Here is a 72089-nt window from a genome sequence, read left to right as displayed (position 1 = left end):
CAGGGTTGTCGCGCATGCGCAGCGCATACCTAAACCCAGAACTTGGCCTTCCCCTACAGGTGCGTGTGCAACTCGAACATGCCTGTGGGGGCCGCAGGATATGGCCCACTATTTCTACTGGTTGAGGAGTCTAGGACGAGGGGGCATAGTCTAAAATTTAGAGCCAGACCTTTCAGGAATGAAATTAGGAAATACTTCTATACACCAAGGCTGTATTTTCGCCTAGGGAATCAGGACCAAGGCGGGCGATGTTGGGGGCAGATTCCGACCCCGCTGCTGTCTCCATGCCGGCTTCCCCCATGACTTTCCCTTGATTAGGCTTGGTAAGCCCATCCAGCGAGGTTCGCAGCCAATTAGAAGGAAGCCAATCGCATGACATCAGTTGATGACGCGTCATCAGCTGGTTTCCTTAAAGGGGCCATGACCAACTTTATTTTGATGTTTGTGCTGTCAGTGTGCTACAGCATTGAGTTGCTGCAAACACTGACAATCACTGCACAGAGCTGCATGGCTGCACCCAGGCCCTCCCATGACTCCCTCCAGATGCTTATGGAGGGAGTCACAGCACGCAGGGAGGTTCTCTTCCCTTCCCATGGATGGATCTGATATCCCCAGGAGACCAATGCAGCCTGGTTGCACATTGCACAGGAGGGCACAAGCAGGGATGTGGTCAGGAGGACCTGGGTGCAGTGCTGCAAACCTTTCAATGATCTCATTAGATCACGAAACGTTACTGCAAAGCCACACTCAACCTCATCCTGCTGTGCCACTCAACACATCCCCATCACTCTGCCTTCCCTACCCTACTCCTGCACATCCTTACTCACACCAACTTACCTTGCACCTCCATCTATCTACATTATTACTTCCCCATCTCACTAGCCACCCCTCACACTCACCCTCATCCTTGTCCAATCATACAACTAACAGCACACAAGGGTAGGCACTTGGGTGTTTTAGCCAATGTTCATGTAAAGTTTCTGTGAATGTGTTGTCAAACTTTGAAATCTTTGTTATCAAAACTTTGCTTTCTTGGACAGATTTGTGTGCACCTTTGGAAGTGGCTTAATTAGTTGCAGTGATTGGTGAGACATAACTATGGTAAGGAGTGTGAAAGGAATGGCTTGGGCATTGCAGGAATGCTTTATGGTGCTGGTGTGAGGTGGTGCCAACCTGGTGCATCATAGAAACATAGAAAATAGGAGCAGTAGTAGGCCATTCGGTCCTTCGAGTTTGCACCGCCATTCAATGTGATCATCGCTGATCCTCTATCTCAATACCATATTCCCACCTTTTCCCTATACCCCTTGATGTCTTTTGTGTCTAGAAATCTATCTATCTTCCTCTTAAATATATTCAGTGACTTGGCCTCCACAGCCTTCTGTGGTAGAGAATTCCACAGGTTCACCACCCTCTGAGTGAAAAAATGTCACCTCATCTCGGTCCTAAATTTCCGACCCTGTATCCTGAGACTGTGACCCCTTGTTCTAGACTTCCCAGCCAGGGGAAACATCCTCCCCGCATCTAGTCTATCCAACCCCGTCAGAATTTTTTACATTTCAATGTGGCAGCCAGGGTGTACAGCTTCAAGTGAAGTAAATCTGGCCATGGTGAGGCCATCCCTGGCCTCCCGGGCAGCAATGTGGTCAAGTGCTGATGCCCTGCGTCCTGTGCAACATCAGGTGATTGCAAAGAAGGTTGGTGTTGTTGTTGGTGATACTGGTGTGCCTGGTGCTGCTGGTGTTGGGGCTGATCCTGGTGGGATTCTGAGCACCAAGGTAAGATTTATTCAAGGGCACTGATGCTGCTGGAATAGATGGCAGGTGAAGTTAAGATGACAGAAGTGATCTGTCAATGGTGAGAGAGGTTGTTCCAAGGAGCTGACACTGGATAGAGAGTTTATTCCAAACACTTCCAACCTTCCTAAAGCTGAAAAGTGTATTCCAAATCCTGAAGGCTCTAGCTTCTAACATTGCAATGTGAACAGCTGTGAAATGGTAGCTTTTTCTACCACTTTTGCAGCTGTCATCTATTCAAAGCAATACAGAGTCATTGACAACCCAACCTAATTACCCGATGTGATCCCCGAGTGCCCGGAACCTCATGAAAAAGCTGGAAAAATGTTAATTAGATAGTAAAATGCTGTTTAACTATCTTTCAACACATTCTCAACTATTTAATTGGATCACCTGCCGCTTAGTGTTGGTCTGCAAAGTGCAGGCAGACCCAACACTTGGGAAAGTGACACGAGGTGGGTTCACAGCGACGGCATCCCAACCCGCTGTCAATCACAGCATACCCGCCTCCGGACCCGCCCTCTGAGCGCTGGCAAAGTCCCGGCCTAAAGCTGGCACAAGTTTGCAACTCTCCTCCACAAATGGTAATTGATGCTGGATCAATTGTTAATTTTAAATCTGAGATTGATAGCTTTTGGTTAACCAGGCGTATTAAGAGATGCGGGCCAAAGGTGGGTAGATGGAGCTAGATCACAGATCAGCCATAATCTCATTGAATAGTGGAACAGGCTCGAGCGGCTGAATGGCCTACTCCTGTTCCTATGTTCCTATATGTCCATATTTTGACACAATAATAATGAGGACACTTCAAAAGTATTTAATTAGCTGTAAAGCAACTTGAGGCATCCTGAGGTTGTGAAAGGTGCTATATGAATTCAAAATATTTATTTATTTGTGTAATAAAACCCACAGTAAATTGTCTGGTCTGAAATGTCTTTGAGAAATGTATTTATCCCTTGACAGTATTTGTGTACTGAGGACTATAGTAAGCACAAAAGAATTCCTTTCCAACAATAATAAGATTAAGGGGTGAGTTCCATACTTCTCCCAAGGCTCCACTATTCCTCAATGCTTTCAGTGCATTTCTGTGTAAAATGGCAGAAGCCAAAAGGTAACATGCAAATACCATAATTGAGAAAAGTGTATGAGTCATACAGTGAGAGAGGCAAAGAGAGAGATACAGAGTGAGAGAGAGAAAGGCAGAACGAGGGGAGAGAGAGACAAAAGGACACAGAGAGAGAAAGGGAGAGAATGAGAGAGACAGAGACAAAGAGACAGACAGAGAGAGAGACAAAGTGAGAGAGAGACAGAGTGAGGGGAGAGAGAGAAAGAGGGACATAGAGAAGCAGTGAGGCAGAGAGACAGAGCGAGAGAAACAGAGAGAGAAAGAGACAGATAGAAAGAGAGACAGAGAGAGAGACAGAGAGACAGGCAGAGAGACAGAGTCAGAGAAACAGAGAGAGACAGACAAAGAGAGCAAGAGACAGAGAGAGAGACAGAGAGACAAAAACACAGAGAAAGACAGAGAAACAGAGACAGGAAGAGATAGAGGCACAGAGAGAGAGACAGGCAGAGAGAGTGAGTCAGGGAGAGATAGAGAGCAAGAGTGGACAGAGAGCGATAGAGAAACAGACAGAATCAGTGAGAGAGACAGAGAGAGAGAGACAGAGAGAAACAAAGAGAGACAAAGAGCGAGAGAGAAAAAAGGGAGAGACAGAGGGACAGAGAGACAGAGCGAGAAAGAGAGGCAGAGAGAAACAAAGAGAGAGACAAAGAGACAAAGAGAGAGACAAAGAGAGAGAGACAGAGCGAGAGACACACAGTCACAGACAACACTAACAAGGTTCTTATAACAGGTGAGAAATAAATCTATGGAACATAGCAAGCTCCGCCTCTGTGCTTGCAATGGATTTCTCTGTGTATCTTTGCATTGTTTAATAGTGGTAAACAGTTGTTGCATTTTATTTGCAGCTGAATGGGATTGAATTAACTGATACAGACAAATTTCCAAAATGACAAAATGTGTCAGCAAATCGAAAGCTAAATAACTGAATTGCTGTGCAGCCATTTGTGCAACGATTTGACAATCGGTGCCAATTACTTTGAACCCTGCAGGTGCAGAGTTGGTAACAGCTGAATAAATTGGCACAGGCGCTGGAGCATCTTCCTGTTATTAAATGAAGACAACACGCCAAACAATTACAGCAGAACAATTTCTAAATAATTCAGACAGAACACAATGGAAATGCATGTAAAAATATACCCGACCCATAAACATTGCGCGGCTGAATTTTATGCTTCGCAGCCAGCGGACAATTGGGATTTCAGGGTCATTCCACCCTGTCCCCCCGCAAAGGAGGCAGAAGGGAGTGCCTGCACCCACAAATATAAGAACATAAGAAGCAGGAGTAGGCCATTCGCCCCCTCAAGCCTGCTCTGCCATTCAATAAGAGCATGGCTCATTTGATCATGACCTCAATGGTCAAGATAATGGCTGCCATGGTAACAAACTTGGGGAGGATGTTCTCTGCTTCCTGCCTCATTTTCCTATCCCCATCGGGAAAAAGCTGGGATGTGGGACTAAATTGGTTCACTTTTTCAAAGGCACCATGGGCCGAATGTCCTCCTCCTGTGCTGTAAGATTCTATGAATGCCATAAGGGTGCCCATGTTGAGGGATTTGTACAAGAAGTGGTCCTTAGGGCCCTGCGCCCAAACACTCTCTGATTGGAGTATTGGAGAGGGATGGGCAGCAAAGGCCAAGAAGAACATAAGAAATAGGAGCAGGAGTAGGCCATTCAGCACCTCGAGCCTGCTCCGCCATTGATTGCTCAGCTGATCTGATCTTGGCTTTAACTCCACTTTCCTGCCTGTTCCCCATAACCTCTAAATCGCCTGCAGTTCATAAATCTATCTCCGCCTTTAATATGTTCAATGACTCAGCCTCCACAGTTCTTTGGGGCAGAGAATTCCAAAGATTGATGACCCTCTGAGAGAAGAAATTCCTTCTCATCTGTCTTAAATGGGCGAAGCCTTATTCTGAAACTATGCCCCCCAGTTCTAGATTCCATCACGAGGGGAAACATCCTCTCTGCATCCACCCTGTCAAGCCCCCTCAGATTCATATATGTCTCAATAAGATCACGTCTCATGCTTCTAAACTCCAATGACCCAAAGTAGGTTACTTTTACTCGTCCAAGTCAAAGAGCTCGAGGCCTTCTGACTGGTGCCCAAAAATCCTGACCAATGACTGTTGCTGCCTTCTCTCCCATTGCCCTCTGGCTGTTGGATTTAGACAAAGAGCCAGAAGACCCTGGCACTGAAGGCCATTGCTGCTCTCCTCCTATTTGCAGAGCCCTGCCAGGGCAGGTAGCAAGGGTGGTCGGGGGGGGTGGTGGTTGGGGGCTGTACTAGAGCAGCATCTGGCCTGGGGTAAATGACCAGAACCCAGAAATACAGGTGGGTTCAGGTCATTGCAGGCAGAGTGTTCTTCAGGTACATCAGCATCGTAGGTGGTCCCTCCTGCCGAAAAGGGATGAGTTCACAGGTGTTTCAATGAAGGACCTAATATTCCAGGTCCTGAACTACATGTTGAAGGATGGAAGATGCCTGTGCGTGGATTTTTTTAATGTGGGGTGGCCGTTGCACACCAGCCACCACACAGGCTTGACAGAGCTCGGTCTTGGTCCAGTGGTGTAGGATTTCTCCCTACGGGTTTCGAACATTAAGATTAATAAGAACACTGAGATTTTCCAATACAATGGACTTTTATTAAAAAAGATTTTTTTTAAATGACTATAAGTTCCGAGTACAACACTACTGCATACAGATTTAAAACCAAAAACCGTAGCTACAAATTCCCCCAGTTTGACATAATTAAATCAACCTTAAAATTCGTATATGCTCCAACGTTAATTGATTATGCACAATCCTCTCAGCAGTACCTATTCTCAAATTGGCTCAGTATAATTCAATAGGTGACCAATCCATCCGAAATATACCTGCCACATGTTCCCTTCCTCTTGTTCCCTTCCATGTGTTTGACGGCCATCTTCAACGCTGTGTTTAAAGCTCTAGAGAGAGAATGTTCTTTGACTTGTGAGTTTTATACCTCAGACAAACTGATCCCGGTCAAAAGCTAAATATCCAACTGTGTTTGGTTAGAGATTTCGTGACCATTTCTGCTGATTGCCCAACTTGAATGTCCATCAAAGTAATATTTCTTCCTGTTTGATGCAATTTTCTGTTAAAATTTAAACTTCACACAGTTCTGCTTTGGAATTTGGCACTCCCACGAGGCTACTTTAAACAGGCAGGCTTTTAAACAGGCAGGCTACAGACTTCAGTCTACCCTTAAATGTCTTTCATGTACCTGCATGCGTAAACATTTCCATAGTACTCTGAAAAAGACATACAATTCACTGAAGGTGAAACACCTAGACATTGCACTGCGAGAAGATGTACATAACCCAACTAACTCTTCAGAGATTACATACGTGAGAGATACATACAAATATATATTATGGCTCCTTATCAAATAACCATATTTATATCCAAATTTAAAGATATAATCCCCGAACTCTTCCTTCATGGAAGGTGCATTAATGCACAGAGATTGCTGCACCAACAAAAGGTGGAAAGTTTTATCACCAATTTACAGCACTCATTGAGGTTTAATACATATGGTCCCGTTCCTTATATTACAAGTAGTGACATTGCGCTGCATGTACTGATAGTGTGTCAGTTGTTGTCAGACAATAAATAAGATGAAAACCACACATCGTCTTGTTGTTCATAAGCACGTCATTTCCACTTGTCAGACTATCTCGATCATATGTACCGTAAGTACCACCTCTGCTTCTAGCCGCTGTGACCCTCTGTTCCCCATGTCGCTTAATGCCCATTGTCATTGGTCCTCAATTGGTCCAATTGACTATCCAAATTCATTATATCTTCTCTTTGGCAGTTACTCTTAACTCCTCTCTTAGTGATATCTACTTGTGTAAAGTCCTGTCCCCTCAGTACAGATTCACACGAGGCATGTAGTGAAGTCAAGGTCACTCTGGACCTGCACCTTTATTTCACAGCTCTGGAATGCTGCACTTGCCTGAAACCTGTGCTTATATACCTATCTCTTGCAAGTGCACCCCTGGTGGAAAGGTATGCTGGTGGTTACAGGTCATATCTTATTACAGTCATGTATATCATGTCAGGATACAGTCATATATAATAATGTAAGATACATGACATCACCCTCCCCCAAGGTCTTATTGTCTTTATAGGTTCAGTCTCTCAGGTGGTCTACGCTCTCGCGTGGAGCGTCTGAGTTGTGGTTCAGTTGTTTGGCTTGGTGTCTGTTTTTCTTTGGGTGTGGTTGCTGATATCTCACCTGGGCTGTCTGTTTTGATTGGTGTGATTGTTGTTGACTCGCCTGGGCTGTCTGTTGGGATTGCCCTTTCCTCAGGTTGTTCCCTCTGTCTGTCCACCATGTGTGGTGCGAGTTCCACATTGTAGTCTGCCTCTGGTTCCGCAGTGTTGTTGGTAAATCTGCTTTTGACTTGGTCTACATGCCTCCGGCAGGTTTTGCCATTGTCCATTTGTACTACCAGTAACCTGTTTTCTTCCTTGCCCGTTATTGTCCCTGCAAGCCGTTTGGGACCCCTGCCATAGTTCAGTACAAACACTTTGTCCCCTCTCTCATTCCATCGCCCCCTCGAATTTCTGTCATGGTACTCAGTCAGCTTATGGCGCTTTGCCTCAATGATTTCGTGCATTTCTGGGAGGATTAATGAGAGCCTTGTTTTTAAAGTCCTTTTCATCAACAGTTGCGTGGGGGGATCCCAGTCAGTGAGTGCGGACGAGATCTGTATGCCAGCAGCAGTCACGACAGGCAACCCTGCAGCGTGGGACCTTGGATTGTAAGCATGCCTTGTTTAATGATTTGCACTGCTCTCTCCGCCTGGCCATTGGAGGCCGGCTTGAACGGTGCCGTCTTGACGTGATTTATGCCGTGGTCAATTATAAAGTCTTGGAATTCTGCGCTGGTGAAGCACGGACCATTGTCACTGACCAATGTGTCAGGGATTCCGTGCGTTGCAAACATGGTTGCAAGGCTCTCCACAGTGGTGGAGGTTGTGCTCAAGTTTAAAATGGTGCATTCGATCCACTTTGAAAATGCATCTACAACTACGAGGAACATTTTGCCCATGAATGGGCCCGCATAGTCTATGTGCACCCGCGACCACAGTTTGGTAGGCCAGGGCCAGAGGCTCAGTGGAGCCCCCCTGGGGGCATTGCTGAGTTGGGCACAAATGGTTCACCTTCGGACGCAGAGCTCCAAGTCTGCGTCAATACCAGGCCACCAAACGTGGGATCTGGCTATGGCCTTCATGAGAATGATCCCTGGGTGCTCGCGGTGGAGCTCCTGGACAAATGCCTCTCTGCCTCGCAGAGGCATGACTACTCGGTTGCCCCACATCAGGCAGTCTGCTTGTAGTGATAGCTCATGCATCAGCCTGTGAAAGGGTTTTAATTCCTCGGGGCAGGCATCGCGAGCCTCTGCCCAGTCACCGGTTAGGACACATCTTTTTACTAAGGATAACATGGGTCGCTGGCCGTCCAGGCTCTGATTTGGCGAGCCGTCATGGGCGAACCTGTGGACTCAAAGGCATTGATTGACATGACTATCTCACAGTCCTGTTCGTCAGACCCTTCCGTGGTCACCAGGGGTAGCCTGCTGAGCGCGTCGGCACAGTTGTCTGTGCCTGGTCTGTGCCTTATTGTGTAGTCGTAGGACGCCAGCATGAGTGCCCACCGTTGAATTCGCGCCAAGGTGTTGGCATTTATTGCCTTGCTCTCGGATAGGAGGGACGTGAGGGGCTTGTGGTCGGTTTCTAATGTGAACTTGGCCCCGAAAAGGTATTGGTGCATCTTTTTGACACCGTATACGCACGCGAGCACCTCCTTCTCTACCATTCCGTACCCACACTCCGCCCGCGAAAGTGACCTGGAGGCATAAGCTTTGGGTTGTAATTGACATGTTGCAAAATGCACCCGACCCCATACGCTGACGCATCGCATGTGAGAACTAGCTTTTTACCTGGGTCAAAGAAAGTCAAAACAGTGTTGGAACACAGAAGGTTGCGTGCCTTATTGAGGCACGTTCCAGGGCATCCCCCCAAAACCAACCGCACCCCTTCCTGAGTAGCACGTGGAGAGGCTCCAGCAGCGTGCTTAAATTCTGCATAATGTAATTGAGTAGCCCGAGAAAGGCACGCAGTTCTGAGACATTCCGGGGCCTGGGTGCCAGGTGAATTGCTTCTGTTTTGGACTCTGTTGGGCGGATTCCATCAGCGGCAATCCTTCTGCCCAAAAATTCAACCTCGGGTGAGAGAAACAGGCACTTGGATTTCTTGACTCATAGGCCTACCCGATCCAACCGCTTTAGTACTTCCTCCAAATTACGGAGATGGGAGGCAGTGTCCCTGCCCGTGATAAGTATGTCACCTTGAAATACAACCATCCCCAGGATGGACTTGAGCAGACTCTCCATGTTGCGCTGGAATATGGCAGCTGCCGACCTGATGCCGAATGGGCATCGATTGTACATGAAAAGGCCTCGATGTGTGTTGATGGTGGTGAGTAGCTTGGATTCCTCGGTCAATTCTTGTGTCATATATGCAGATGTGAGGTCTAATTTTGAGAAAAGTTTACCTCCAGCCAATGTGGCAAATAAGTCCTCCGCTCTGGGCAGCGGGTACTGGTCCTGTAGGGAGACTCTGGTTATGATAGATTTGTAGTCCCCACAGATTTGTACGGATCCATCAGGCTTGATGATTGGGACGATGGGACTTGCCCAGTCGCTAAATTCCACAGGTGATATAATGCCTTCCCGCAGAAGCCTGTCGAGTTCGTGTTCAATCTTTTCCCTCATCACATAGGGTACAGCTCTGGCCTTGTGATGGACCGGTCTAGCATCCTGTGTGATGTAGATTTTGACTTTGGTCCCTTTGAAAGTGCCCACACCTGGCTGAAAGAGATGTTCAAATCGCTTTATAACTGTTGAGCAGGAGGTCCATTCCTCTAATGACATGGCATGGACATCATCCCATTTCCAGTTTAGTTTTGCTAGCCAGCTTCTCCCCAGCAGCACTGGGGGGTCTCCGGGGACAATCCACAGGGGAAGTCAGTTCACTGTCCCTTTGTGTGTGACAGAGAACATGGCGCTGCCGAGGACTGGTATGATTTCTTTGGTTCAGGTCCTTAGTGTGGTGTCGACCCTTGTGAGTTTTGGTCTGTCTCTTTTATGCGGCCACAGTTGTTCAAATTGTTGAGCGTCCATGAGAGATTGACTCACTCCCGTATCCAGCTCCATGTTGACAGATATCCCGTTAAGTAGGACCCTCATCATTATAGGAGACATCCTGTTGTAAGAGCAGCGGCCATTGATCGTGTTGACCCGCTGTACATCGGTGTCCCGGCTCCGCTTTCCGACCCATCCGATTCGTATACCAGCCGAACTGCTGTTTTTTTGCACATACGGGCCAAATGCCCTGTATTTTCACAATTTCTGCAAACAACCTGCTGAAATTGACATCCTCTTGATGAGGGCCACCCCCACACCTCCAGCACAGACCTGTTCAATTGTTCAAAGAGTTCCCAAAGAATGAACTGCATCTCACTGATCTCTCTTGAGCTTCTCTCAGTTTGTAGTTGATTGCTCGCATTGTGGGTTGATGAGGTGTGAACGGCCGTTCCTGTGGCCCTCGATGGCTTCTGCCTACTATCGAGAGCCTGTTCTCCCAGTTTTGTCTGTGTGTGGGGATAGCAGCTTGTTTAGTGCTGTGAACTTCTTGTTCCAATATTTCGTTAGTTGTCGTACCTGCATTGTAAATCAATCTCGTTTCTTCTTCCCCTGGCAAGAATGTCTGTGCAACCAGTGCTGCTGCCTCTATGGTCAGGTTCTTGGTCTCTATGAGCTTTCGGAATATGCCTGCATGGCCTATTCCTTCAATGAAAAAGTCTCTCAGCATTTCTCTCCTCAGTTCATCGGAGAACTCACATAAACTAGCCAACCTCCGAAGTTCCGCCACGAAGTCGGGTATGTTCTGGCCCACACAGCGTCTGTAGTTGTAGAACCTGTGTCTGGCCATGTGTAGGCTGCTCACTGGCTTCAGGTGGTCTCTTACCAGTGTGCTCAATTCTTCAAATGACTTGCTTGCTGGTTTCTCAGGTGCCAACAAATCCTTCATTAAAGCGTATGTTTTCGAGCCACAGCTGGTCAAGAGATGGGCTCTTCTCTTGTCTGCCTTATTGTCGCCTAACCAGTCTTTGGTTACAAAGCTTTGCTGGAGCCTTTCTATAAAGTCCTCCCAATTGTCTCCCGCATTGTACTTTTCATCTGATCCGTTGTTCGCCATTCTGTGGATTCCGTAATCCCGTAACCCGTCGCCACTGTAAAGTCCTGTCCCCTCAGTACAGATTCACACGAGGCGTGTAGTGAAGTCAAGGTCACTCTGGACCTGCACCTTTATTTCACAGCTCTGGAATGCTGCACTTGCCTGAGACATGTGCTTACATACCTGTCTCTTGCAAGTGCGCCCCTGGTGGTAAGGTATGCTGGTGGTTACAGGTCATATCTTATTACAGTCATGTTTCGCATGTTAGGATACAGTTATAAATAATAATGTAAGATACATGACAACTCGCCTATGCAAATAAATGCAATAATATGAAATCCATGCCCCATGTCCCACAGTTTGGACTGGGGTAAAACAAAACATTCCCATCGCAATGAGACAAGTCAGGTTGGTTCTGTACTGGTATTCTGGGTGTATGGTGATGATACAATATTCACCCTTCCCTCTTTATACAGATCGTATGGGAAAATGCTTTCCCGCAACTACCTTCATGGTGCAGTTCCATGCTATCCCATCCCAATTAAACTCGCATGAAGAGGCTGCATGTTCTACCACATTGTGGAGGCAAATGAACATGTCCTGAGCTTGAGCACACCCAGTTAGTTCTGAGGCTACACTTGTTTTTCCCATCCACCCAGGTTACATTTCCGCTGTCACTATATCCAACTAAATTTTCTCAGGCGTGATTGGGTATTACCATATTATCTCGAACAGGGTGATGTTATTCTGTTCCTGTAAATGACACTCGTGCCACCGGGTACACCTGTACCAACCTTATGACTTGGCACAGAATCTTTGTAATTTGATAAATGGACATTGCCCTAGGTACGATCAGTTACCCAGAAAGAAAGCTTTCCCTCTGCAACATGCTGCAGGTTTTCTCGAGCTTGTTCCACTAACCGAGATCCATACATTACTTCCAGCCGTTTCGTTGAAGATGTTTTGTTTCCCTTCTATAATCTGGTTTACCCCCTTTTAGCATTAAACCAGTTGCAGCATATGCCGCCTTGCCGCATTCTGTTATGATTCTCTTTAATAGGTTTAATACCATTCTTGTTAAGTATAATTAAGCTAATTACTTTCGTTGGATTCGGTGTAGATTGTACTGGCCCTCTGCCAAAATCCCTTGATCATTCTCCCATGTAGCCATGCTGTTTTAGGCTTGCACCACCCGGGTAGTCCCACTTTGACCAGAATCAATATTACAGGTATCACTTTGTGATGCACATCATGATACAATAAAATCTGAGTTGGGATCACCATTTGTTGGCCCTGGGATGTGTTTATGAGAAACAATTTGCTTTTCCCAAAAATCTGTTTTTTCATTGGAGAAGGGGCCTTTGGATGAGTTTTTTAAAAAAACTCTACTGCTTGTACAAGCGCGCTCCCGTCCTTGCACCCCTTGATATAATGGATGGTTACAGTAGTACAAGAAATAAGGGATGTGTGCAATAAAGGTACAGCAGTAATCATGGGCGACTTTAATCTACACATTGATTGGGCTAACCGAACTGGTAGCAATGCGGTGGAGGAGGATTTCCTGGAGTGTATTAGGGATGGTTTTCTCGACCAATATGTCGAGGAACCAAGCAGGGAGCTGGCCATCCTAGACTGGGTAATGTGCAATGAGAAGGGACTAATTAGCAATCTTGTTGTGCGAGGCCCCTTGGGGAAAAGTGACCGTAATATGGTAGAATTCCTTATTAAGATGGAGAGTGACACAGTTAATTCGGAAACTAGGGTCCTGAACTTAAGGAAAGGTAACTTCGACGGTATGAGGCGTGAATTGGCTAGAATAGACTGGCAAACGATACTAAAAGTGTTGACGGTGGATAAGCAATGGCAAATATTTAAAGATCACATGAATGAACTTCAGCAAATGTACATCCCTGTCTGGAGTAAAAATAAAACTGGGAAGGTGGCTCAACCATGGCTAACAAAGGAAATTAAGGATAGTGTTAAAGCCAAGGAAGAGGCATATAAATTGGCCAGAAAAAGCAACAAACCTGACGACCTGGAGAAATTTAGAATTCAACAGAGGAGGACAAAGGGTTTAATTAAGAGGGGGGAAATAGAGTACAAGAGGAAGCTTGCAGGGAATATAAAAACTGATTGCAAGAGCTTCTATAAATATGTGAAGAGAAAAAGATTAGTAAAGACAAACATAGGTCCCTTGCCATTGGATTCAGGTGACATTATAATGGGGAACAAAGAAATGGCAGACCAATTGAACCAATCCTTCGGTTCTGTCTACATGAAGGAAGATACAGATAACCTTCCGAAGGTACTAGGGGACAGTGGGTCTAGTGAGAAAGAGGAACTGAAGGATATCCTTATTAGGCAGGAAATTGTGTTCGGGAAATTGATGGGATTGAAGGCCGATAAATCCCTGGGGCCTGATAGTCTGCATCCCAGAGTGCTCAAGTAAGTGGCCCGAGAAATAGTGGATGCATTGGTGATCATTTTCCAACAGTCTATCGGCTCTGGATCAGTTCCCATGGACTGGAGGGTAGCTAATATAACACCAGAAGGAGGGAGAGAGAAAACGGGTAATTATAGACCGGTTAGCTTGACATCAGTAATGGGGAAAATGTTGGAATCGATCATGAAGGACGAAATAGCAGTGCATTTGGAAAGCGGTGACAGGATCAGATCAAGTCAGCATGGATTTATGAAAGGGAAATCATGCTTGATGAATCTTCTGGAATTTTTTGAGGATGTAACGAGCAGAGTGGACAAGGGAGAACCACTGGATGTGGTGTATTTGGGCTTTCAGAAGGCTTTTGACAAAATCAAAGCACATGGTATTGGGGGTAATATACTGACGTGGATAGGGAACTGGCTGGCAGACAGGAAGCAGTGAGTCGGGATAAACGGGTCCTTTTCGGAATGGCAGGCAGTGACTAGTGGAGTGCCGCAGGGTTCAGTGCTGGGACCCCATCTCTTTACAATATACATTAACGATTTGGATGAAGGAATCAAGTGTAATATCTCCAAGTTTGCAGATGACACTAAACTGGGTGGCGGAGTGAGCTGTGAGGATGGTTCTAAGAGGCTGCAGGGTGACTTGGACAGGTTAGGTGAGTGGGCAAATGCATGGCAGATGCAGTATAATGTGGATAAATGTGAGGTTATCCATTTTGGGGGCAAAAACACGAAGGCAGAATATTATCTGAATGGCGGTAGACTAGGAAAAGGGGAGGTGCAACGAGACCTGGGTGTCATGGTTCATCAGTCACTGAAAGTGGGCATGCAGGTACAGCAGGCGGTAAAGAAGGCAAATGGTATGTTGGCATTCATAGCTCGGGGATTTGAATATTGTAGAATTTACCAATATCTCGCAAAGATTTCAGGTACCTTTCCCCTGCAGAGGAGAAGAATCCCTTTCTGGACTTTTAAAATGGAAGGAAAACTTTGGGACACAAATGAATTTTAAAGGGGCAGACGAGGCCTGCAGGGGATAAAAGGGGAAGCATTCATGGAGACCCCCCCCCGCCAGTGTTTGGACTCATAGGAAATTTAATTTGGAACTATCTAGCAGAAAGTTTGAAATCCTAAAGTGCACATGGAAGAAACTACGAACTTTGATCGAATTTGGGATTTTTAAAAGGTGTATGTTGGGTCTGCAAGAAAAGGGGTGGGATCAATATCTAAAGGGCCAGTTTGGACATTGGAACTAATCAAATTATCTGGGAACTGTATGCCCTTGAAACTTGCCCCTTGAAAACATTAGCATTTAAACAATCAACAATGGAAGAAACATTTATCACCGCACCCGGAGGACCCAAATGTCACATACATATTCCAACACCTTTTCAACAGGCATAGAAATATCTGGCTCAGGCCAGACTAGCACAATGGAGAGCTCACCACCTTCAAAAAGCCTATTAACGTCAGATTAAAACCACTTAATCAAGTTTCAGTTAGCTGGCTGAAAAATCGAAACAAAGGACTGAGCTAGATTTGATGGAAGATAAAGAAGCCTGTTTTAGTATAATCAAAGTCTGTTCTGGCAGTTAGGGGTGCTTCAAGAGACACTATTAAGTTAGCAGTCTCGTTGCATAAGTTCTACACCAGCCTCGAAAAGTGGGATCCCGAAACATCGGCGAAAGGAATCTCTAAAACCCAGAAGGACAGCACCACAACAGCAAACAGGTTGTAAAAATGACTATTGGAAAGTTGCGGGCCATTGCGACCAACCCAACAGTCAACCGGAACCAACCCAACAAAACCGAAGATTTTTCCACTCTACAAGCTGGTCCTACGCTACCAAGGGGTACAGACTACAGAACGTGGACAACTAAGGCGAACCCCAGCGACAACTAAGGCGAACCCTGGAGTTGGAACTGTTAAAAAGGGGATTGGTGAGCATAGCCCCTGAACCCCCCAGAGCTATAACTTTGTTAGTTAGGGGAATTGGGAGGAGGGAGGCTGGGATAACTTGTGTAAATGTATCTGCATTCTCCTTTTTACCCCATTTAGAGTTTAAGCCGTATTCTTTTCCCCACAGGCTGTAATTTGACAATTTATTCAATGTGTTGTACCCCTCAGTGTGTATTGGTCTGTGTTATTAAAGGTGTGCCTTTTACTTCTTTTTAAACACAATAAAGCCATACTTGCTTCCTACCTTGAAACTGATTGTCTGTCCAAGTCTGTCACAGTCCCTTCGTAATTCCAGTGTCGAGAACCAAGGGTGTGGGAGCGATTCGGAACCGCTCATATAAGGTCAGAAGGGAAAGCTGACCCCCTGCAAACCACCCCTTACAATATAGAAGCAGGGAGGTCTTACTGCAGTTGTACAGGGCCTTAGTGAGGCCTCACCTGGAATATTGTGTTCAGTTTTGGTCTCCTAGTCTGAGGAAGGATGTTATTGCTATTGAGGGAGTGCAGCGAAGGTTCACCAGACTGATTCCAGGGATGGCTGGGCTGTCATATGAGGAGAGACTGGATCGACTGGGCCTTTATTCACTGGAGTTTAGAAGGATGAGAGAGGATCTCATAGAAACATATAAGATTCTGTCGGGACTGGACAGGTTAGATGCGGGAAGAATGTTCCCGATGTTGGGGAAGTCCAGAACCAGGGGACATAGTCTTAGGATAAGGGGTAGGCCATTTAGGACTGAGATGAGGAGAAACTTCTTCACTCAGAGAGTTGTTAACCTGTGGAATTCCCTGCCGCAGAAAGTTGTTGATGCCAGTTGATGCCAGTTGATACAAAGAGATTTAGATAGGTTAAACGAATGGGCTAAGGTTTGGCAGATGGAATACAATGTCGGAAAATGTGACGTCATCCACCTTGGAAAAAAAAACAGTAAAAGGGAATATTATTTGAATGGGGAGAAATTACAACATGCTGCGGTGCAGAGAGACCTGGGGGCCCTTGTGCATGAATCCCAAAAAGTTAGTTTGCAGGTGCAGCAGGTAATCAGGAAGGCAAATGGAATGTTGGCCTTCATTGCGAGAGGGATGGAATACAAAAGCAGGGAGGTCCTGCTGCAACTGTATAGGGTATTGGTGAGGCCGTACCTGGAGTACTGCGTGCAGTTTTGGTCACATTTCTTAAGGAAGGATATACTAGCTTTGGAGGGGGTACAGATATGATTCACTAGGCTGATTCCGGAGATGAGGGGGTTACCTTATGATGATAGATTGAGTAGACTGGGTTTTTACTCATTGGAGTTCAGAAGGATGACGGGTGATCTTATAGAAACATTTAAAATAATGAAAGGGATAGACAAGATAGAGGCAGAGAGGTTGTTTCCACTGGTCGGGGAGACTAGAACTAGGGGGCACAGCCTCAAAATACGGGGGAGCCAATGTAAAACCGAGTTGAGAAGGAATTTCTTCTCCCAGAGGGTTGTGAATCTGTGGAATTCTCTGCCCAAGGAAGCAGTTGAAGCTAGCTCATTGAATGTATTCAAATCATAGATAGATAGATATTTAACCAATAAGGGAATTAAGGGTTATGGGGAGCGGGCGGGTAAGTGGAGCTGAGTCCACGGCCAGATCAGCCATGATCTTGTTGAATGGTGGAGCAGGCTCGAGAGGCTAGATGGCCTACTCCTGTTCATAATTCTTATGTTCATATGTTCTTATGTAGTTCACTGGATATATTCAAGAGGGAGTTAGATATGGCTCTAACGGTTAAGGGGCTCAAGGGGTATGGAGAGAAAGCAGGAAAGGGGTACTGAAGGAATGCTCAGCCATGATCTTATTGAATGACGGTGCAGGCTTGAAGGGCCGAATGGCCTACTCCTCCACCTATTTTTCTATGTTTCTATGATTACCATACCACTGGAAATGTACCCTTATCCTATACCCTCGGTCGTCCCTACTTCTACCATTCACGATATTGTGTTGGGGAAATTGATGGGATTGAAGGCCGATAAATCCCCAGGGCCTGATGGACTGCATCCCAGAGTACTTAAGGAGGTGGCCTTGGAAATAGCGAATGCATTGATAGTCATTTTCCAACATTCCATAGAATCTGGATCAGTTCCTATCGAGTGGAGGGTAGCCAATGTAACCCCACTTTTTAAAAAAGGAGGAAGAGAGAAAACAGGGAATTATCGACCGGTCAGCCTGACCTCAGTCGTGGGTAAAATGATGGAATCAATTATTAAGGATTTCATAGCAGCGCATTTCGAAAGAGGTGACATAATAGGTCCAAGTCAGCATGGATTTGTGAAAGGGAAATCATGCTTGACAAATCTTCTGGAATTTTTTGAGGATGTTTCCAGTAGAGTGGACAAGGGAGAACCAGTTGATGTGGTATATTTGGACTTTCAGAAGGCTTTCGACAAGGTCCCACACAGGAGATTAATGTGCAAAGTTAAAGCACATGGGATTGGGGGTAGTGTGCTGACATGGATTGAGAACTGGTTGTCAGACTGGAAGCAAAGAGTACGAGTAAATGGATACTTTTCAGGCAGTGACTAGTGGGGTCCCGCAAGGTTCTGTGCTGGGGCCCCAGCTGTTTACATTGTACATTAATGATTTGGACAAGGGGATTAAATGTGGTATCTCCAAATTTGCGGATGACACTAAGTTGGGTGGCAGTGTGAGCTGCGAGGAGGATGCTATGAGGCTGCAGAGTGACTTGGATAGGTTAGGTGAGTGGGCAAATGCATGGCAGATGAAGTATAATGTGGATAAATGTGAGGTTATCCACTTTGGTGGTAAAAATAGAGAGACAGACTATTATCTGAATGGTGACAGATTAGGAAAAGGGAAGGTGCAATGAGACCTGGGTGTCATGGTACATCAGTCATTGAAGGTTGGCATGCAGGTACAGCAGGCAGTTAAGAAAGCAAATGGCATGTTGGCCTTCAAAGCGAGGGGATTTGAGTACAGGGGCAGGGAGGTGTTGCTACAGTTGTACAGGGCCTTGGTGAGGCCACACCTGGAGTATTGTGCACAGTTTTGGTCTCCTAACTTGAGGAAGGACATTCTTGCTGTTGAGGGAGTGCAGCGAAGGTTCACCAGACTGATTTCCGGGATGGCGGGACTGACATATCAAGAAAGACTGGATCAACTGGGCTTGTATTCACTGGAATTCAGAAGCATGAGAGGGGATCTCATAGAAACGTTTAAAATTCTGACAGGTTTAGACAGGTTAAATGCAGGAAGAATTTTCCCAATGTTGGGTAAGTCCAGAACCAGGGGTCACAGTCTTAGGATAAGGGGTAAGCCATTTAGGACTGAGATGAGGAGAAACTTCTTCACCCAGAGAGTGGTGAACCTGTGGAATTCTCTACCACAGAAAGTTGTTGAGGCCAATTCACTAAATATATTCAAAAAGGATTTGGATGAAGTCCTTACTACTAGGGGGATCAAGGGGTATGGCGAGAAAGCAGGAATGGGGTACTGAGGTTGCATGTTCAGCCATGAATTCATTGAATGGCAGTGCAGGCTAGAAGGGCCGAATGGCCTACTCCTGCACCTATTTTCTATGTTTCTATGTTTCTATGATATGTCTCTTACTACTTCGTGAGATTGCAGGGGTTTGTGAGGCATGTCTGTGAACAGGAGGTGGTTCCAGATCTGGGACCCGAGGAAATTCTTCCATACCCGTGACCTGTCCACTACATTTGGATCATACTGTACCTGATTAGTTGGGGGTAAACATTAGGCACCCCTTCTTCCTCATCCCCCTGGAGAGGACAAATCCAGCTCCCCATGTTCATAACCATTTCTTCTTGTCTCAGTACCTGCTGGTGAACTAAAAAACTTAAACTGGTTAATATAAAACCATTTAATTCTCTTCGGTAACCGGACTGCATATACCATGACACGAACTTTCTCAACAAGATTATATGGTCCCAAATACCGGAGTTCAAAACTTCCACCCTGGCACAGTTTTGTTCCATTACCTGGCCCTCCCCTCCCACTCCTGAGGTTTAGTCGGGACCAGATGTGGTCAGTTACAATGGTGTGCTCTCCCGACCCCTCAGGCACAATCCACTAACCTCTTTAAACAACATCGCTTCTTCCTGATGGTCACCTACTTAAAACAAAAGAAACAGAAAATCCCTGGTGATTCTGCTTAAGAGCCCGAGGGGTTAATTTGTAACATGATCCTAAAATTCTTTCTATCCCAGGAGCAAATATTCTCTTCAAATTAAGAAAATTTCCAATTTTCAAAAAACTATCGCCGACTGAATTAAAACGGAGACCATAACTGCCTGGCAAGTTAACTTTCTTTGTTTAAAAAGCCGACAAACACAGCCACCATCAATTAATGTCAACTTCAGTCATGTACCTTGCAGCCTTTCCAGTTAAAAAAACCTTTTACTTTTAAAATAAACATTCAGGAAAACAACTTGGCACACAACAATAGCATTTCATCCTTTTCTCCCCAGTTACACATTGATCAGAATTTTTCAAAAACAATACCAATTATTGATGTGAATGTCTTATGTCCAGAACTAAAGGCTGTCCACACAATTTACACCAACCAGAATTTTATCATGGCCATAATAAAAGTCTGATTTTGAATAGGTTAATTAACCTCAGTAATTCCAATCTTAAACTAACCAATGCCACATGGAAACAGCCACAGCCACACAACGGAACATGCCTTTCGAAAAACTTTAAAGACCAAGAAAAAGACCAGAACAGTAAGAAAGAAACATGATATTCTTTTTTCTCATTTTTAATCAGTCATGACTATCCATTATTCCTTGAAGCAGTTTCAATTTCTGATCCCCGTACACTCTAAGTGCACATCGAAGTATTTTTTTAAAGTGGTGAGGGTTTCTGCCTCTACCACCCTTCCATGCAGTGAGTTCCAGACCCCCATCACTCTCTGGGTGAAGAAATTGCCTCTAAACCTTTCCCCAGTTACTTTAAACCTATGCCCCCTGGTTGTTGACCCCCCACATCCCCCCACCTCCCCACCCCCACCAAGGGAAACAGGATCTTCCTATCACTCTATCCAGGTCCCTCATAAATTTATATACATTAATAAGTTCTCCTCTCAGACTTCCTTTGTTTTAAAGAACAGAGACCCAGCATCTCCAATCTTTCCGCACAGCCAAAATTCTCCAGTCCAGGCAATACTCTAATAAAACTCCTCTGCAGCCTTTCCAGTGCAATCACATCTTTCCTGCAGTGTGATAACCAGAACTTTACACAGCACCCCAGCTGTGGCCCAACTAGAGTTTTAAACAGTTGGGGTTCATCAGGATCGGGAGCGCAGGCGCCTTAGGTGGAGGCCTTACATTCCCGTACTGGGGCCCGTCATCAGACTCCGCCCTTTCCTCACCTCTTGTTCCATACCGGGGTTCATTCGGCAAATAATTCCCCTTTTTATGCCCAGTTCGGTTTTTGACTCTTCTGCACATATCTGGTGCGATCAGTCTCACTCTCACGGGTTTTGCAGCACATTAAAAGCTGCTTTTACTTCTCAGGCTGTCTCCTCAGCCTCCTGGGGCCTGCCTAAAATTACACTTCCCCTGATATCCATCTTTCGCTCGGTTGCAATGTTGGTCTGACAATGCTCCTGTGAAGTGGCTTGAGGGGCATATTACTGCATTAAAGGTGCTATATAAATGAAAGTTACCATTGTTGATCATGCGCACTCACTGTGTTATGGTTAAACTGCACCTCCATCTACAGCCCATAGAAGACATCCATAGTGCCAGTTGTCAGTGCGTATGCCCCAACACTCGACGCAACAGATGAGGCCAAAGAGGTATTCTACTCCAGCCACGAACAATCCCTGTCCCGAGTCCCAACGGACGACAAGCTGATCCTCCTCAGCGACTTCAACGCCAGAGTCGGTTTGGACACAGACCTCTGGGGGGACGTGATCGGCAGAGAGAGGGTAGGGAAAACCAACTCCAGCGGTACCCTGCTCCTGACAAAATTCTTAGAACATGACCTTTTCATCACCAACTCTGTCAGAGGGACAAGTACAAGGCATCATGGCAACACCCTCGCTCCAAACACCGGCACCTGCTCGACTACGTCACCGTTTGAGCGGGGGACTGCAAGGACGTGCACATCGCCCACACCATGACAGGAGCTGACGACTGCTGGATGGACCACCGCCTAATCTGTTCCATCATCAACATTAATATAGCCCCAGAGCGATGACAGCAACAGCAGCAATGCCGCAGAAAAATCATCGCCAGGGCACTCAAAGATCCAGCTAAGAAAGCCCTATACAGCCAGTGCCTCACTGCCAACCTGGCGACCCTGAATGACCCTGAGACACACAGTGCCCACAGCGCCTGGTCTGCCCTCAAGGCCACAATAACCAGTGCCTGCGAAGAGATGCTCAGTCATTTGACCAGGAAACACCAGGGCTGGTTTGACGAGAACGACCAGGAGCTCCAGGAGCTAATAAACCGCAAGCGTAAGACATTTCTGAACTCCGTTTCGGTTACCCCCAAAAGTTTATTGCTATCCTCCACCTGTTCCACGACGACATGCAAACCGTGATTCTGACCAATGAATCCAACACAGACCCAATCCACATCCGGACCAGGGTCAAGCAGGGCTTCATCATCTGCCAACACACTTCTTGATCTTCCTCGCTGCAATGCTCCATCTCACTCTCAACAAGCTCCCCGCTGGAGTGGGACTAAACTATAGAACCAACGGGAACCTGTTCAACCTTCGTCGCCTCCAGGCTAGACCCAAGGTCGTCCTATCCTCTGTCATCAAACTACAGTACACGGATGACGCTTGCTTCTGCGCACATTTAAAGGCCGACCTCCAAGCCATTGTCAACATCTTCAACGATGCATACGAAAGCATGGGCATCACACTAAACATCCGTAAGACAAAGGTCCTCCACCAACCTGACCCCGCCTCAAGTACTGCCCCTCCCGGTCATCAAAATCCATGGCGCGGCCTTAGACAACCTGGACCATTTTCCATACCTCGTGAGCCTAATATCAGCAGGGGGCAGAGGTTGACAATGAGGTCCAACACCGCCTTCAGGGTGCCAGCGCAGCCTTCGTTCACCTGAGGCAGAGAGTGTTTGAAGAGCAGGACCTCAAATCTGGCACCAAGCTTATGGTCTACAGGACAGTAGTGATACCTGCCCTCCCATATGGCTCAGAGACGTGGACCATATACAGTAGACACCTCAAATCGCTGGAGAAGTACCACCAGCGCTGCCTCCGCAAGATCCTGCAAATCTACTGGGAAGATAGATGCACCAACGTCAGTGTTCTCGCTCAGGCCAACATCCCCAGCATCGAAGCACTTACCACACTTGAGCAGCTCCGTTGGGTGGGCCACATCGTCTGCATGCCCAACACGAGACTCCCAAAGCAAGCGCTCTACTCGGAACTCCTACACGGCAAGCGATCCCCAGGTGAGCAGAGGAAACTTTTCAAGGACACCCTCAAAGCCTCCTTGATAAAGTGCAACATCCCCACTGACACCTGGGAATCCCTGGCCCAAAACTGTTGAGGAAGAGCATCTGGGAGGGCACTGAGCACCTCAAGTCTCATCGCTGAGAGCATGCAGAAACCAAGTGCAGACAGCAGGAGCGTGTGGCAAACCAGACTCCTCACCAACCCTTTCCTTCAACCACTGTCTGTCCCACTTGAAACAGACATTCTAATTCCCGTATTGGACTGTACAGTCACCTGAGAACTCATTTTCGGAATGGAAGCAAGTCTTCCTTGATTTTGAGGGACGATAATGATGATGATAATGGAGCCAGTTTTCAGGCAAACTCATTGGCATATCCCACGCTACAGTGTGTATGGGAGTCACTGTACAAATCCCATTTGTTCTGAATGCCTACAGCTTTCATCTGAAAGGCTTGCTTTTCAGCCAGAGTCTGTTGTGGATCAGAAAATCCACATTCCCACCGGCATTCCAAAGTGAACTAAGACTTCTTTCAGATCAGCAGCGTCTCTGTTAGACCCACCTGTGGGGGTGGGTGTCAGTGAGAGAAAAGTTGGGGCACATGCAACATGAAGAACCAACAGCTCATCACTGACCCAGCAGCAGAGGTCCCTGGCTTTGACCTCCCTCGGAGACAGTGGACAGTGCCTAACTCAATCCGCACAGGGCACAGACGATGCAGCCCCCTTTTGTTTATTCATTCCAGGATGTGGGTGTCATTGGCAAGGCTGGCATTTATTGCACATCCCTAATTGCCCTTGAGAAGGTGGTGGTGAGCCGCCTTATTGAACTGCTGCAGCCCATGTGGTGAAGATACTCCCACAGTGCTGTTAGGGAAAGAGTTCCAGGACTTTGACCTAGCGACGATGAAGGAACGGCCATTATATTTCCAAGTCAGGATGGTATGTGATTTGGAGGGGAACTTGCAGGTGATGGTCGTGTTCTCATGCTCCTGCTGCCCTTGTCCTACTAGGCAGTAGAGGTCGAGGGTTTGGGAGGTGCTGCCGAAGAAGCCGTGGCGAGTTGTAGATGGTACCAGATCCACAAGTGGCAGGTGAGGGACGACCCGAAGTGCAACTGTGGCCATGAGTCCCAGACCATGGAACATGTCACATCAACCTGCCCACTGAGATCTGTTGCAGGAGGCACCTCATTTCTCCACTCGGCATCTCAGGAGGCCATCGAATGGAGAGCCAAACTAGATATCCCATAATAAGCTTTTCCTGTCATTCAAAACAACAACAGCTTGTTACGAAATGCTTGGCTTTCATTGCGTTCCCTTACTCTACTTGGTTCCTGTCAAGTAATTTTCTCCCTCTCTCTCTTGTTTATCCTAAAAGGTTGCTGTCAGTGGGAGGCGGGTCACTGCCAGTAAACGGCTGCATGAAACCTATGCCTGATATTTATTCCGGGGATTTGGCATCACAGTGTGTCCTTTCATCTCTTATCAAATCCTGTGTGTGTGTAGTGCTGCCCTTTTCATTCCAGAACATTATTTTTTCAAAGAGGAAGCGAAAGATGAGATCTTGACATGAGATATTGCAATTTTCCAGGCTTAAAATCTGTTTGAGTCCAATCAAATCACAATCTGACAGGTTGATTAGATGTTTATTTGATAATCATCCACATTATTATTGATCAACAGCCCATTATGGAGCTCAGTGTTGAACTATAACTGAAGTGTGAATTATTAGCTGTATGCTGATTAATGTCTGCTCTTTAAATATTCACATTAGTTACTTCTTTTAAAGAAGTGTTTAAAATGTTCAATCAGTTCGATAGGGTAGATACAGAGAAACTGTTTCCTCTCGTGGGGGAATAATCATCATCTACAAAATGCACTGCAGCAACTCCCCAAGGCTTCTTCGGCAGCACCTCCCAAACCCGCGACCTGTAGCACCTAGAAGGACAAGGGCAGCAGATGCATGTGAACACCACCATCTCCATGTTCCCCTCCAAGTCACACACCATCCTGACTTGGAAATATATCAGCTATTCCTTCATCGGCGCTGGGTCAAAATCCTGGAACTCTCTCCGTAACAGCCCTGTGGGAGCACCCTCACCACACGGACTGCAGTGGTTCAAGGCGGCGGCTCACCACCACCTTTCCAAGGGCAATTAGGGATGGGCAATAAATGCCAGCCTTGCCAGTGACGCCTACATCCCAGGAACTTATTTTTTAAAATCTTTAAATTCGAGCTAAGCCATTCAACAGGGAATTCAGGAAAAACTTCTTCACACAAAGGGTGGTGGAAATATGAAATTCTCTCCCACAAAAGTAAGTGGATGATGCGGGTCAATTGGAGGTCTCAATACTGAGATTGCTACTTTTTTTCCGGGAAGGTTATCAAGAGATATGGAGCTATAGTGGGTAAAGGGAGTTAAGATACAGATCAGCCATGATCTAATTGAAAGGCAGAGCAGCTTGGAGGGGCTGTATGGGCTATTTCTGTTCTTGTGTTGCTATGTTTCCCTTCTGTTCATTATTCATACATACTTGCTACTGGCATCATAAGAGATTATCTAACACAGTATAGACTGTAATCAGAACGGAAAATGCTGGGAACACTCAGCAGGTCAGGCAGCATCTGTGGAGAAAGAAGCAGAGTTAACGGGGGGAAAATTGCAGTCAGAAGCTTCCTTCGTACCGGGAATAATCTACGAAGTACCTGGTGGTCCTGGAGGAACATAGGATCCCGGTCGAAGGCCTAGATTCACTGCGCAGCGCACGGGAAGATGTATTTCAGGTACGTACGGACATGCTGAAGTCACATGGGTCTGGACCACCAATCACTGTGCAGTATTCTCATTGATAAAATGGGAGCTCTGTTTGTAAGGACTCCAATTACTATCAATGAGAAAAACCCTAAAACAACGAAACACAGCATAATAAACAAAACATCTCACATATTTAAAATTAATTGAAATTAAATGTAATTAAATGTTTTAGAAAAATATATATCGTTTGGAATTTTTTTTACTGTGTTTTAATAGTGTTAAAAATAAACTTACCTTGATGGGCAGGGTTTTTAATATAAAAATGAGTGTTTATATTTAATTTTTATATGTTTTAAAACTCTTACACTGGTAAAGGTAAGCTATGCGCCTGCTTTTACCAGGAGTAAGAGTTTGAAGGACATTCACTGGGCGTGAGATGGAAAAATAGCCCAATCTCTCCCGCGCGGATGTCCTTCCCCCGGGGATGCGGAGGATCTGTATGGAGAAATCTTGACAGATCGGAATAGCCGGTTTTTTGCGAGGGCTCGTCGGATTTGTGCGCACTTCGTATACACCCGGAGAAGTCGGAATTTTCACCCTAGCGTTTCAGGTCAGTGACATTTCATCAGAACTGGAGGAAGTTAGAGATGTAATAGGCTTTAAAAAAATACAGAGACAGGGAAAATAGGGTAGGGAAGTGGAGCTGAGTCCATGTTCAGATCAGCCATGATCTTATTAAATGGCGGAGCAGGCTCGAGGGGCCAAATGGCCTACTCTTGCTCCTAATTCTTATGTTCTTATTGTTATATTTGCAGACTATAGATATACTCTCTGTGTAGTCACTGCATAGTTGCACAAGATGGAGATGTATTACCTGATGTACTTTCAATAAGGTTTACACTGTGTATATAGTATGCTGGCACCATTCGAGGGTGCAACTGGTGGAAACTGGGGTTTCCTACCCCTGTGGCAGAGGCTGTCCACCAGAGGGCACTGTGGTGGGAGAACTGAGGGTTACCTGCATAGGTGTGCAGGGCCCTGTATAAAAGGCTGCCCATCATGCTTGTGCCTCACTCTGGAGTTACGAATAGAGACCGAGGTCACTACAGGTTGAGTGCAACACATTGCCTCGTGGAATCATTCATAAGTGCATTACAGACATAACACTTATGTTGTTATTTTCTTAAAAGGGTGGTGGGGGTGGAGTGGCGGGGGTGTGGGGAGTAGCAGAATATAACAAAAGGGAAGGTCTGTGATGGGATGGAGAGCAGGAATGATTACATGACAAAATAGATGATGGTGCAAGGCAAAAGGCGGTGGTAATGGGACAAGTAAAGAAACAAAACATGGGTCCAGAGGAGGTGTAAGTCATTTGAGCAGAACCATTACCGGCAGCTCCTGTCCGAGACAGTTATGATCTGAAATTGCTGAACTCAATGTTGAGTCAGAAAGGTTGTAAAGTGCCCAATGAGGTGCTGTTCCTCCAGCTTACATTGAGCTTCATTGAGCATGCAGAGAGGATGTTTCCCCTCGTGGGGGAATCTAGAACTAGGGGGCATAGTTTCAGAATAAGTGATTGCCATTTTAAAAAGGAAATGAGGAGGAATTTCTTCACTCAGAAGGTCATGAATCTTTGGAATTTTCTACCCCAGAGAGCTGTGGAGGCTGGATCATTGAATATATTTAAGGTGGAGATAGATATATTCTTGAACAATAAGGGAGCCAAGGGTTATGCTGAGCGGGCAGGAAAGTGGAGTTGAGGCCAAGATCATATCAGCCATGCGGGCGGGAGGGCTTTAGTTTCCTGAGGCATTGGGACTGCTTCTGGGGGAGGTGGGACCTGTACAAGCCGGATGGGGTGCACCTTAACAGAGCCGGGACCAATATCCTTGCAGGGGGTTTGCTACTGCTGTTGGAGAGGGTTTAAACTAGCTTGGCAGGGGGATGGGAACCTGAAAATAGATTTAGTAGGGAGGGGAGTAAAGCTGGAATTGAAAACAGAAATAAAGAAAGCAGGAAAAAAGGGTAAAAACACAAACTTAAAGACACTTTGTCTAAATGCATGTAGCATTTGTAACAAAATAGATGAGTTGGCGGCACAAATTGAGACAAATGGGCATGATCTGATAGCCATTACAGAGACGTGGTTGCAAGGTGACCAGGACTGGGAACTAAATATTCAAGGGTACTTGACAATCCAGAAGGACAGACAGAAAGGAAAAGGAGATGGGTTAGTTCTATTGATAAAGGATGGAATCACTGCAATAGTAAGAAATGATATTGGCTCAAATGATAAGGGTGTTGAAACAGTTTTGGTGGAGATAAGGAAAAATAAGGGGGAAAAGTAATTGGTGGTCGTAATCGATAGGCCCCCTAACAGTAGCAACTCTGTTGGTCGGAGCATAAACCAGGAAATAGAGGGGGCTTATAAAAAGGGAACAGCAATAATCATGGGTGATTTTAACCTCCATATTGATTGGACAAATCAAATTGGTCAGGGTAGCTTTGAGGAGGAATTCATACCATGCATAAGGGATGGGTTCCTTGAGCAGTATGTAACGGAACCAACCAGGACACAGGCTATCTTAGACCTGGTCCTGTGTAATGAGACAGAATTAATTGAACAATCTCCTAGTAAAGGGTCCCCTTGGATGAGTGATCATAGCATGATTGAATTTCAAATTCAAATGGATGGTGAGAAAGTTGGATCTCTACCCAGCGTACTAAGCTTAAATAAAGGAGACTATGAAGGTATGAGGGCAGAGTTGGCTAAAGTGGACTGGAAAAATAGATTAATTATAGGACGGTTGATGAACAGCGCTATACATTTAAGGAGATATTTCACAACTCTCAAAAAAATATGTTCCAGTGAGGAGGAAAGGGTGTAAGAGAAAAAGATAGCCCTCGGTGGCTAACTAAAGAAATAAAGGATGGTATCCAATTAAAAACAAGGGCATACAAAGTGGCCATAATTAGTGGGAGGACAGAAGATTGGGAAGCTGTAAAAGCAAGCAAAGAACGACTGAAAAAATGATTAAGAAAGGGAAGATTGCCTATGAAAGTAAACTAGCACAAAATATAAAAACATATACCAAGAGTTTCCATGTGTATATAAAAAGGAAAAGAGTGGCTAAAGTAAATGTTGGTCTCTTAGAGGATGAGACCAGGGAATTAGTAATGGGGAACATGGAGATGGCAGAAACTCTGAACAAATATTTTGTATCAGTCTTTATGGTAGAGGCAACTAACAATATTCTGACAGTCGATGAGCAAGGGGCTATTGGGGTGAGAGGAACTTCACACAATCACAATCACTAAGGAGGTGGTACTCAGCAAGATAATGGGGCTAAAGGCAAATAAATCCCCTGGACCTGAGGCTTACATCCTAGGGTCTTAAGAGAAGTAGCGGCAGGGATTGTCGATGCATTGGTTGCAATTTACCAAAATTCCCTGAATTCTGGGGAGGTCCCACCAGCTTGGAAAACTGCAAATGTAACGCCCCTATTTAAAAAAGGAGGCAGACAAAAAATAGGAAACTATAGACCAGTTAGCCTAACACCTGTGGTTGGGTAAATGTTGGAGTCCATTATTAAAGAAGCAGTAGCAGGACATTTGGAAAAGCAAAATTCGGTCAAGCAGTGTCAGCATGGATTTATGAAGAGGAAGTCATGTTTGACAAATTTGCTGGAATTCTTTGAGGATGTAATGAACAGGGTGGATGTGGTGTATTTGGACATCCAGAAGGCATATGACAAGTTGCCATATAAAAGGTTTCTTCACAAGATAAAAGCCCACAGGGTTGAGGGTAATATATCAGTATGGATAGAGAATTGGCTAACCAACAGAGAACAGAGACTCGGGATAAATGGTTCATTCTCTGGTTGGCAACCAGTAACTAGTGGGGTGCCGCGGGGATCAGTGCTGGGACCCCAACTATTTACAATCTTTGAAGAAGGGACTGAGTGTAACGTAGCCAGGTTTGATGATGATACAAAGATGGAGGAAAAGCAATGTGTGAGGAGGACACAAAACATCTGCAAAAGGACGTAGACAGGTTAAGTGAGTGGGCAAAAATTTAGCAGGAGTATAATGTCGGAAAGTGTGAGGCCATGCACTTTGGCAGAAAAAAATCAAAGAGCAAGGTATTATTTAAATGGAGAAAGATTGCAAAGTGCCACAGTACAGGGGGGCCTGGGGGTACTTGTGCTGAAACACAAAAGGATAGTATGGAGGCATCAAGTGATCAGGAAGGCCAATGGTACCTTGGCCTTGATTGCAAAGGGGATGGAGTATAAAAGCCTAGAAGTCTTGATACAGCTATATAAGGTATTGGTGAGGCCACACCTGGAATACTGTGTGCGGTTTTGATTTCCATATTTACGAAAGGATATACTTGCTTTGGAGGCATTTCAGAGAACATTCACTAGGTTGATTCCGGGGCTGAGGGGGTTGACTTATGAGGATAGGTTGAGTAGGTTGGGCCTCTACTCATTGGAATTCAGAAGAATGAGAGGTGATCTTATCCCGAAACCTATAAGATCATGAGGGGGCTTGACAAGGTGAATGCAGAGAGGATGTTTCCACTGCTGGGGGAGACTAGAACTAGAGGGCATAATCTTAGCATAAGGGGCCGCCCCTTTAGAACTGAGATGAGGAGAAATTTCTTCTCTCAGAGGGATATGGATCTGTGGAATTTGCTGCCTCAGAGAACTGTGGAAGCTGGGACATGGAATAAATTTAAGATAGAAATCGATAGTTTCTTAAACTATAAGGGGATAAGGTGTTCTGGGTAGTGGGCAGGGAAGTGGAGCTGAGTCTATGATCAGATCACCATGACCTTATTGAATGGCGGAGCAGGTTCGAGGGGCCATATGGCCTACTCCTGCTCCTAGTTGTTATGTTCTTATGTTCACTGGAACAGTGTAAGAGATGAGGACAGAGAGGTCAGAGTGGGAGTGGGACAGGTAACTAAAGTGGCAAGTGATCAGAAGCTCAGGGCTACGTTTGCGGACTGAACGGAGGTGTTCAGCAAAATGATCACCCAGCGGATCCCTCCAGACAGAGGTCGATAGATTTTTGGATATCAAGGGAATCTAGTGTTCTGGGGATTAGGAAAGTGGAGTTGAGGTAGAAGATCAACCATGATCTCATTGAATGGCGGAGCAGGCTCGAGGGGCTGAATGGCTTACTCCTACTCCTAATTCTTATGTTCTTCACCTGCATTTGGTCTCCACAATGTGGAGGAGACCACATCGTGAGCAGCGAATACAGTATACTAAAGTGAATGAAGTACAAGTAAATTGCTGTTTCACCTGGAAGGAGTGTTTGGGGCCCTGGACAGTGGGAAGGGAGAAGATGAAAGAGCAGGTGTTGCTTCTCCTGCGCTTGCACGGGAAGGTGCCGTCGGAAGGTGAGTGGATGTTGGGGGTGATGGAAGAGTAGACTGCGGAGTTGCGGAGAGAAAGTTCCCTTCAGAATACTCTGTAGCTGATTATAAACTGTTAAATCTCTGACATCATCCAGTTCCACAGATGCTGCCTGATATGCTGGGTGTTTCAAGAACAACAGCTTACATTTATATAGCACTTTTAATGCAGCGTTACCAAAACAAAATTTTACACTGGGCCACATAAGGAGATGTTGGGGCAGGTGACCAAATGCTTGTTCAAAGAGGTGGGTTTTATGGGGCATCCTCAAGGAGAAGAGGGAGAGGTATAGAGGCAGGGAGTTTTAGGGGTGGATTTTCTGGTTTTTTGCACATTGTTTTTCACCCTGGAGGGGCAGCAAGGCGGCAGTGAGGTCTTCTGGGTGGCTGGTTAGCCTCCAGCACCCCGCGGGGGTTTTCCGGGCCGGATTTGTGGCGGCCCGGAAGAGCTGTGCCGGTGCGCAATGCCTCTGGTTGCAACACTGGCGCGTTTTTTGAGTCCCGCCCGGCCCGCACGCCCCGCAGCGCGCCCCGCTGTGACCGCCTGTAAATAAGGGCAGTCCGGCCTATACCGACTGCAGAGAGGTAAGGAATACTGTCCTAAAGTAAGCGTAATTATTTTCTCTTTTAATTTTTTTTCCGATTTATGTTGTGGTGGTGTGTGCAATGTATTGGGAATGTTTTTGTGGGGTATTTTTTTCAGGTTTATTTTTTGCTCCCAGGCCAGCTCTTTAGCTCAGGATTTTCGCATGCTCAGTCGGCCTAGTGCCCTGAGAGAGGTGCACAATGCCTCCCTTAGCACTCCGCCCCACACTCAGGGCCCAGTTGTCCAATTTTCCTGACTGAGACACAAACTGTTCCCGGGCGCAAACTTTACTGCCCCGCCACCATTACCGCCCCGAAATCATCAAAGCCGAAAATGCAGCCCTTAGAGAGTGAGCTTAGAGCCAAGGTAGCTGAAGGCACAGTTTGCCAGCACTTTCTGCTGTTATTTCATATTTGCAGCATCCGCAGTATTTTTCCGTTGTTCCAGTACTCATTGTGCTGGCTTTAGTGGCTTTACCCTTTACTTTCAGAAAAACAACCTTTGGCTTTCAACTCTCTTTCGTACTTGAACACAGAACACCAAAACTAATTGTACCTTGACAGTTATTAATGTGTTATAATCAGAGAACCTTTCAAAAGATGTAAGGCCCGAGAAATGTTCTCCGTAACTATAGCTGCGAGGAAGAGAAGCCCTTTCTGATTATCAGCCAATGAACAGATGTTTAAAATTATGTTATCTGTCCACAATTAGGAGCTGACATTTAGAAAGTGAAGGCGGTTTTACTCCAGCACTGAATGCAGATATTGCATCAAATAATGAACGGACACAAAGCTCACAGAGCGAGCGCCACATACACAATGGTTGAAGGAAAATTGAAAAGGCCAATGGTGAGCTCTCACTTTACATTATGGCAGTACTTGTCCTCCTTTTATTCATTCTTCTGCATCAGCAGTACATATCGACAGGAACACAAAGACCAAGCTTGAAAGAGATTTCTTCCAAACAGAAATGTGTTTTTATCATAAGGAATGTTAACAGAGGAATATTATTATACTCCTCAATTTGACACACTAGCCCTTGTGGTGAAGTGTGCAAGATTCGTACTGAAGCATAAACTGAAGGATTGAAGGTAATGCAGATTCAAACCAAACTGGGAAGACGTGAGAATATTTAAGAACCATTGGCACTCACGCCATGCCAGCCGTGGCTCAATGGACAGCACCCTCGCCTCTGAGTCAGAAGGTTGTGGGTTCAAGTCCCATTCCAGGGACTTGAGCACATAAATCTAGGCTGACACTCCAGTGGAGCGGCGCACTGGTGGAGTTGCCATCTTTCAGATGAGACGCAAAACCGAGGTGTTGTGGAATATTTCAAAATACTCTACACAAGTCTGACATCGAGAGTTCAAACAGTCTTTAATCGCATGCATGGGGAGACATCTTGCTTTAGTCAACTCCCTCAAAATTGATACAGAAATTTACAGATAATTATACTCAGAAATGACACATTGTACACTGCCCCCGCCTACTTTCTAGATTATATCATCACTACCATGTTTATTACCAGATGTGCATCTTAATTTCGATAATAGTTAATCAGTAGGTGGTTGCAGTCAGCATTATATAACAGTTACAGTCACTTTATAAACAGTCGTGGACAGCCGTTAGTCTGACCTATGACACACATTGTTTGCAACTGATTTACTACTAGCAGTTGGGGTCAGCAGATTTAGTTTAATCACATTTCGCTTTATCTTGTTTAGCCTTGTCTATTGTTTTACCACTCAAGCTGTTGTCCAAGATATCCTTGGTTTTCCTGGTGCACAAGCTATTCCCAGGTTCCCCTTTCAGAGGCCCCGTCCGCTCTCTCAGGTGAACATACTTTGAAGAAGAGCAGGCGAGTTACCCTGGTGTCCTGGCCAATATTTATCCCTGAATCGACATAACAAAAGAAGATCACTTGGTCATTATCACATTGCTGATTGTGAGAACTTGCTGAGTGCAAATTGGCTGCCATATTTTGTACATTACAACGGTGACTATATTTCATTGGCTGTAAAGCACTTCGGGACATCTGATGGTCATAAGTAGCAGTATATAAATGCAAGTCTTTCTTTCTTTCTTTCTCACCCACAAAGGCGATAGATAAGGGAAGGCCGATTTCCTGATTTGGTGCTGTCAGTGAGGAGTCCCAGTGAATTCTGGGAGATTGAAGCCTGTACCCTGGCTCCTTTGGGATAATTTCCCATGGACACACCAACAGCGAGGAATATATGCTCAACCATACGTAACAACCATGACTGCATGTCATTGGCTGCAAAGTGTTTTTGGAACTTCCCAAGGATATGAAAGGCATTATATAAATGTAAGTCCTTTCCTTAAACAAGTATTAATGTAAAAGCATGTTGTTAACTAATGAAATAATACTTCCCTTTCCCTTCTCTCTAATTGAGATGTTTGTGTTTAGTTTGATTACATTATCTGAACTGTGATAGTAACAGATATATTATCACGGATTGGGATTTGAAATCTTGGGAACATCGGAACAGGAGCAGGCCATTCACACCCTCGATTCTGCGCCACCATTCAATTAGATAATGGCCAATCTGTATCTGTATCTTATAATCTTTCAGACTACCACATTGTGCCTACATGGGAAGTACCCTTCTCAATGCCAACATCATTAACAGCAGAGTCCCTGTTTGCCTCAAAAGCTCTTCTGCATGGAATTCAGTTCATTTGCACTGACACAACTGGAGGTGTGCCCTTGAAGATCGGTTTAGAAATTCGGGTCATTTGCGCTTCCCGTTAGCATCCCCAAGGGGCGCTAACTTGGTGTAAATGAATTTTCGCCGGGGCACGGCGGTGCTAACGACACCCACTCGATTCCATGGGAGTTTAGCGGTGGTGGTAACATGTAGTGCCCCACTCCACTGCGCCAGTAATGTTGACGCCATGACCATGCACAGGACCTCTTTAGCACCCCGGATTAAAACTTGGTTATCCCCCCCGATGCTGTGCCAGGCGATGACACGGACAGCTTCAGTGGACTTGAACCAGGCTGCAGGCCGCTCACGGAGCACTACTTAAAGAGGAGGTGGCTGCCGTGTAAAAATAAAACCTGGCATTTTTTTTCCGGCGTTCCTTTGGCACCTCGATCGCGGGGTCTGTGTTGGGCTATTGGCAAGAGCACCCCCGCTCTCCGGTGGTCCATACAGGCCCATTTCATCCCTGGTCCCTTCCCTCTAATGAAGGGAAGAGACCATCCTACACAGCAGCGCTACGTCCCACCCCCGAACGTCCGCCGCACTACCACCCCAGACAGGAAGTGGAGTGCGTTATTTTGCGTTTAACTTCCTTTTGCGGGTGGCAACCCGAATTTGTCGCATGGGGTGGTACTTCTGTGCCTGGTGCAAAATTTCCCGTCTGCTGGGTGGTACCGCCCCCAAACAGGGCGTAAGGGAATTTCACGCCCGGGAGAAGGGAACAATGTAAACATTTACTGGCAACTAGTGTATTCCCATCACCAAACAGGCAGTCATTACACTATTGTTAAGATAGAAATGCACAGAACCCTCTTGTCAACATAAGTGCTTGGAATTTAATGAAATTGCACAGCCTTTGAAGGAAGTTAATCCAGTTAAATTTAACAGTGATGATGTGAAGTACTGAATTTGCAATACACTTATGAATGTTGCTTCTTTAAGTGTGAAATCAGATTCAAGAATTAACTATGAAACAAGAAGATGGTTCATTATTAATGAATTTGATACTTTTCATGTTAATTGCAAGACGTGAATTTCCTAGGATAGAGTGGCGAATGATACTTAGAGGGTTTACGGTGGATAGGCAATGGCAGATATTTAAAGATCACATGGATGAACTTCAACAATTATACATCCCTGTCTGGCGTAAAAATAAAACGGGGAAGGTGGCTCAACCGTGGCTTACAAGGGAAATTAGGGATAGTGTTAAATCCATGGAAGAGGCATATAAATTGGCCAAAAAAAGCAGCAAACCTGAGGACTGGGAGAAATTTAGAATTCAGCAGCAGAGGACAAAGGGTTTAATTAGGAGGGGGAAAATAGAATATGAGAGTAAGTGTGCAGGGAATATAAAAACTGTCTGCAAAAGCTTCTACAGATACGTGAAGAGAAAAAGATTAATGAAGACAAATATAGGTACCTTGCAGTCAGAATCAGGTGAATTTATAATGGGGAACAAAGAAATGGCAGACCAGTTGAACAAATACTTTGGTTCTGTCTTCACTAAGGAATACACAAGTAACCTTCCGGAAATACTAGCGGACCGAGGGTCTAGCGAGAAGAAGGAACGAAAGGAAATCCTTATTAGTCAGAAAATTGTGTTAGGGAAATTGATAGGATTGTGGGCCGATAAATCCCCAGGGCCCAATAGTCTGCATCCCAGAGTACTTGAGGAAGTGGCCCTAGAAATAGTGCATGCATTGGTGGTCATTTTCCAAAATTCTATTGATTCTGGATCAGTTCCTATGGATTGAAGGGTAGCTAATGTAATCCCAATTTTTTAAAAAAGAGGGAGAGAGAAAACAAGGAATTATAGACCAGTCAGCCTGACATCGGTGGTGGGGAAAATGTTGGAATCAATGTAATAGCAGCGCATTTGGAAAGCAGTGAAAGGATCGGTCCAAGTCCGCATGGATTTATGAAAGTGAAATCATGCTTGACAAATCTTCTAGAATTTTTTGAGGATGGAACTAGTAGAGTGGACAAGGGAGAACCATTGGATGTGGTGTATTTAGACTTTCAAAAGGCTTTTGATAAGGTCCCACACAAGAGATTAGTATGCAAAATTAAAATACACGGTATTGGGGGTAATGTACTGATGTGGATAGAGAACTGGTTGGCAGACAGGAAGCAAAGAGTAGGAATAAACGGGTGCTTTTCAGAATGGCAGGCAGTGACTAGTTATTTACAATATACATTAATGATTTAGACAAAGTAGTTGAATGTAATATCTCCAAGTTTGCAGATGACACTAAGCTGGGTGGCAGTGTGAGCTGTGAGGAGGATGCTAAGCAGCTGCAGGGTGACTTGGATTGGTAAAGTAAGTGGGCAAATACATGGCAGATGCAGTATAATGTAGATAAATGTGAGGTTATCCACTTTGGTGGTAAAAACAGGAAGGCAGATTATTATCTGAATGGTGACAGATTATTAAAAGGGGAGGTGCAACGAGACCTGGGTGTCATGGTACATTAGTCATTGAAAGTTGGCATACAGGTTCAGCAGGCGGTGAAGAAGGCAAATGGCATGTTAGCTTTCATAGCGAGAGGATTCGAGTATAGGAACAGGGAGGTCTTACTGCAGTTGCACAGGGCCTTAGTCAGACCACATCTTGAGTATTGTTTACAGTTTTGGTCTCCTAATCTGAGGAAGGACATTCTTGCTATTGAGGGAGTGCAGCAAAGGTTCACCAGACTGATTCCCGGGAAGACAGGACTGACATATGATGAAAGACTGGATCGACTAGGCTTTTATTCAATGGAATGGATCTCATAGAAACATATAAAATTCTGACGGAATTGGACAGGTTAGATGCAGGAAGAATGTTTCCAATGTTGGGGAAGGCCAGAACCAGGGGTCACAGTCTAAAGACATTTAGGACAGAGATGACGACAAACTTCTTCATTCAGCGATTGTGAGCATGTGGAATTCTCTACCACAGAAAGTTGTTGAGGTCATTTCATTAGATATATTCAAAAGGGAGTTAGATGTGACCCTAATGGCTAAAGGGATCAAGGGGTATGGAAAGAAAGCAGGAATGGGGTACTAAAGTACATGATCAGCCATGATCATATTGAATGGTGGTGGAGGATCGAAGGGCCAAATGGCCTACTCCTGCACCTATTTTCTATGTTTCTATGTTTCCAGTTACAATACATATTCAGACGCCGTCTTCATCATGTAAGCCCCAAGATTGTGAAACACACGAACCGCGTTGCGGAACTGGAGCTGCGGGTGGATTCACTCTGGAGCATGCACGATGCTGAGAATGAAGTGAATAGCACGTTTAGTGAATTGGTCTTACCGCAGGTAAAGGGTAGACAGCCAGATAGGGAATGGTAGACCAACAGGAAGAGCAGTGCAAGGAAGGTAGTGCAGGGATCCCCTGCGGTCATCCCCCTGCAAAACAGATACACCGCTTTCAGTACTGTTGAGGGGGATGACTCATCAGGGGAGGGCAGCAGCAGCCAAGTTCATGGCACCATGGCTGGCTCTGCTGCACAGGAGGGCAGGAAAAAAAGTGGGAGAGCGATAGTGATAGGGGATTCAATTGTAAGGGGAATAGATAGGCGTTTCTGCGGCCGCAACCGAGACTCCAGGATGGTATGTTGCCTCCCTGGTGCAAGGGTCAAGGATGTCTCGGAGTGGGTGCAGGACATTCTGAAAAGGGAGGGTGAACCGCCAGTTGTCGTGGTGCATATAGGTACCAATGACATCGGTAAAAAACGGGATGAGGTCCTACGAGACGAATTTAGGGAGCTCGGAGCTAAATTAAAAAGTAGGACCTCAAAAGTAGTAATCTCAGGATTGCTACCAGTGCCACGTGCTAGTCAGAGTAGGAATCGCAGGATAGTTCAGATGAATACATGGCTTGAGGAGTGGTGCAGAAGGGAGGGATTCAAATTCCTGGTGCATTGGAACCGGTTCTGGGGGAGGTGGGACCAGTCCAAACCGGACGGTCAGTACCTGGGCAGGACCACAACCAATATCCTAGGGGGAGTGTTTGCTAGTGCTGTTGGGGAGGAGTTAAACTAATATGGCAGGGGGATGGGAACCTATGCAGGGAAAAAGGGGAAATAAAAAGGAGGCAGAAGCAAAATATAGAAAGGAGAATAGTAAAAGTGGAGGGCAGAGAAATCCAAGGCAAAAAACAAAAAGGGCCACATTACAGCAAAATTCTAAAGGGGCAAAGTGTGTTAAAAAAACAAGCCTGAAGGCTCTGTGCCTCAATGCGAGGAGTATTCGGAATAAGGTGGATGAATTAACTGCGCAGATAGCAGTTAACGGATACAATGTGATTGGCATCACGGAGACATGGCTCCAGGGGGACCAAGGCTGGGAACTCAACATCCAAGTGTATTCAGCATTTAGGAAGGATAGACAGAAATGAAAATGAGGCGAGGTGGCGTTGCTGGTTAAAGATGAGTGCAATTGTAAGGAAGGACATTTGTCTGGATGATGTGGAATCGGTATGGGTGGAGTTGCGGAATTCCAAAGGGCAGAAAACGCTAGTGGGTGTTGTGTCTAGACCACCAAATAGTAGTAATGAGGTTGGGGACAGCATCAAACAAGAAATATGGGATGTGTGCAATAAAGGTACAGCAGTAATCATGGGCGACTTTAATCTACACATTGATTGGGCTAACCTAACTGGTAGCAATGCAGTGGAGGAAGATTTCCTGGAGTGTATTAGGGATGGTTTTCTAGACCAATATATCGAGGAACCAACCAGGGAGCTGGCCATCCGAGACTGGGTGATGTGTAATGAGAAGGGACTAATTAGCAATCTTGTTGTGCGAGGCTCCTTGAGGAAAAGTGACCATAATATGGTAGATTTCCTTATTAAGATGGAGAGTGACAAAGTTAATTCGGAAACTAGGGTCCTGAACTTAAGAAAAGGTAACTTCGACGGTATGAGGTGTGATTTGGCTAGAATAGACTGGCAAACGATACTAAAAGGGTTGACGGTGGATAAGCAATGGCAAATATTTAAAGATCACATGGATGAACTTCAGCAAATGTACATCCCTGTCTGGAGTAAAAATAAAACTGGGAAGGTGGCTCAACCATGGCTAACAAGGGAAATTAAGGATAGTGTTAAAGCCAAGGAAGAGGCATATAAATTGGCTAGAAAAAGCAACAAGCCTGAGGACTGGGAGAAATTTAGAATTCAACAGAGGAGGACTAAGGGTTTAATTAAGAGGAGGAAAATAGAGTACGAGAGGAAGCTTGCAGGGAATATAAAAACTGACTGCAAAAGCTTGTATAAATATGTGAAGAGAAAAAGATTAGTAAAGACAAACGTAGGTCCCTTGCAGTCAGAATCAGGTGAATTTATAATGGGGAACAAAGAAATGGCAGACCAGTTGAACAAATACTTTGGTTCTGTCTTCACTAAGGAAGATACAAATAACCTTCCGAAGGTACTAGGGGACAGTGGATCTAGTGAGAAGGAGGAACTGAAGGATATCCTTATTAGGCGGGAAATTGTGCTCGGGAAATTGATGGGATTGGAGGCCGATAAATCCCCGGGGCCTGATAGTCTGCATCCCAGAGTGCACAAGGAAGTGGCCCTAGAAATAGTGGATGCATTGGTGATCGATTCTGGATCAGTTCCCATGGACTGGAGGGTAGCTAATGTAACACCACTTTTTAAAAAAGGAGGGAGAGAGAAAACGGATAATTATAGACTAGTTAGCTTGACATCAGTAGTGGGGAAAATGTTGGAATCGATCATGAAGGACGAAATAGCAGCGCATTTGGGGGAAAGTGGTGACAGGATCGGATCAAGTCAGCATGGATTTATGAAAGGGAAATCACGCTTGACGAATCTTGTGGAATTTTTTGAGGATGTAACTAGCAGAGTGGACAAGGGAGAACCAGTGGATGTGGTGTATTTGGACTTTCAGAAGGCTTTTGATAAGGTCCTGCACAAGAGATTGGTGTGCAAAATCAAAGCACATGGTATTGGGGGTAATATATTGATGTGGATATGGAACTGGTTGGCAGACATGAAGCAGTGAGTCAGGATAAACGGGTCCTTTTCAGAATGGCAGGCAGTGACCAGTGGAGTGCCGCAGGGCTCAGTGCTGGGACCCCAGCTCTTTACAATATACATTAACGATTTGGATGAAGGAATCGAGTGTAATATCTCCAAGTTTGCAGATGACACTAAACTGGGTGGCGGAGTAAGCAGTGAGGAAGACTCTAAGAGGCTGCAGGGTGACTTGGACAGGTTAGGTGAGTGGGCAAATGCATTGTAGATGCAGTATAATGTGGTAAATGTGAGGTTATCCATTTTGGGGGCAAAAACACGAAGGCAGAATATTATCTGAATGGCAGCAGACTAGGAAAAGGGGAGGTGCAATGAGACCTGGGTGTCATGGTTCATCAGTCACTGAAAGTGGGCGTGCAGGTACAGCATGCGGTAAAGAAGGCAAATGGTATGTTGGCCTTCATAGCTAGGGGATTTGAACATAGATGCAGGGAGGCCTTACTACAGTTGTACAGGGCCTTAGTGAGACCTCACCTGGAATATTGTGTTCAGTTTTGGTCTCCTAATCAGAGGAAGGACGTTCTTGCTATTGAGGGAGTGCAGCGAAGGTTCACCAGACTGATTCCAGGGATGGCTGGGCTGTAATATGAGGAGAGATTGGATCAACTGGGCCTTTATTCACTGGAGTTTAGAAGGATGAGAGGGGATCTCATAGAAACATGTAAGATTCTGACAGGACTGAACAGGTTAGATGCGGGAAGAATGTTCCCGATGTTGGAGAAGTCCAGAACCAGGGGACATAGTCTTAGGATAAGGGTTAGGCCATTTAGGACTGAGATGAGGAGAAACTTCTTCACTCAGAGAGTTGTTAACCTGTGGAATTCCCTGACGCAGAGAGTTGTTGGTGCCAGTTCACTGGGTATATTCAAGAGGGAGTTAGATATGGCTCTTATGGTTAAGGGGATCAAGGGGTATGGAGAGAAAGCAGGAAAGGGGTACTGAAGGAATGATCAGCCATGGTCTTATTGAATGGTGGTGCAGGCTCGAAGGGCCGAATGGCCTACTCCTGCACCTATTTTTCTATGTTTCTATGTGTTTAGAACGGAAATCTTGGCATGAAGGTTTGTGTACCCTCTTCATAACATTCCAAATTTTCAAGAACAATGGTCAGAAAGTCCAGAACGCTGAAAATGTTGACTGGGTTTCATTGCAACTGAATGTCTAACAAAAGAGTTGAATTCCAGAGGTGAGGTGAGAGTGACTGCCCTTGACATTAAGGCAGCATTTGATCAAGTGTGGCATCAAGGAACTCGAGTAATACTGGAGTCAGTGGGAATCGGGTTAAAATTATCCACTGGCTGGAGTCACACCTAGCACAAAGGAAGATGGTTGTGGTGGTTGGAGGTCAATCATCTCAGCCCCAGGACATCACTGCAGGAGCTCCTCATGACCGTGTACTATACCCAACCACCTTCAGCTGCTTCATCAATGACCTGCCCTCCATCGTAAAGTCAGAAGTGGGGATGTTCGCTGATGCTTGCACAGTGTTCAGTGCCATTCGCAACTCCTTAGATAATGAAGCTGCCCACGTCGCATGCAGCAAGACCTGGATGCCATTCAGGCTTGTGCCGATAAGTGGCAAGTAACATTCATACCACACAAATGACCATTACCAAGAAGCGAGAGTGTTAGCCATTGTTTATCTACCGTCATACCTTTTAATGTAGTTTCCTAATCGACCTTAGCCAACTAGTCCCTCATACCTATGTAGTTTGCTTTGTTTAGATTTAAGTCCCCAGTTTCAGATTTAACTAAATTACTTTCAAACTCAGTATAAAATTCTGTCATATTATGATCATTCTTCACTAAAGGCCCCTTTTCTGCTAGATTATTAATTAAGCCTTTCTCATTGCACAATACTCGATCTAAAATAGCTTGCTCCCTGTTTCGTTCGTCAACATACTGATCGAGAAAACCATCTTGTATACATTCCATGAATTCGTCCTCTACACTATTATTGCATATTTGGTTTGCAAGTCTATTTCTAGATTAAAGTCCTCCTTGATTGCTGTATTACCCTTATTACACGAATCTCTAATTTCCTGATTTATACGGTGCCCTACATAACTCCTACTGTTTGGGGGCCTATAAACAAGAGCTCTTTCTTAGCTCTACCCCAACTGATTCTACTTCTTGATTTTCTGAGCTCAGATCCTTTCTCTCTACTGTCTTTATCCCTCCCTTTATTATCAGGACTACCTCTCCTCCTTTTCTATTTTGCCTATCTCTTCCACAAGTTAAGTATCCTGGAATATTTAATTCACAACCTTGGTCACTTTGCAACCACATCTCCATAAGGGCTGTTAGATCAAACCTATTAATTTCTATCTGCGCTATTAATTCATCTATTTTGTTGTGAACGCTTCGCGCATTCAGATATAGTGCCATTAGCTTCGACTTATTTTTCCCTGCTGTCACCTTAGTCATTGATGCCTTATTACCTTTGTTACTCTCTCTGTCCCTTCCTGACCCACTCTACTTATTTTTAACCAAAAGTTTGCTCTTCTCTAGAGCCTTGACATTTCTCTTGCTGTTTAAAAAAAAAATTGGTGAATCTTCCCACCCCCCTTTCATTAGTTTAAAGCCCTGCCTACTGCCCTAGTTATTCGATTTGTCAGAATACTGGTTCCAGCATGGTTTAAATGGAGCCCGTCCCAACGGAACAGCTCCCTCTTTCCCCAGTACTGGTGCCAGTGCCCCACGAAGCAAAACCCTTGCCTCCCACACGACTCTTTGAGCCACGCATTTAACTTTCTAATCTGCTTGTCCCTATACCAATTGGTGCGTGGCTCAGGTAACATCCACAGATTATTACCTTTGAGGTTCTGCTTTTAATTTGGACCCCAACTCCTCAAACTCTTTCAGCAGAATTTCATTCCTAGTTCTACCTATGTCGTTGGTTCCTACATGGACCACGACAACTGGATTCTCCCCTTCCCACTCCAAGTTCCTTCCCAGTCTTGAGGAGATGTATTTAAACCTGGTACTGGGCAGGCAACACAACCTTCGGAAATACCGGTCACTGGCTGCAGAGAAAAGTATCTACCCCTCTGATTATACTGTCCCTACCACAACTACATTCTATTTCACTCCCCTGCACTTGAATGGTCTCCTGCACCATGGTGCCATGGTCAGCCTGCTCATCCATCCTGCAGGCTTTCCCCTCATCCACACAGGCAGCAAGAACCTCATACCTGTTGGATAAGTGCAAATGTCGAGGCTCCTCCAGCACTGCACCTGGGGTCCCCTTACCTGCCTGAGTTGCAGTCACACCCTCTTGTCCACGAGCACTAACCTGATCTGTACTACTACTTAACCTAAAGGGTGTGACTGCCTCCTGGATGAAAGTGTCCAGGTAACTTTCCCTCTTCTTGATGCATCGCAATGTTTGCAACTCGCACTCTAGCCCAACAACTCTGAGCCGAAGTTCCTCAAGCTGCAGACACTTACTGCAGATGTGGTTGCTCGGGATCACGATGCTCTCCACCAACTCCAACATGCTGCAGTTACAAAACACCACCTGCCCTGCCACCTCTAACCTTGTTTTATGTATTAATTAAAGCTTTATTCAATTGATATTTTAGATTTATTGTTTAATTATTGTATCTGTTCTAAGTTATTAATTCAATAAATATGAGCAAGTTACAGTTTATAAGCTCTTAATTTACCCCTCCCCTAACTTAGAAAGCAAATAAAACTGTAATACTCACCAACCAATCACCGACCATCCTATTAGCAGGAACAACCTCTCCACGGAGCCCTACTGCTCCACAAACGTAATGCTGGTGCACGCTCTGAGATGCAGCATGATACTTCTGGAACCATGTTAAATACTTTTAAAGTCGACAGTTTTTTTGTTAAAACCTACACATCACTGTTTCAAATGTTTCAAAACTCAGACATGAAAGATTGTTTTAGATATTTTGATGTTTATAGTTTGCATTTGGAACAAAAGGACACAGAACAGAGTACTTTATCAACTGAAGCATTTTGTATTTAGACCATTTGATCACAGAATTTAGGAGCAGAGGAACAGGAGGAGGCCATTCAGTCCCTCAAATCTGTCCCGCCATTCAATTAGATCATGGCTGTTCTGTATCTTAACTTCACATATCCAGCTTAGTTCTGTAAACCTTAATGCTCTTAATTCACAAAAATCTACCAATCTCAGTTTTAACATTTTCAATTAATCCCCAGCCTCAACAGCAATTTACAGGAGTGAGTTCCAGATTTCAACTATGCTATGGGTGAAGACGTGTTTGCTGACATCACCCCTAAATTGTCTGGCTTTAATTTTAAGGTTATGCCCCCTTGTTCTGGACTCCACCAGCAGAGGAAATAATTTTTCTCTGTCTACCCTATCAACTCCTTTAATCATCTTAAACATCTTAATTAGATCACTCCTTAATCTTCTATACTTAAGGGAATACAGGTCTAGTCTATGCAACCTGTCCACATAATTTAACCAGTTTAGCCCAAGTGTCATTCTGGTGAACCTGTGCTGCACCAGCTGCAAGGCCAATATATCTTTCCTCAGGTGTGGTGCCCAGAACCAAACTCAGTACTCCACATGGTATCCATCCAGAGCTTTATAGAACTGTAACATATCTGCAATCCCTTTGTATTCCAGCCTCCTTGAGTTAACTCATAGAATCAGAGACATTTACAGCACGGAAAGAGACCATTTCGGCCCAGCGTGTCCACGCCGGCCGACCAAGAGCTATCCAGCCTTATTCCACTTTCCAGCTCGAGGTCCATAGCCCCGTAAGTTACGGCACTTTATGTGTAAATCCAAGTATGTTTTAAATGTGGTGAGGGTTTCTGCTTCTAACACCCTTTCAGGCATTGAGTTCCAGACCCCCACCACCCTCTGGGTGAAGACATTTCCTGTATTACCTCCTCTAAACCTCCCCCCAATTACTTTAAATCTATGTCGCCTGGTTGCTGACCCCTCTGACAAAGGAAACAGGTCCTTCCTATCCACTCTATCCAGGCCCCTCCTGTAAAGTCCTTACTCGACAGCATGAAACCACATGAGGCACATTCTGGGGAAAAGGTCACTCTGTGACCTTAACTCTTTATTCACAGGACTCCAAAAGCGATGACCCTGCGTAGGACCTCCCTTTTTATACCTGTGTGATCAGGTAAGGAGTGTCTCCCACAAGTTCACCCCTTGGGGTCAAGGTGTGCATCTAGGTTGAGAGTATACAGTAATACAGTGGTGTTATATTGTGGTTACATACATGACATCACCTCACCTCAACCCCCAAAGTCTTATTGGGATCATAGGTTTAGTCTTTCAGGTGATCTACGCTCCCTCGTGGAGCGCTGCAGTTGGGACTCTGGTTGTTGGACAGTGACGTGAGTGTCTGTCACCTGTGGTGATTCCGGCCTGTCCGGGCTGACCGCAGGGACTGTGCATTCTTCTAATTGCTCTTGTTGCTCGTTCACTGGCAGTGTTGTGAGCTCCATCTCATGGTCTTCTTCAGGTTCCTCCGTGTCGATGCTGAACCTTTTTTTTACTTGGTCCAGATGCTTACGGCATATCTGACCATTGTAGAGTTTTACCACGATGAACCTATTCCTCTCCTTGTCAATTACAGTGCCCTCAAGCCATTTGGGCCCCATGGCGTGATTGAGGATGAATGCAGGATCATTTATTTCGATACATCTCCCCCTCGAATTATGGTCATGGTACTCGTTTTGTGACTTGCGCTTGCCCTCAACTATGTCGGTCAGGACTGGGTGAATGAGGGACAACCGAGTTTTGAGTGTCCGTTTCATTAGTAGCTCTGCGGGCGGGACCCCCGTGAGTGAGTGCGGTCGGGATCTAAAGGCCAGCAGGAGACGCGATAGGCAATATTGTAGGGAGGGTTCTTGAATCCTGAGCATACCTTGCTTAATGATTTAGACCGCATGTTCCGCCTGGCCATTGGAGGCCGGCTTGAACTGCGCAGTCCTGATGTGATTGATGCCATTGCCCGACATAAACTATCGAAATTGTAGCTTGTGAAACATGGGCCATTATCACTAACCAGGATGTCCGGCAAGCCATGGGTTGCAAAAATCGCACGTAGGCTTTCCACTGTGATGGATGACATGCATGAATTCAGAATGATGCACTCGATCCATTTCGAGTACACATCTACCACAATAAGGAACATCTTACCCATGAATGGGCCAGCGTAGTCACCATGAATGCGTGACCATGGCCTGGTGGGCCAGGGCCACGGGCTGAGCGGGGCCTCCATAGGGGCATTACCCAGCTGGGCACACGTCATCCACCTGCGAACACAGTGTTCCAGGTCTGAATCAATTCCAGGCCACCAAACATGTGACCGCGAAATGGTCTTCATCAGCACAATGCCTGGGTGCTCGCTGTGGAGTTCCCTGATGAATGCCTCCCTGCCCTTCTGGAACATAACTACCCGGCTGCCCCATAGTAGGCAGTTGGCTTGGATGGAGAGCTCACCCATCCGTCTGTGGAATGGTCTGACCTCGTCAGGGCATGCTCCGTGTGCGGACACCCAATCCCCAGTCAGGACACATTTCTTAATCAGGGATAGGAGGGGATCTCTGTTTGTCCAGATTTTGATCTGGCGGGCTGTGATGGGGGAGCCTGCGCTGTCAAAGACATCGACAGCCATGACCATCTCGGCGCTTTGCTCCGCTGCCCCCTCGGTGATAGCCAGTGGAAGCCTGCTGAGCGCGTCAGCGCAATTTTCAGTGCCAGGCCGGTGCCGCGTGGAGTAGTCATAAGCAGCTAGCGTGAGAGCCCATCGCTGTATGCGAGCTGACACATTGGCATTGATAGCCTTGCTGTCTGACACCAGGGATGTTAATGGCTTGTGGTCCGTCTCTAATTCAAACTTCCGACCAAAAAGAGGTACTGATGCATTTTTTTTTACACCATAGACATATGCAAGCGCTTCCTTTTCGACCATCCCATATCCCCGTTCTGCTTGAGAGAGTGACCTGGAGGCATAAGCCACAGGTTGTAGTTGACCCTCAGCATTGCCCTGCTGCAACACACACCCAACCCCATAGGACAATGCATTACATGTCAGAACCAATTTTTTACAGCGGTCATACAGGGTCAATAACTTGTTTGAACAAAGTATGTTACGCGCCCGATCAAAAGCCCGTTCCTGACAGTCCCCCCAAAACCAATCGCAACCCTTACGCAGGAGCACGTGTAGCAGCTCCAACAACATGCTCAAGTTCGGCAGAAAGCTCCCGAAATAGTTCAACAGTCCCAGGAATGATCGCAACTCCAATGTGTTGCAGGGCCTGGCTGCTCGTCGAATCGCCTCTGTTTTGGATTTGGTGGGCCGAATCCCATCTGTAGCAACCCTCCTGCCCAGAAACTCAACCTCAGGAGCTAAGAACACACATTTAGACTTCTTGAGTCGCAGGCCTTCCCGTTCCAGTTGGCGTAGCACCTCCTCCAGGTTGTGGAGGTGTTACTCGGTGTCTCGACCCGTTATAAGGATGTCGTCCTGGAATATGATCGTTCCAGGAATGGATTTAAGCAGGCTTTCCATGTTTCGTTGAAAAATCGCAGCCGCTGATCGAATGCCAAACGGGCACCTGTTATAAACGAACAGTCCCTTGTGCGTGGTGATAGTGGTCAGTAGTTTAGATTCGTCGGCCAGTTCCTGGGTCATGTAGGCTGAAGTGAGGTCCAACTTGGTGAACAGCTTGACGCCTGCCAGCGTGGCGAAGAGGTCCTCTGCTCTCGGGAGCGGGTATTGGTCTTGTAGGGACACCCGATTGATGGTGGCCTTGTAGTCGCCACAGATCCTGACAGAGCCATCCGCTTTTAGGAGGGGAACGATGGAGCTCGCCCAGTCGCTGAATTCAACAGGCGAGATGATGTCCTCTCTCAACAGCCGGTCCAATTCGGTCTCGATCTTTTCCCGCATCACATACGACACCGCTCTGGCTTTGTGGTACACTGGCCTGGCGTCCGGGGTGATGTGTATCACTGCTTTAGTGCCTTTGAAAGTCCCGACGCCAGGTTGGAATAGTGAATCGAATTGTTGTAGGACTTGTAAGCACGAACTTCGCTCCACAGATGACATTGCATGAACATCCCCCCATTTCCAGTTCATCTCAGCTAACCAGCTCCTCCCCAACAGTGCAGGACCATTGCCTGGGACAATCCAGAGCGGCAACCGATTCACTAACCCATTGTGTGTGACGGCCAACATTGCACTGCCTAGCACCGGAATGATTTCTTTAGTGTAAGTCCGTAATTGTGTCTCAATACGTGCTAGTTTGGGTCTACTGGCTTTAAGTGGCCATAGCTTCTCAAATTGCTGAACACCCATGAGTGATTGGCTGGCCCCAGTGTCCAGCTCCATGCATACAGGGATACCGTTTAATAAAACCCTCATCATCATTGGTGCCATTCTGATGTATGAACTGTGAATATTCGCCACATTTGCTGAACCTCGGCATCCATTGATTTGCCCCAAAAGTCATCCTGTCTCAAAGAACCCTCTTCTGGTCTTTCTGCCTCATATATTATTCTGGTAGCAGACTTCCTGCATATTCGAGCTAAGTGGCCACTGAGATTGCAATTCCTGCAGACAAACTGTTGAAATCTGCAAGAACTAGCTGAGTGTTTTCCCCAACACCTCCAGCATGAGTTAAAGTTCCCATTGTTGGGAACAAAGGGATTATGGCCAGGCATTCCACGCTGACTGTCCCTTTGACTACTCTTAAGTACCCTATTAGTGGGTGTCAATGGCCCCGTCCCGGGCCGCATTGTCCACTATGATGGCGTGAATGTCTGTTCAGCCTGTCATTGCCTCTGTTGAAGTCCTACTCTGGGGTCAATTGCTGCTTGGGGAGTGTTGGAATGCCCCTGCCTGCCTGCGGGGCTCTGAGTCCCATTGATAATGTTGACTCCCTGATCCATCGCCGCGTTAGAGGCAGAATTGCGCGGGTGTATTATTTTTGTCTCTTCCTCCCCGCCATGAAAGTTTGAGCCATCAATGCCGTCGCTTCCAAGGTCAAATCCTTGGTCTCAATTAATTTGCGTAAAATTCCCCCATGACCGATGCCCTTGATAAAGAAGTCCCTTAGCATCTCCCCCGTGCAGGCATCTGTGAACTTACAGAGGCTGGCCAAATGCCGGAGGTCTGCTACGAAGTCCGGTATGCTCTGTCCTTCACGACGTCGGTGGGTGTAGAATCTGTGTCGGGCCATATGTATGCTACTCGCCGGTTTGAGATGCTCCCTGATCAATTTGCTAAGTTCTTCAAAGGTTTTGTCCGCCGGCTTTTCGGGTGCTAGTAAGTCCTTCATGAGCGCGTAAGTCTTTGGTCCACAGCTGATCAAAAGATGAGCCCTTCGGTTGTCGGCCGCTGCATCCCCCAGTCATTCTTTCATAACGAAGCTTTGCTGAAGCCTCTCGACAAAATCGTCCCAGTCTTCCCCAACACAGTACCATTTCTCTGCACTACCGGTAGCCATTCTCATGGGTCGTGAGTTCCTGTTTCTCGTCGCTAATGTAAATCCCTTACTCTACAGCATGAAATCACACGAGGCACATTCTGGGAACAAGGTCACACTGTGACCTTAACTCTTTATTCACAGGACTCCAAAAGCGATGGCCCTGTGTGGGACCTCCCTTTTTATACCTGTGTGATCAGGTAAGGAGTGTCTCCCACAAGTTCATCCCTTATGGTCAAGGCATGCATCTAGATTGAAAGTATACAGTAATACAGTGGTGTTACATTGTGGTTACATACATGACACCTCCTGTCCCCCCAAAGCCTATCCATTATCTACAAGCTTATTGGCACCCCTTCCATCACCTTAAACATTTATTCTCTCCACCACCAGCGCACCGTGGCTGCAGTGTGTACCATTTACAAGATGCACTGCAGCAACTCGCCAAGACTTCTTCAGTAGCATCTACCAAACACGCAAACTCTGCCACCTAGAAGGACCAGGGCAGCAGGCGCATGGGAACACCACCACCTCCAAGTTCCCCTCCAAGTCACACACCCTCCTAACTTGGAAATATATCGCCGTTCCTTCATCATCGCTGAGTCAAAATCCTGGAACTCCCTAGCAGCACTGTGGGAGCACCTTCACCACACGGACTGCAGCGGTTCAAAAAGGCGGCTCACCACGACCTTCTCAAGGGCAATTAGGTATGGGAATAAATGCCAGCGATGCCCACATCCCAGGAATGAATAAAAAAAAGATTCCATTAACCTTGTTAATTATTTTTGTACCTTTCGTCCATTAGCTGTTAGTGATTTAAATGTAATTTGTTCAACCTCAGAGGAGACTGTGTCCAGCTGAGTACATTTGGGCTGAACCTATGGGATGTACTACTTAAGCGAATATGTAGATTCAAGGACGATGAGAGAAGGTCTGATTTTACATTAACTTGTAAAAAGAGAGCTGGGTACTGCAAATTCAATACTTTGAAGAGTATGGTTGGGGACGTAACAGACAGAGTACAATCACCTTCTCATAAATGGAAGGCAGGGTAAATAAGTGAAGCACTCGAGGCTGTTCTTCTGTACCTGCTACGTGCTCACGAAATGATATTTTTACAGGCCTGTCAGCTGCCCATTTGGTGTAGAAGAAACTAAAAGATGTTCGGAAGCATGATATCTTTTATCTTTTTGTGGTACAGATTTTTCAGATGTACAGGTACTTTGAACTTTTCATTTTTTTCATTCAGTTTGTTTTCACGGTTGTCTCCCTTTCTCTGCCTCCAGTTTTTGAGTCTCTTTTCTTGATCCCTCTTTATCTGTTCTTTCATTGCCCTTGGTTCTTTCGTTGTCAGCCATGGCTCAGTGGGCAGTGCACTCGCCTCTGAGTCAGAAGGTTGCGAGTCCAAGTCCCACTCCAGGGACACGCCAGTGCAGTGTGGAAGGAGTGCTGCACTGTCAGAGGTGCCGTCTTTCAGATGAGATGTTAAACCGAGGCCCATCTCTCAGATGGAAGTAAAATGATCCCATGGCACTATTTTCAAGAAGTGTAGGGGAGTTCTCCCCGGTGTTCTGGTCAATATATATCCCTCAACCAACATCACTAAATCAGATTACCTGATTATCACATTGCTGTTTGTGGGATCATGCTGTGGGCGAATTTTCCTACATTACAACAGCGACTATCCTTCAAAAGTACTTAATTGGCTGTAATGTGCTTTGGGATGTCTTGAGGTCATGAAAGGCACTATATAAATGCAAGTCTTTCTTTCTTTCTTTCTGCCCATTCTGACATTGTTCCATTGATAACTTCCATTAGTCAAGGGTGTTCCCATTCCTTCCCATCCTCCCTGCTTTTATCTTGGTTTTAACAATAGATCATTGAAAAATTTGATACAAAACTTATTAAAATTATTAAAGTTAAAAGTTAAGTTGAGTACAACTGTACTGTACAAATGTTAAATAAACATATATATTTTTTACATTTAATTAGAATCCTGTACATTATTTTTTGAATCCAGCACGAATCAAGAAAATCTTTCTTGGTTATGTCTCTGCATTATGTGCATGTACCTACCCTGTTGATAATAAAAAGGTAATTATGAAGCAATGTAGTCTTAGGGAGAGAAATAATAACAAAAGGGAACAAGTATCGTTCACATTTAAACTAATGTGTTTTGTGCAACATGCTTTTAAAACCTGAGGTTTAACATTTTGTTCAGAGCCAAATTTGCAGCATAAAACCACACACATACTTAGCAATAATCACGCTCCTTTCCAATGCTGACCGGAACGCCCATTCTGTGATTATGTGCTGGAGATGAAAGGGAAATTACAAGCATTAATGTTACACCCTGGATTGGCAGAAGAACTCTTGATGATATTTCCTAACAGAAAGACAGGTGCCACTCTCATGCTCCTTCACAGAGAATTACCATAATCTCTAAAATCACATCTGACGCCAATCAACCACCCCCAGCGAAATATTGGGAAAGCAACACCCTGCTAAATTAACTCATAAAACAGCAAAGTCCACCATCCCATGGCAACCCAAAACACTCACTCCCCACCCCCACCACTTGAGAAGAGAGACAAATGAATTAACGCCAATTCACAGGCAACTGTCCCCATCTCCCACTGCTAAAAAGGGACCTAACCCAATCCTAAATCTCAAGCCACCTTCCATCCACTACACAGAATTTCCAGGAGAAAAATGTACCCACTGTTTAACAAGCATGTTAAAGGCATCCAGCTTTACTATGGTGTGTGGAAGGTCATTTAAAGTTTAAAATGCCTTTTCATGAATGGAATCAATGGCAGGCTTTTGGGAGAGGCGGAGGTCTTCATATAAAACTTTAATGAAAAGCATTAAAAGATAAAAGCTAATCTAGTCAATAAATGTGTTAACTTTATTATAAAATATGTTGTTTAAAAAAAAGTTTAAATCTTGCACAGGGAAGTTTTTTTTAAATTGTATGCTTCTTCAGCTGCTCTGCTATTACAGGGGTCCAAGGATAGCATTTTCCTCTCTTCTTCCATCCCCACCTAGCACTGGCGCAAGCAGGAAACCTGCCAAAAAAATATTTAAATTAGCACGGCCCCAGAAAATGTGATGAAATCTGCAACAGCAAGGCACAAAGGCCGTCACAATGACTTCGCATGAGGATACTGTACTCACAGAGCGAAAACATTTCAATCAGATGCAATTCCCAATGGACTTGGCCCGGGATAGCAGTGGGCCGGGAGTGGGGAGGCCATTCGGCCCAGGATAGCAGCGGGCCTGAGCGCCGATTTCCTTATGTTAAGGTCGGGTTTTTTTACAACGATGCCTAAAGGTCACTCTGGGCGTTTTGAAAAAAGAAACGTTGTTGGGGAAACTGGCATTAATGGCTAGAAATGGCGCGGAGTCCCTTTTAAATGCAAACCAAAATATCTGCTGCCAAAAAATCTGCCGCTGACAGTCTGGCGCTGGCGTCAAAACTTTCAGGAAAATTTCAAAATAGAGATTATTCCAAAAGTATCACTAGGCACCAAAAAAATCAGCCCCCAATGATGGCGAAAATTGCCCCCAAGATCTTTACTTTTTATCTGTGTTATTTTATATTATATTTAATATATAAAATATATGTTAATATATAATATATATTGTTGAATATACTGACCTATGTTTTCATACTCAGAAGCAGAATCATACACGTAATGTCATGAAGATGAAGAAACATAACTATCGGCCCACTGGGATCAGTTTGCCCAGGCAAATCAGGCCCCAAATCCGGCCCTGCCGGCCCATATGAAATTCTAAGCCCATCAGTTGTTTCCTCCTCGACATCCATCAACAATCCCAAACCCCTCTGTGGGTAGAATCGTTTCATCTGCATTCACTTTAAATGGCTCAATTCTAATGTTATGTCCTCTTGTCCTACATTTCCCGATTAGAGGAAGAGTCACTCCCGATCACCCCCGTCAAGAACCATTATTATTTCAAACACTTCAATCAGATCATCACTTAACCTTGTCATCTTTAAGATAATAGCCCAGCAAGCCCTGTTTCTTCTTCCCGCGGGCATTCGCCGAAAAATAGGAGAGAAGATGCGCACTTACCTTTTGGTTGAACGCTCGCCAGAGATCCCGGACTCGAGGCCTCCTCTTCTTGAGCAATGCAGCGCATTCACGTTGGGACGTCCGCAGGTGTCACATGGGCCTGGACACCCAAACACGGTAAAGTATTTTCTCATTCATAGTAATAGGAGTTTTGTAAATGTGAAACTCCTATGACAATGAATGAGAAACACCCCCAAACACACAAACACTACATTAAACATTAAAAAACACCTCGCATAAATACACAAATAGAAATTAAAGTTGTTAGAAATGTTTTTTAAAGAAAAAAAAGTGCCGATTTTTAAAAAAAAGTTTTAATTATGATTTAAAATAAACTTACCTGAGTGGGCAGGATTTTTAACATAAATATGTATTTTAAATTTTATTTTAATACGTTTTTGACATGTTTTTAAACTCTTAGGCTGCTAGAAATAGGCTATGTGCCTGCTTTCACCAGGTGCAAGAGTTTTAAAGACATTCACAGGGCAAGAGATGGGCAAATAGCCCAATCTCTGCCGGGGGAATGTCCTCGTTCCCGATATGTGGGAGATCTGTCAAGCCAGAAACTTGGCCGATTGGAAAAGCCGGTTTTCAGCGCATGTGCATTGTGCGCTGAAAACCGATTTTTCCGATGCCTTCCCGGGTCCGTAGAAACTCCGTACGGACCCAGGAGGCAGGAATTTCTGGGCCAATATATCCACAGTTTATCCAGTCTCTCATTAGAGCCCAGTTATTGTGACTGTGACACAGACAGACTATCTCTCCTCATCCTTCTTGACCTGTCTGCAGCCTTTGACACGGTTGACCACTCGATCCTCCTCCAATGCCTCTCCACCATCGTCCAGCTGGGTGGGACTGCACTCGCCTGGTTCCAATCTTATCTATCTAATCGTAGCCAGAGAATCACCAGCAATGGCTTCTCTACCCGCCCTCGTATCGTTATCTCTAGTGTCCCCCAAGGAACTATCCTTGACCCCCTCCTATTTCTCATCTACATGTTGCCTCTTGACGACATCATCCGAAAACACAGCATCATTTTCCACATGTATGCTGATGACACCCAGCTCTACCTCACTACCACTTCTCTCGACCCCTCCGCGGTCTCTGAATTGCCAATCTGCCTGTCTGACATCCAATACTGGATGAACAGAAATTTCCTCCAACTAAATATTGGGAAGACCGAAGCCATTGTCTTCGGTCCCTGCCAGAAACTCCGTTCCCTAGCCACCGAATCTATCCCTCTCCCTGGCCACTGTCTGAGGCTGAATCAGACGGTTCTTTACCTTGGTTGATGAGCTTCTAAACACATATCTGCGCTATCACTAAGCCCACCTACTTCCACATCCAGAACATCACCCAACACCGCCCCTGCTTCAGCTCATCTGCTGTTGAAACCTTCATTCATGCCTTTGTTACCTCGAGACTTGACTATCCCAACCCACGCCTGGCTGGCCTTCCACATTCTACCCTACTTAACTTGAGGTCATCCAAAACATGGCTGCACATGTCCTAACTCGCACCAAGACCCGTTCACCCATCACCCCTGTGCTCGCTGACTTACATTAGTAGCTGGTTAAGCAAAGCCTCAATTTTAAAATTCTCATCCTTGTTTTCAAATCCCTCCATGATCTTACCTCTCCCTATCTCTGTCATCTCCTCCAACCCCACAACCCTCCAAGGTGTCTACGCTCCTCTAAATCTACTCTCTTGAGCCTCCCCGATTATAATCACTCAACCATCGGTGGCCGTGTCTTCAGCTGCCTGGGCCCCAAGCAAAGGAATTCCCTCCCTAAACCTTTCCGCCTCTCTACCTCTCTCCCTTCCTATAAGACACTCCTAAAAACCTACCTCCGACCAAACTTTTGGTCATCTGCCCTAATATCTCCTTAATGTGGCTCGGTGTCAAATATTTTTTTATAACGCTCCTGTGAAACGCCTTGGGATGTTTTATTATGTTAAAGTTGCTATATAAATGCAAGTTGTTGTTGTTTACATCCCAGATTTCATCCTGGTGAATCTTCGCTGGACTTGCTCTAAGGCCAGGATATCATTCCTAAGCTGGAGTGTCTAAAGCTGCGCACAATGAGGGAGAAATTGACCCTTGTTGCGTTTGTTTTCCAGGTGAAAAATGGGGCCATGAAGGATCAATTTTAGGACGAAATATCCAACATCTCAAGGGTTCCTGAAATTAAGTGTGACCACATATTGGGCGATACTCAGGCATCCCTGGCGGTCGCCTACAACAGGAATTGGGTCCCTTTGAATATGCTCAGAGGAGACTGTGATGTATGCACCTGTGAACATGCTCACAGGTTTGTGGAGCCGTTGCAATCGTTGGTTCAATGGTGTAATGGTGAGCACTCTGGACTTTGAATTCAGCGATCCGAGTTCAAATCCTTCTACGCGGGAGTCCTCCCACTGTTTATTGGGGACTTGGCCTGGAGGGTAGTGCACGGAGCAGTCCTGTGCAACAAATTTTTAAGTCGGTTCACGGGCTCCCAGACCGCCTGCAATTTCTGCGGTCTGGAAGAGTCCGTGTTCCATGTTTTTATGGAGTGTGCGAGGTTGTAGCCCCTGTTTCATTATTTAAAGGGGCTGCTCCTCAATTTCTGGTTGCACTTCAGTCCCACACTCCTGATCTTTGGGCACCCTGTGCGGAGGGGAGCGGGTAGGTACGAGGGCCTCCTCGTAGGACTGCTCCTGGGCACGGCCAAGGGTGCCATCAGCCGGTCCAGGCAGCTGGCGGTCGAGGGGGTCGTTCAACCTGACTGCCTGCCTCTCTTCCGCGCGTACATCCGCACCAGGGTGTCCTTCGAGATGGAGCACGCGGTGTCCACTGGTACGCTCGTGGCCTTCCGTGAGAGGTGGGCGCCGGCGGGACTGGAGTGCATTGTCATCCCCGGCAACCAAATTTTAATTTGATTTTATGTTTTAAAGTTTAATTTGTTTTAATTGCCGGGGTTTTAGTGTCCCCCTCCACTTTTATAGGGGGCACTTGTAAAATATTGAATTTTAATGCCCTAAAAAAACCACAAAAAAAAACCTATAAAAATACAAAAAAAACAAAAAAAAAACAAAAAAAAAGAGAGCTGTTATAAGTGTCTGGAGTGTCCCCCAGATCGGGGGGGCACGCGATCTAGTTGATTTGTACTCCCCAAAAGAGTTGTGGAGCTGTTGCACTATGAGTGGCTTAGCCAGTCACGTGATGTTCACAAGACTCAATAAAACCTCAGTCAGTTGAGTTCAGGATCTCCATGATGAGGCATGAAGTTGTGAGCCTGGTGGATGAACTGGCCGGGTACAGTTTGATTAGAAACATAGAAACATAGAAAATAGGTGCAGGAGTAGGCCATTCAGCCCTTCTATCCTGCACCGCCATTCAATGAGTTCATGGCTGAACATGCAACTTCAGTACCCCATTCCTGCTTTCTCGCCATACCCCTTGATCCCCCTAGTAGTAAGGACTTCATCTAACTCCCTTTTGAATATATTTAGTGAATTGGCCTCAACTACTTTCTGTGGTAGAGAATTCCACAGGATCACCACTCTCTGGGTGAAGAAGTTTCTCCTTATCTCGGTCCTAAATGGCTTACCCCTTATCCTTCGACTGTGACCCCTGGTTCTGGACTTCCCCAACATTGGGAACATTCTTCCTGCATCTAACCTGTCTAAACCCGTCAGAATTTTAAACGTTTCTATGAGGTCCCCTCTTATTCTTCTGAACTCCAGTGAATACAAGCCCAGTTGCTCCAGTCTTTCTTGATAGGTCAATCCCACCAGCCCGGGAATCAGTCTGGTGAATCTTCGCTGCACTCCCTCAATAGCAAGAATGTCCTTCCTCAAGTTAGGAGACCAAAACTGTACACAATACTCCAGGTGTAGCCTCACCAAGGCCCTGTACAACTGTAGCAACACCTCCCTGCCCCTGTACTCAAATCCCCTCGCTATGAAGGCCAACATGCCATTTGTTTTCTTAACCGCCTGCTGTACCTGCATGCCAACCTTCAATGACTGATGTACCATGACACCCAGGTCTCTTTGCACCTCCCCTTTTCCTAATCTGTCACCATTCAGATAATAGTCTGTCTCTCTGTTTTTACTACCAAAGTGGATAACATCACATTTATCCACATTAAACTTCATCTGCCATGCATTTGCCCACTCACCTAACCTATCCAAGTCACTCTGCAGCCTCATAGCATCCTCCTCGCAGTTCACACTGCCACCCAACTTAGTGTCATCTGCAAATTTGGAGATACTACATTTAATCCCCTCATCTAAATCATGAATATACAAAGTAAACAGCTGGGGCCCCAGCACAGAACCTTGCGATACCCCACTAGTCACTGCCTGCCATTCTGAAAAGTATCCATTTACTCCTACTCTTTGCTTCCTATCTGACAACCAGTTCTCAATCCACGTCAGCACACTACCGCCAATCCCATGTGCTTTAACTTTGCACATTAATCTCTTGTGTGGGACCTTGTCGAAAGCCTTCTGAAAGTCCAAATGTACCACATCAACTGGTTCTCCCTTGTCCACTTTACTGGAAACATCCTCAAAAAATTCCAGAAGATTTGTCAAGCATGATTTCCCTTTCACAAATCCATGCTGACTTGGACCTATCATGTCACCTTTTTCCAAATGCGCTGCTATGACATCCTTAATAATTGATTCCATCATTTTACCCACTACTGAGGTCAGGCTGACCGGTCTATAATTCCCTGTTTTCTCTCTCCCTCCTTTTTTAAAAAGTGCGGTTACATTGGCTACCCTCCACTCGATAGGAACTGATCCAGAGTCAATTGAATGTTGGAAAATGACTGTCAATGCATCCGCTATTTCCAAGGCCACCTCCTTAAGTACTCTGGGATTGCAGTCCATCAGGCCCTGGGGATTTATCGGCCTTCAATTCCATCAATTTCCCCAACAAAATTTCCCGACTAATAAAGATTTCCCTCAGTTTATCCTCCTTACTAGACCCTCAGACCCCTTTTGTATCCAGAAGGTTGTTTGTGTCCTCCTTAGTGAATACCGAACCACAGTACTTGTTCAATTGGCCTGCCATTTCTTAGTTCCCCGTTATGACTTCCACTGATTCTAACTGCAGGAGACCTACGTTTGCCTTTACGAACCTTTTCCTCTTTACATATCTATAGAAACTTTTGAAATCCGCCTTAATGTTCCTTGCAAGCTTCTTCTCGTACTCCATTTTCCCTGCCCTAATCAAACCCTTTGTCCTCCTCTGCTGAGTTCTAAATTTCTCCCAGTCCCCAGGTTCACTGCTATTTCTGGCCAATTTGTATGCCACTTCCTTGGCTTTAATACTATCCCTGATTTCGCTTGATAGCCACGGTTGAGCCACCTTCCCTTTTTTATTTTTACGCCAGACAGGAATGTACAATTGTTGTAGTTCATCCATGCGGTCTCCAAATGTCTGCCATTGCCCATCCACAATCATCCCCTTAAGTATCATTCGCCAATCTATCCTAGCCAATTCACGCCTCATACCTTCAAAGTTACCCTTCTTTTAGTTCTGGACCATGGTCTCTGAATTAACTGTTTCACTCTCCATCGTAATGCAGAATTCCACCATATTATGGTCACTCTTCCCCAAGGGGCCTCGCACAATGAGATTGCAAATTAATCCTCTCTCATTACACAACACCCAGTCTAAGATGGCCTCCCCCCTAGTTGGTTCCTCGACATATTGGTCTAGAAAAAAATCCCTTATGCACTCCAGGAAATCCTCCTCCACCGTATTGCTTCCACTTTGGCTAGCCCAATCTATGTGCATATTAAAGTCACCCATTATAACTGCTGCATCTTTATTGTATGCACCCCTAATTTCCTGTTTGATGCCCTCCCCATCATCACTACTACTGTTTGGAGGTCTGTACACAACTCCCACTAACGTTTTTTGCCCTTTGGTGTTCTGCAGCTCTACCCATATAGATTCCACATCATCCAAGCTAATGTCTTTTCTAACTATTGCATTAATCTCCTCTTTAACCAGCAATGCTACCCCACCTCCTTTTCCTTTTATTCTATCCTTCCTGAATGTTGAATACCCCTGGATGTTGAGTTCCCAGCCCTGATCATCCTGGAGCCATGTCTCCGTAATCCCAATCACATCATATTTGTTAACATCTATTTGCACAGTTAATTCATCCACCTTATTGCGGATACTCCTTGCATTAAGACACAAAACCTTCAGGCTTGTTTTTTTAACACCCTTTGTCCTTTTAGAATTTTGCTGTACAGTGGCTCTTTTTGTTCTTTGCCTTGGGTTTCTCTGCCCTCCACTTTTCCTCATCTCCTTTCTGTCTTTTGCTTTTGCCTCCTTTTTCTTTCCCTCTGTCTCCCTGGACTGGTTCCCATCCCCCTGCCATATTACTTTAACTCCTCCCCAACAGCACTAGCAAACACTCCCCCGAGGACATTGGTTCCGGTCCTGCCCAGGTGCAGACCATCCGGTTGGTACTGGTCCCACCTCCCCCAGAACCGGTTCCAATGCCCCACGAATTTGAATCCCTCCCTGTTGCACCACTGCTCAAGCCACGTATTCATCTGCGCTATCCTGCGATTCCTACTCTGACTAGCACGTGGCACTGGTAGCAATCCCGAGATTACTACTTTTGAGGTCCTACTTTTTAATTTAGCTCCTAGCTCCTTAAATCCGTTTCGTCGAACCTCATCCCTTTTTTTACCTATGTCGTTGGTACCTTTGCTAATTACCATTGTTAAACCTTTGCTCATAAACCAGCTCGTTCTTTAAGCAAATGTGTAGCTATGAATACTTAAGCAAAGAACCCAAGAAGCAAATACACTACAGAGACTGTCATCTGCTCAGGGACCTTTCCATTGAATTCATTGGTACTGAGCTTTTTGGATCATAATGCGGCCAAACCAGCGGTTCTTAATGCGTCCGCTGGAGGCCGCAACCTAAAAGAACCTAGGAACATAAGAATTAGGAGCAGGAGTAGGCCATTCATCCCCTTGAGCCTGCTCCGCCATTCAATAAGATCACAGCTTCTTCAACCTCAACTCCACTTTCCTGCCCTATCCCCATATCACTCGATTCCCTAAATATCCGAAAATCTATCGATCTCTGTCTTGAATATACTCAAAGACTGAGCATCCACAGCCCTCTGGGGTAGAGAATTCCAAAGATTCACCACACTCTGAGTGAAGACATTTCTCCTCATCTCAGTCTTAAACGGCCGGCAACCTTTTCAAACGGGGTGGAGATGGGAAGAGCGTGAGTGCTCCTTCCAGCTCCACAGTACCCCCGAGGGTCATGGCTGTCATGCCATGCTAGCACCCCACCCTGCCGCCACCCCGCCTCACTCCCAGGACATACCTGAACAGGTTCTCCAGCGAGGGAGCGATGGCCGGACTCCGGCCTGCTGCCTCCTGAAGGCCTAACAGGCCCTGACAACTCACCTCTGATTGTTAAGATGAGACCTGTGGATCAATTTCTGGAGATCGCCAGGCCGACCACGTCCCCACACAACGCACATTGCACTTGTGATTTCACGGCAGTAATCGAGTGCTCACCAATATCTCGCCAATGCTCCCTCCTTATGAGGTCTGAGCAATATTTTTGTGCGACTACAGTCCTTGCTTTTATATTCCAAACTTATATTGAAACGTAGCGTCCAATATCAACTAGTTTTTAATGATTTATGTACCTTTTAATTGATGATTAGTTTGTATCTTCTATAAACTCCATTTGATTCAGTCTCCCCCTCATCTATGCCTTTTATGATTTAAAATATTTCAATTTATTCTTTTCGATCATAATTATTTTTCTAATGGGAATAAAATGAGCTTAAAATAATCAATCTGTTCTTGTAGATCAGCAATTCAATAAAAAGAAAAGAAAGACTTGCATTTATATCGCGCCTTTCACGATTACCGGACGTCCCAAAGCGCTTTACAGCCAATGAAGTACTTTTGGATTTTAGTCACTGTTGTAATGTGGGAAACGCGGTGGCCAATTTGCACACAGCAAGTTTCCACAAACAGCACTGTGATAATGACCAGATAATCTGGTTTTTGTTATGTTGATTGAGGGATAAATACTGGCCAGGACACCGAGGATAACTCCCCTGCCCTTCTTCAAAATTGTGTCATGGGATCTTTTATATCCACCTGAGAGAGCAGACAGGGCCTCGGTTTAACAGCTCATCCAAAAGACAGCATCTCCGACAGTGCAGCACTCCCTCAGTACTACACTAGAGTGTCAGCCTAGATTCATCTGGAGCAGGGTTTGAACCCACAAACTTCTAACTGTGAGGTGATTGTGCTACCCACTGAGCTATGGCTGACGCACTAGCTAGAACTGTGTTCATTGGCTGGAAATAACCAGTATTAAAACCACCTTATCAGCAACCACTATTTGCTTTTATTGACATGATAATCAGAATCGAATTCTATGCTGTGAACCGGGATCATCACTAAAAGCATGAAGGGAGAGGTTTGAGCCATTATTTCACACTGAGGGATATTAGAATGTGGCATACTTTACCATGTGACTACTGAGGTAGAGACACTAAAACCATTTCATCATCATCATCATAGGCAGTCCCTCGGAATCGAGGAAGACTTGCTTCCACTCTTAATATGAGTCCTTAGGTGGCTGTACAGTCCAATACAAGAACCACAGTCCCTGTCACAAGTGGGACAGATAATCATTGAGGGTAAGGGAGGGTGGGACTGGCTTGTCGCACGCTCTTTCCGCTGCCTGCGCTTGATTTCTGTATGCTCTCGGTGACGATACACGAGGAAGCTCAGCGCCCTCCCGAATGCACCTCCTCCACTTCGGGCGGTCTATGGCCAGGGACTCCCAGGTGTCGGTGGGATGTTGCACTTTATCAGGGAGGCTTTGAGGGTGTCCTTGTAATGTTTCCTCTGCCCACCTTTGCCTCGTTTGCCGTGAAGGAGTTCCGACTAGAGCGCTTGCTTTGGGAGTCTCGTGTCTGGCATGCGAACAACGTGGCCTGCCCGGCAGAGCAATTAAAAGAGAATTGGATGAGCGTTTGATCAAGTTCAAATCCAAAAGGATATAGGGAAATAGGATTAAAATGGAGAGTTCCAGTGGAAGAGTGATACCAGTAACAGGCTCTATTTTGTTAGGTCCATCCCAACGCCGCTGAGACAGATATCTCCGCAGTGTAACCGTACCAGCGAGCTAAATGATCCGCAAAAGAAAGGAAATTTTGGAAACAGAAATTATCTTGGCCACTTCAAAATTATTTAATTTAGCTCCAGAAATAACATGCTGAATTCGACAGCACGCACCACAGTTATCTTTGAGGAACAGTAGGCCTCTGTGGAGAGATTGTTCATGCTAATAGGATGATTCCTTCTGTTTCTGTGACTATAATTTTTGCTAATCGCCCTAAATGAAGTGATTTAGAGTAATCATACTTCAGCTGCCTTGAAAACAAAAGAAGAAAATGAAACAAAAACACAATACTGCGGTTGCTGGAAATCTGAAATAATGCTGGAAATCTCAGCAGGTCAGGCTGCATCTGTGGCGAGAGAGACGGAGTTAATGTTTCAGATCGATGACCCGTCGTCAGAACTGGAGCAGGTTAGAGATGTCTAATCTTTTCCAGTTCTGACGAAAGGACCTCAATCTGAAATGTTGGTGGAATTTTGCGGGGGGGGGGGGCTTCAGCCGGCGCGATGGGTGGCGGGTCAGGTGGGAAAGTGTTTTATTTTTGACAGCGGGTCGGGCCGCTGCTGGGAACGCGCCCCCGGGTGCTTTTCCCAAATGTTGGGTCTGTCAGCGCTAGACAGACCCAACACACAGTGGCGGAGGAGGCAATCAAAATCATTAGTGGCTTGTTTACAGCCACCTAAAAATGCTTTTTACCAGCTACTTGACTTTGACAGCTCGCACTCCAATTTCCAGTTGTGCCTAGACCTCGTCAGTGAAGCTGAGGCGGAAGGTCATTTCCAATTGTTTCAGCTGATGGGTTGGCGGCTTCAAATGTCAAGTCAAAGTTCCCAGCCAATTGAGAAAAGTTCCTTTAGACATTAGCTTCTCTAAACTGCATTTCCTCTACAGATTCAGTAACTTTGCAGCAACGCTTCGTGATCTACTGAGATCATTGAAAGGTTTCCACTACTGCAGACTGGCCCTCCTGACCACATCCCTGTTTGTGCCCTCCTCTGCAATGTGTAACCAGGCTGCGATGGTCTCCAGGAGAGGTCACTTCCATCAATTGGAAGGGAAGAGAAACTCCCTGCGTTTTGTGACTCCCTCCATAATCATCTGGAGGGAGTCATGGGAGAGCCTAGGTGCAGCCCTGTGCCTTTGTGCAATGCTCATTAGTGTTTGCAGCACCTCAATGCTGTAGAAAACAGTTAGTACAAATGTCAAACTAAATTTGCACATGGTCCCTTTAAGAAAACTGGCCGATGGCACGTCATCAAATGATGTCATCAAATTATGTCATCAGACCTGCTTCCTTCAATTGGCCGGGAAATGTGCTGGGTGGGCTCAACAAGTCGATTCAGGGAAAATAATTTTGGGCAGCTGGCTGGAGCTGGCAGCGAGGCTGGGACCCGCCATTGACGTCGCCTGCCATGGACCTGCCGAGGAGCATAAAATCCAACCCATTAACTTTGATTCTCTCTCTCAACAGCTGCTGCCTGACCTGCTGAGTATTTCCAATAAATGAATGAACTTGCATTTATATAGCGCCTTTCACGACCTCAGGACTTCCCAAAGTGCTTTACGAGCCAACTAAGAACTTTTTGCAGAGCAGTCACTGTTGTAATGTGGGAAACACGGCAGCCAATTCAGACACAGCAAGGTCCCACAAACAGCCATGTGTTAATGACCAGATAATCTGTTTTAGTGATGTTGATTGAGGGATAAATATTGGCCTCAGAACACCAGGGGATAACTTCCCTGCTCTTCTTCAAAATAGTGCCGTGGGATCTTTTACGTCCAGCTGAGAGGACGAAAGGGGCCTTGGTTTAACGTCTCATCTGAAAGATGGCACCTGCTTTGAATAAACCATTGTAAAGCACATAAGAACACCAGGGAGTAACTTGGCAATCAACAGTCTCATTCCTCCACTGGAAATTCTCCAGCCGCTGCTTGGAAATCTCCAGGAAAGAGATAGAGCTCTTTGATCGAAGTCTTGGCAGACAGAAAGTCAAATCAAGACGCAGATATCATCATCATAAGCGGTCCCTCGAACGAGGATGACTTGCTTCCACATGAGTTCACAGATGTTTCAATGAAGGACCCGATATTCCAGTCCTGAACTCCAATTGAGGGGGTGGAAGATGCCAGTGCATGGATTTTTTTAATGTGTGGTGACCATTGCACATCAGCCACCACACAGGCTTGACAGAGCTAGGCCTTTATCCAGTGGCAAGGGTGAACCAGGACAATTGGAGACCTGCTCTGCTACATGGACCTAATGCACACGCATATCGCAGTGTGGGCTGGTCCGTGATGCCCCTGGGCCCTCGCTTCTTCTGGGCCCCATACCCTCATTTGCCGCACCTCCGCCACGATCTCTCGCTGCTCCTCCACCATAAACATTCACCACACCTCCACCATGATCCCTCACCGCTCCTCCGCCACAAAAATACTCACCGCACCGCCGCCACAATCTCCCACCGCACCGTCGCACCAAGATCGGGTAGCATGATTGACAGCAAGAGGTTGCAAAAAGGGAATGGCAGGAAGATCCACCATCACATCATTACCAAAGCAAATTACTGACAATGTTGGAGATCTGAAATAAAACCAGAAGTTGCTGGAAATACTAAGCAGGTCAGGCAGCATCTATGGAGAGAGACACAGGGTTAATGGCCCAGAAATTCCGGTTGGCTGCTTCCCACAGGCGTTTAAAAAGAAGCATACCTACTTGTTCCTGCTGCGCCCACGCGAGTTCCCGGTCCTGAGGCCTCCACTGACTGCGCATCGCAGTGCGTGCACATCGGGACATGCGCAGGGCTGGAGCTGCAGTCACATGGCTCTGGGCAGCCAATCAGATAAAGTATGTTCTCATTCATAATAATGGGAACTCCGTAAGTTGGAGCTCCCATTATTATGATTGAGAAAAATCCCCCTAAACACAAAAAACTGGAATAAAAGATAGAAAAAATACACTACATATTTTTATTAATTTAAATTAAAGTTATTTATGTGTTATAAAAAATATATTTTTCCGTTTTTTAAAAAGTTTTTAAAATTATGCTTTAAAATAAACTTACCGTAGTGGAGAGAGTTTTTAACAATAGAATGTGTTTTAAAATTTTATTTTATAATGTTTTTGTGTATTTTAAACTCTTACGCCTGTAAAAGTAGGCTATGCACCTGCTTTTATCAGGCGCAAGAGTTTTGAGGACACTTGCTGGGCAAGATATGGGTAAATCCCGCAATCTTGCCCTTGCAAATGTCCTCGCTCCCGAGAAGCATTGGATCTGCCAAGCTCCAGCTTGACAGATCGGAAAAGCCGGTTTTCAGCGCATGTGCATTGTGCGCTGAAAAACGTTTTTTGCGATGCCTTCTCGGGTCCATACACACTCCGTACACACCCCGTACCGACCCAGGGAGGCCGGGATCTCTGGGCCAATGATTCAGGTCATTGACCTTTTGTCAGAACTGGAAATAAATAGAGATGTAACAGATAGTAAGCATGTACACCATCACTGTTTTGTCATTTAATCTCTCTTGCTTTTCCACTCTATCACAACTTGCAGTTATATAGCATCTTTCACGTAGTGAAAGCTGCTTCTCAGGCGTATTATTGAACAAAATTTGACACAGAGCCACAAATGGAGATATTAAGGCAGATGTCCAAAAGCTTGGTCAAAGAGGTAGGTTTTAAGGAGCATCTTGTAGAAGGGGAGAGAGGTAGAGAGGCGGACAGGTGTAAGGAGGGAATTCCAGAGCTTGGGGCCTTGGCAACTAAAGGCACAGCTGCTAATATGGAACGATTAAAATCAGGGATGCTCAGGAGGGCAGAATTAGAGGAACGCAGACATCTCGGAGGATTGTAGAGCTAGAGGGAGGGGCGAGGCCATGGAGCTATTTGAAAACAAGGATCAGAATTTAAAAATCGAGGTGTTGCTTAACCGGGAGCCGACATAGATCACAGATCTTCCCTTTTGTTCTTTCCTCCCCTCCCCTCTTTCACTGCCTCTGTACTTGTTTAAAGCCTGACCTGCTGAGTAATTCCAGCACTTTCTGTTTTTATTTCGACAGGGATATTAATGGAAATTGCGGCCTACCCGAGTCAAGAAAGCCAGAAATCTGAAAATGCATTTTCAAGGATGAGTCTGTGTATTTTTCCACTTCATTAGTTGCATAATTCAGGTACCCACACAAATGCCCTTTCTTTGTGTCCCTGATTATGCTTAGTTTCGATTTGGTTGCAAATTGAGTTCAGTAATTGAGACACTGTCAAACAACAGGAAAGTTCTATTGAGTGGATCCAACGCCTTTTATGTGATTGGAATTTGCGTCTCTTCTTTTATCCTTACCAATCTTTCCCCTCCACTCCCGAAGGCTTTTATGGTCACCAGCTGCCTACACATACCTCAACACTGTGTCAGCAGGCTATGCAACCATAGAGGAAATCTCAGCCAAGGTGGATTCTGTTACATCTGTAATGCAATTGTGAATGACTCCACGAGGCAATGTGTTGTGCTCAAACTATAGTGACCTTGGTCCTTTATTCGTAACTCCAGAGTCAGGCAAAAGCATGGTGGGCAGCCTTTTATACTAGGCCCTGCACACCTATGCAGGTGACCCTCAGGTCTCCCACTGCAGTGCCCTCTGGTGGACAGCCTCTGCCACAGGGGCAGGAAACCCCGGTCTCCACCAATTGCACACTCTAGTGTGCCAGCATAGTATATACATAGTGTAAACCTTATTGATAGTACATCAAGGTAACAAGTCTCCATCTTATGCAACTATACAGTGACTACACAGAGAGTATATCTATAGTCTGCATATATAACAGATTCTGTGCTCCCAGGGCAGGGATCAGGAGCAGAAGACCGAGAGATATTGAAGCCAATTGCAGCCCTAACCCTGCTGTCTCACCTGTTGTGAGCAGCCAGGCTGGGCATACCCTAACTCATACCAAGTCCCGTTCATACATTCCCCTGTGCTCACTGACCTACATTGGCTGCCCTCCACCTATCGCCCCCTATCTCCACCATCCCCTGCTCCCCCCCTCACCTCATGCCTCCAGCAATGCCTTTATTTTAATATCCTCATCCTTGTTTTCAAATTTCTCCATTGTATCGCCCTCTCTGTATCTCTGTAACCTTCTCCAGCTCTACAATCCTCCAAGATCTCTGCGCTCCTCTAAATGTGGTTTCTTGTACATTCCTGATTTCCATCAGTGGTGGCCGTGCCTGCAGCTGCCAAGGCCCTAATCTCTAGAATTCTCTCCCTATACCTTTCTACCTCTCTCTCCTCATTTAAGATGCTCCTTAAAACCTACCTCTTTGACCAAGCTTTTGGTCACTTATTCTAATATCTCCTTATGTGGCTCGGTGTCAAATTTTGTTTGATAATTGCACCTGTGAAGTGACTTTGAACATTTTACTCTGTTAAAAACATATAGACGCATCAACATCAGTGTTCTCGATCAGGCTAACATCCCCAGCATCAAAGCACTGATCATACTCGATCAGCACCGTTGGGCGGGCCATATTGTCCGCATGCTTGACATAGAAACATCGTAAATAGGAGCAGGATTAGGCCATTCGGCCCTTCGAGCCTGCACCACATTCAATATGATCATGGCTGATCATGCAACTTCAATACCCCATTCCTGCTTTCTCTCCATACCCTTTGATCCCTTTAGCCATAGGGGCCACATCTAACTCCCTTTTGAATATATCTAACAAACTGGCCTCAACAGCTTTCTGTGGTAGAGAATTCCACAGGTTCACAACTCTCTGAGTGAAGAAATTTCTCCTCATCTCGGTCCTAAATGGCTTCCCCCTTATCCTTAGACTGTGACCCCTAGTACTGGACTTCCCCAACATCAGAAACATTCTTCCTGCATCTAACCTGTCCAATCACGTCAGAATGGTATATGTTTTTATGAGATCCCCTCTCATTCTTCTAAATTCCAGTGAATATAAGCCTAGTTGATCCAGTCTTTCTTCATATGTAAGTCCTGCCATCCCGGTAATCAGTCTGGTGAACCTTCGCTGCACTCCGTCAATAGCAAGAATGTCCTTCCTCAGATTAGGTGAACAAAATTGTACACAATATTCAAGGTGTGGCCTCACCAAGGCCCTGTACAACTGCAGCAAGACTTCCCTGCTCCTATACTCAAAATCCTCTCGCTATGAAGGCAAACAAGCCATTTGCTTTCTTCACCGCCTGCTGTACCTGCATGCCAACTTTCAATGACTGATGTATCATGACACCCAAGTCTCGTTGCACCTCCCCTTTTCCTAATCTGTCACCACGCAGATAATATTCTGCCTCCTGTTTTTGCCACCAAAGTGGATAACTTCACATTTATCCACATTATACTGCATTTGCTCACTCACCTAACCTGTCCAAGTCACTCTGCAGCCTCATAGCATCCTACTCACAGCTCACACTGCCACCCAGCTTAGTGTCATCTGCAAACTTGCAGATATTGCATTCAATTCCTTCGTCCAAATCATTAATGTATATTGTAAATAGCTGGGGTCCCAGCACTGAATCTTGTGGTAACCCACGAGACACTGCCTGCTATTCTGAAAAGGACCCGTTTATTCCTACTCTTTGCTTCCTGTCTGACAACCAGTTCTCTATCCACATCAATACATTACCCCCAATACCATGTGCTTTGATTTTGCACACCAATCTCTTGTGTGGGACCTTGTCAAAAGCCTTTTGAAAGTCCAAATGCACCACATCCACTGGTTCTCCCTTGTCCACTCTACTAGTTACATCCTCAAAAAATTCGAGAAGATTTGTCAAGCATGATTTCCCTTTCGTAAATCCATGCTGACTTGGACCGCTCCTGTCACTGCTCTCCAAATGCGCTGCTATTACGTCTTTAATAATTGGATTCCAACATTTTCCCCACTACCGATGTCAGGCTAACCAGTCTAGAATTCCCTGTTTTCTCTCTCCCTCCTTTTAAAAAAGTGGGGTTACATTAGCTACGCTCCAATCCATAGGAACTGATCCAGAGTCTATAGAATGTTGGAAAATGACCACCAATGCATCCACTATTTCTAGGGCCACTTCCTTAATATTCTGGGATGCAGAGTACCAGGCCCTGGGGATTTATCAGCCTTCAATCCCATTAATTTCTCTAACACAATTTCCTGGCTAATAATGATTTCCTTCAGTTCCTCCTTCTCGCTAGACCCTCGGTCCCCTAGTATTTCCGGAAGGTTATTTGAGCCTTCCTTAGTAAAGACAGAACAAAAGTATTTGTTCAATTTGTCTGCCATTTCTTTGTGCACCATTATAAATTCACCTGATTCTGACTGCAAGGGATCTACATTTGTCTTCACTAATCATTTTCTCTTCACATATCTATAGAAGCGTTTGCAGTCTGTTTTTATGTTGCCTACAAGCATCCTCTCATACTCTATTTTCCCCCTCCTAATTAAACCCTTTGTCCTCCTCTGCTAAATTCTAAATTTCTCCCAGTCCTCAGGTTTGCTGCTTTTTCTGGCCAATTTATATGCCTCTTCCTTGGATTTAACACTATCCCTAATTTCCCTTGTTAGCCACGGTTGATCCACCTTCCCCGTTTTATTTTTACACCAGGCAGGGATGTACAATTGTTGAAGTTCATCCATGTGTCTGCCATTGCCTATCCACCATCAACCCTTTAACTGTCATTCGTCAGTCTATCCCAGCCAATTCACGTCTCATACCATTGAAGTTACCTTTCTTTAAGTTCAGGACCCTAGTCTCTGAATTAACTCTGTCACTCTCCATCTTAATGAAGAATTCTACCTTATTATGGTCAGTCTTCCCCAAGGGGCCTCGTACAACAACATTGCTAATTAATCCGCTCTAATTACACAAGACCCATTCGAGCATGGCCTCCTCTCTAGTTGGTTCCTCGACATATTGGTCTCGAAAACCATTCCTTATACACTCCAGGAAATCCGTCTCCACCATTTTGCTACCAGTTTGGTAAGCCCAATCTATATTGGAGATTAAAGTCACCCATGATAACTGCTGTACCTTTATTGCACACACCCTAATTTCTCCCAAACCAAATGCTCGACTCGGAACTCCTACACGGCAAGCGAGCCCCAGGTGGGCAGAGGAAATGTTTCAAGGACACCCTCAAAGCCTCCTTCATAAAGTGCAACATCCCCACTGACACCTGGGAATCCGTGGCCAAAGACTGCTTGAGGGAAGAGCATCTGGGAGGGCGCTGAGCACCTTGAGTCTCGTCGCCGAGAGCATGCAGAAATCAAGCGCAGGCAGCGGAAGGAACCTGCTGCAAACCAGACTCCCCACCCACCCCTTCCTTCAACCACTGTCTGTCCCACCTGTGACAGAGACTGTAATTCCCCTATTGGACTGTTCAGTCACCTGAGGACTCACTTTTGGAGTGGAAGCAAGTCTTCCTCGATTTCGAGGGACTGCCTATGATGATGATATAAAAGCAAGTTGTTGTTGTTGTGATAGCTGGCGTCTAAGGATGTTACCCATTGAACAAGCTCACAGAGTCATGGAGCGAGATCAGAAAGAAGAATTGAGCCTTAGTCTCATCGTGCGAGCGCAGAGCATACTAATGATCCAGTATGCTGGACCTCCTGCAAGCGTGCACTCTCACTGATAACATATTGGTTTCATCCTCAATGAAAATACCTTAATATTTTGGTTGCTTTGGCAATCACAAAGTGCAAAGATATTCTCAATATGGCCCAACAATCTTTCTCCAAGTGTTTCATCTTCT

General features: G+C 45.5%; 1 long non-coding RNA gene across 2 annotated transcripts; it reads right to left on the bottom strand.

The window, feature by feature from the left end:
* Positions 1-33173: 33173 nt before the first annotated feature.
* On the bottom strand, positions 33174-54239 carry LOC139265672 (uncharacterized). 2 transcript variants are annotated; one of them, XR_011593598.1, is made up of 5 exons: positions 54157-54239; positions 52311-52369; positions 44305-44409; positions 37844-37938; positions 33174-33706 (listed from the first exon to the last, which is right to left on the bottom strand). It is a non-coding gene; the product is annotated as an uncharacterized lncRNA (long non-coding RNA). The 2 variants fall into 2 exon arrangements; XR_011593597.1 differs by lacking the exon at positions 37844-37938.
* Between the last annotated feature and the right edge of the window lie 17850 nt (positions 54240-72089).

This window comes from Pristiophorus japonicus, chromosome 6, assembly GCF_044704955.1.
Source record: "Pristiophorus japonicus isolate sPriJap1 chromosome 6, sPriJap1.hap1, whole genome shotgun sequence".
NCBI lineage: Eukaryota > Metazoa > Chordata > Chondrichthyes > Pristiophoridae > Pristiophorus > Pristiophorus japonicus.
Note: the sequence above shows the minus strand (reverse complement) of the source record. Positions and strands in the feature narration are given on the sequence as shown.